General features: G+C 46.2%; 1 protein-coding gene across 2 annotated transcripts; it reads left to right on the top strand.

The window, feature by feature from the left end:
- Positions 1–20,471: 20,471 nt before the first annotated feature.
- Positions 20,472–30,337, top strand: LOC121660607. Of its 2 annotated transcripts, none has more exons than XM_042020013.1 (2): positions 20,472–20,943; positions 26,360–30,337. In XM_042020013.1, exon 2 carries the CDS (start codon positions 27,792–27,794, stop codon positions 28,848–28,850), a length of 1,059 nt encoding a protein of 352 aa, XP_041875947.1. In that variant the 5' UTR covers positions 20,472–20,943; positions 26,360–27,791; the 3' UTR covers positions 28,851–30,337. The 2 variants fall into 2 exon arrangements, with proteins under 2 accessions (XP_041875947.1, XP_041875948.1); XM_042020014.1 differs by lacking the exon at positions 20,472–20,943 and adding an exon at positions 21,560–24,675.
- Positions 30,338–54,519: the final 24,182 nt, after the last annotated feature.

The raw sequence follows: 54,519 nt of genomic DNA, 5'->3' as shown, positions 1-54,519 counted from the left end.
GAACATTCTGGAGGTTGGTTTTGTTAGGGTTGTGGCTGGGGAAGGGGTGGTGGTGGGGGAGGGGTGGGTGTTGTTTCTGATTTTTTTAATTTCCAGGATAGTGTACAAAGAACTTGTGCCCAAAACCAGCAGTATGAAGCAACGCAGGTATAAAAGAAGGTCACCGAAATGTCGGATAATATGAATCTGAAAGCGCTTCAGTATTTTACCGAGGAGTTTCACTCCAACAAGGTGATTGTCCTTCACAGAAATGTAGTGGCAGGCTTATGCCATACTAGAAGTGATGACCTTTCTCTGCCCCAAATTGACCAGCAAGATATTTTGGCTCTTGATTTAAACCCCTGAGCCAGCTGTGTTTCAGGCTGCAGAAGCTGCAGGTGTTGTGGCAGACGCGGGGTGCAGCCCTGCCTGCCGGTCCCGACCTGGCGCACGCCGGTGGCAGCCGTCAGCTCCCGGGGTCCCCTGTGACACCCATGACAGGGCTCTGCCTGCCTGCCTCGCACCCCTGGCAGCCTCAGGGAAACAGCAGACTACTCCATCTGCTTTAAAAACAAAGAAGCAAACAAAAAGCCCACTGTAAAAATATGTAAAAGTCTTGAAACTAATTATCAGCGCTTGCTTGGAGTTTGTTGATTTAGCAAATGGATTTTGGATAATCTGGTATTGCTAGTACTACTTTTAAATTAGGTTCCTAAACTTCAGAAAGGAGGAGATGGTGGTCACATTCCCCTGAGAAATGTTTGAAACAGTAAGACTGCTCAGTCATTTAAAGGTGGCCAGAAAATGGGTGTGGCAGTGGAGTGGACGCTTTGTGAGTAGGTAGCCTTAAGTCATGTAATGACATGCACTTCAGTGGGAATTTTGCATCAACACCAAGAGATTGTGTCATGATGTGTTGCATAACAGCAGATTGGGCCAAAATTCTACTGACTTTGATCAAGGTGGACAGGCCACCTTCACTTAACCTGGTGTCTCGGTTTTGAAAGACAGGTGTCTGCTAAGGAAGGCAGAAGCCCCCCCTTGAAGTGGCAGATATAACCCCTTTTCCCTCTAAGTTATTATATTTTGAAATCAAGGGCCTTTAGGCGAAGATGTGGGAAATAGGAATAACAGTTCTTTACTATATATATATATATGTATATGTATATATATATATGTATATAACCAGTCAAACAAAACAACAACAACTATGGCAGTAACAGCAATCACAAACCCAGTGCCAGCCTTCTCGGCTGTCGGGCCCTTTCCCCTCGGGTGCAGTTCCGCTCGCAGCCGGCAGGGGCGCTGGTGGCTCCCGGTGAGCAGGGCAGGTGCGATGGTTCCCCCGCGGCTGCAGGGGGCGCTCCAGAGCGAGCTCGGGAAACACGCGGCACCGGTGCCCTGGGATCCTGGGAAGGGATGGGACAAAGGCTTCACAAACCCCTGGGCAGCCGATCCCGGACTCTCAGGAACAGCAGGCTGGAACGGCAGGCTAGAACGGCAGGCTGGAGCGGCAGGGACGAACGCAAATCCCGGGTGGCAGGCGAGATGTATCCAGATGGGAGAACCCCACGGAGGCCCAGGCAGGCAGGGCGAGCAGGGCTACAGCGTAGCGAAAGCTCGAAGCAGCAGCGGGGCAGGGCAGCCACAGCCCGGTCTCCAGCAGGGCAGGGAAAGCGGCTTTTGGGGTCCCGGCGTTGTTTCCAGCAGGAAGAAAGAACGGCCAAAAAGAAAGAAGCAGCAGCTCCTTTCTCTGCAGCTTCTCTCTCCGGATGCTCAGAGCGAACTGACCCCACACCCAGGTGTAGACAAAGGAGTAGCCAGGCCCGCCCCACCCCCCTTTTTGTCTTTCTTAAGTACAGCTATTTGTCCCCTAGCAACATGCATATGGGAAAAAATTCCTTTAACAGGAAAAAAACTAAGACTAAACTGAAACCCCAACACCTGGCAAAGGGACGTAAGTCAATGATGTTTGAAAAGCAGCCATAAAACATAGCTCCTTTAGTTTGTTGGACTGTTGCAAGTCTGCAAGGCTCTGTTGACAGGTCATTGGAAGTAGCTGTTGGAATCTAACTGCAGTTGGACGCTTTGTCAGTCAGCATCACCAGGAGGCTTAACGGTTTAGGTTGAGAGGTGGTGCATGTTTTTTTTCAGAGGAATGGCCCAGTGAAGAGCAGTGTTCACTGCCATGACTGCCGTTGTAGCCTTCAAGAGAAATGGTCCATTCAGAGAGAACTTCCTTGGTTCTGTTGGTTTGGTTTCGCAGCTGGAGCAAAGGTACAGCACTGGAAGCAATTCCTAGGGCAGAAGCGGGAGATATCCAAAGCTCTGGACTTCATTGTCCTCAGCACACTGTAAGTGAGCGTAGTCTAATTGGAGGAGTGGTGAGCATCAGTGATATCAATTTTTTTACAAGTTCTTAACTCTGTCAAAACAAGGAGGAAGGAGAGTGATGAAGATGAAATCCTTTCCTCTTAAATCTGCCTATGCAACAACTTCAGGGGTAGTTGTAATGTCTATTCACCTATTTTGAGTTGCCCAAAACCAGGCCTAGAGATGCTTCAGAGACAGAGTCAGAGAAGCGGGTATTTGCTTTATTCGGCGCTGGGTGCATTGGGGATCGCTCCTCCTAACACACACACACAGAGCACTCCATACAGTCCAGCATTTTGTGTAAAATTTATGAATATTCATCACAATTATTGGGATAGCAGTAGTTATAGAAATTACTTCTCGGAAGTCATTAATATCATTAGCATACGTGCCACACATGCGCTGTGTACCCAGGTGGTCGCACTGAGGAAGGCTCCTCTTCTTCCTCGGGGGTCTTTCTGATAAAGATCACAATGCACTTTTAACCTTTCTTTCTGGAGCATGCACAGTTCTTCGCTTGATCATTCAGCAATCTCTGTGTTGGTTTTCAAAAGATGCTGTTCCTCTTATCTTGACAAGATTAAGGTGAATCCTGCTGCTTAGGTTTTGTGATGAACATTTGCTGTCTCTTAGTAGTTCACTCGTCTTTACATGAGTTAACCATGGATCAACTCCCTTCTCAATTTTAGCACTGAAAGGATATCAGAGTCATTTAAAGAGATGTCTCCTATGGAGTACTATAAAACTGCCATCATGGTAACACATTTTCATACAGTAGTTTAGTTTTAGCACAGAAGTAATATATGTACAATCTTGGATGTTTCATCCTGCTGGCTCAAGAGCCAGTGTTGAGCTTTTCTCTTTAAATCCAGTCTTAGAGCTCTGCAGGGATCACTGCAGCATGACGTTGTGACAAGGGGATGCTGATTCATGCATAAACCTTTGATGCTTTCTTTATATCTTCAACCAGCTTTGAAAAACAATGATTATCTGGCATGTTGTGACTTAAGAGTCTCGGTAAAGTTTTCACCAAACACTTTGTAATATCATGCTACAGCTTTCATTCCTAAGGAAATAGCATTGAGCATATTGCTGGCAAAATGCTGAAAGAATCAGCCAAAACCAATATCCTTTAATGGGAAAGATGGAAAAAATTTAGATGTGTTTATTTGAACTAAAATTACTGTGGACCAAGCCTAAATGTATTTCACACTAAATTCTTAGAACGGATTTTAAGGGAAGAAGTGAGAAAGATGAATTCACAAGCGGAATTTTCAGCAGCATAATATTGAACATTTATTAGTAGAACAAAGGCATATCACAGTGCGGGAGCACTTAGCAATATTGCTAGAGGCGTGGCTCCATTCATTTTACTGTGAACTTAAGTACTTCTTTAAACATAGTCCTTAAGCCCAGAAAGTAATTTACACTTCACTCAACTTTCCCCGCCTCCTGTCTCTGCCCCCTTGCGCCAGCACACGCCAGCACACCACCGCCTCGGTCCTCTGGATAGCTTCAGAATTGAAGGCAGGCACCCCGCTCCGGTGTCTCCTCAGTCTCCAACCTAATTTGTAGTTGACAGTTTCTTTGGGAGGTGTGAGTTTTGATGAGATAACAGACTTCCTCAGATGCATGCGGTTCATCTTCTTTGTTTCTTTAAGATGTCTTGGTTTCTACCTCTGTCATTTCTCAACTTAAAGGACATTTATTATCATGTGCTTATTACTACGTTTCCCAACGTTACCACTCTTTCAAAGTTACAATTTACTCTAGTCTTGTTTTTACTTAACTATATTTTACCTTAACACTATTTCTACATAGTACATTATCACTTTTAAATGTTAAAATCATATATGCAAAAGACAATATTTATCGTTCACTCATTTATCACAGGAGGAATGTGTTAGCTGCTTGTGTTGCAGTTCACTTGTAATCCTGGTCTATTACTGCAGGCCTGGGCCCTAGGGTATATCACCGTGTCCCGCAGCCATAGAGAGGAGGAGGAGGAGGAGAGAAGATCCAGCAGGCAGGAATTGTGCAGCAAGATTTATTCATTTAATTATTTTACAAACTCTTTTATAGACTTTTTTCTTCATAATCTATTTGGACAAAGGATCAGCCACCCCTTGGGGTGATTGGCTAAAATCCTAAAACATCCATTGTCAAAATATTTTTCTACTATACCATAAACAAGACTTTTCAAGGCTGCAGGTGGCTTGGTTGTTTACATACTCTGCTACCTCTTCTGTGAGAGAGAAAAGTCTCTCATGGACTTAGAAAATAGCAAGAAAATCCTCACTAGCAGCATTTTTGTATCTACACTGGTCCTTCTCATTTCCTTTTCACTAGAAAACATTTCTCAGGCTCAGTGAGCAGATGTGTGTGCAAGTGGTTCGGTGTGTCCTTGTAATTCAAATAGTCAGGATCAGATGGGTTTCTGCAGTGAAAGGATACAATGAAAGGGGGATGTAGCCTACAGTAGGAACTCCTGTGATTTTGCTCCTCTCCAAACATTTCTCCTCTCCAAATGGATCTCTGTAGGAAACTTGACACATTCTTCTACTTGTGAGAGTCATTAATAAAGAAACCTGGGGTGTTTATTAGGTGATAGTGCTGTTCCTGCTGTGCACCTTTGCACCTGGCTCACAGACCATTTTCACACAGCCGTGGTCCAGAATGCAGGCAAAAACCCAGCAGTTTTCTCTTGCCTATTTGACTTTTCAAATTCTTATTATGTGATTATCACATCATTTTGTCCATAATATCTGAAATAATTTGCCATGCAGTTTTGAATACAGTGCAAATACGTATTTTACTCTTAGAAATTTGAAAGTGAGTTACATTTAATAGTAGTTTGTGAGTAGTATGGCAATCAGGCCTTAAATACGCCAGTCCGGCTTGTAAATAAACCCATATTATCAGTCAATCTCTTCCATATATTCATGTGTTTATATGTGATTTTATTCCTATAGAATAGAAAACTCGGAGCAGTGGCAAAGAAGGGGGGGGCGGGGCAGCAGCGGCTCAGCTCTGAGCGGGGCAGGGAAAGGCAGGCTCGGGATCCCAGGGTTTCTCACCTGAGGCACCTGAGCAGATGGTGAAGAGTCCCTCTTCTAGTGAAGGTAGACTGTTAATAAGGTTCCAATGCAACGGCCGCTCTTACAAACAGAGCTGCACTCACGGTAGAAGAAAGGCAGCAGGAGACGGAATCCTGCAGTGGTGACAAATTCTCCCCACAGCCACCGCAGCCTCTCTCCCCTCCGAATGCTGAGAGCACAAGAGCTGGGGGCTTCACGCAACCCCGTTTTCCCAGTCCAAAGTTCGCTTTATCTCTGCCCTCCACAAGAAACCTCAGGTGAAGAGAGAGTAGCCAGCTGCACCCCTCCCCTGAGCGGTGGCAACTTCTTTTGTCTCTCTTAAGTATCCAGTCGTTATTGTCTCCTAGCGTATGGGGGAAAGCTCCTTAAGAGAAAAAAAAACCAAAAAAACAAAAGGAGAACTACTAAAACCCCAACATACGGGTGATTCTCACTTTCCTTCTCTGTTGTGTGGTGGTCGGCGATGGAAGAGATGGGGCAGATTGCTCGGATGCAAGAAGCCGATTTCATTGATACAGAGCTGAGTATTTATACTTTTTCAGCAGTAACTGAAAATAGATTCTTATATAACACTATAACAACCATATCTATGTTTCTTAATAACATTGCAAAACTACAAGCTAGCATTAACCGACAAAGTACATACCAAGTGTGCCGTTCCCTTATACTAGCTATTTCCTGGTAGGCCGTACTGCCTGCCATGGTTTGTGGCCTAGCAGCGTTAGCGCGTCCACTTCTGACATGAGTTTAGCAGTGCTCTCACTTCTGCTTTCTAGCTGTATCTCCACACTTCTCAGCTACATGTAAAAGCACATGCTCTCAGTGTTGCAGAGTCCTTAGGGAAAGCAAACAGCGGTTCCGCTTCACACTGCTAAATGTGCCAGGACAGAAAGCCTTCACTGACCTTGCCTTGCCTTTTCCTTGCAGCCTTTCCTCTTCAGAGTGAAACATAGATATAGAACAAACATAAAGATTTCAGTTATAGGCTAGCTGCGTTGAAATTAGTTAGAATAGGAAGGAATTTGGGCCCAGCTAGAGTTAATTAAAATACTTAAGAGAGCTGGACCTGAAATGGGTTTTAAGATGTTAGTAACTGATTGCCAAATAACTGATGATCTGTCATTTGCATGTTTGCTTAGCTGTGCTTAGAATGAGGAATAGAAACTTTGATAAGTTGGTGTAGGGAACAAGGACAATTACCAATTTCCTCCCTTGGTGGAAACCCGTTCAAAAGTCACGCAAGAAGAAACTCAGAGGTCACTAAAGTAATTAGGATTGTTAAAGTTCAAAAAGGCAAAAAGGTCAAAATGAGGAAGATGAGTTACTTCATCTTTCTTGGTACCACTGACCCAATTCAAGACCACCAACTCAATTCAGAACACACACTATGCATGCTTAATGACTTTTAAGCTCATTTCCATATGAAGCCATGGGAGGTGTTAATGTTATGAATATGAATTTGTATTTTGGATATTCATAATATTTGGAAATAAAAAGTGTCGTGTTTGCTTGGATCAGAGCCCTGCGTCTTAGGGAGCTATCCCACGCAGTGCCTGGTGCCAAATAATACACTTTCTAACTCTAAACTGTTAGAGAGTTTTTCTCTGTCTCAGTTGAATATAGATATTAGATTGATATTCATATTTTGGTAAACCATTTTGGCGACTCTGGCGGGGCCCTGCTCTATCTGGCCGAGGGGCGAGGGGTCCAGGGACCCCCCTCGGGCGCCCACCCCGCATTTTTGGGGAGAGGGGGCTCCTCGATCCTCTGACACCCTGGGGAGAGACCAGGACCTGCTGGAACCACGGACAAGAGGTATGTTTTAAAATTAAAGGGGTACCTTAAAGAAGGCAGCTTGTAAGACACAGCGGGACACCCTGTGTGAAGCGGAAGCCTGGGAGAGTTTGGTTGTAAGTGTCCGCAGAAAGTATAGTAATTTTTTAACGGAGCGGTTAACGTCTCCAAAGGTTCATCTCCTGTAAGGGGAGTAGAGCTGCTTCTGTTTCCCAGGGAGGGGAACGAGGTACAGGGGCGCTGCCTTGGTCTCTCATGGAGGAGAGACGGGTGCGCAGCATGGGTGGCCGTGCAGCGTGTGTTGAGGGGCGCTGCCTTTGGTCTCTCGTGGAGGAGAGCTGGGCGTGCAGCGCGGGTGGCGGGGCAGTGCATGTGGCTGCGGAGTTTGAATGGCTGCAAGAACTCTGGCTTGGTTCGTTCTCGTAGAGGGGAGCGAGGACCATGGGGTTGCACACCGGAGGAGTACGGGTGGTACTGGCGGGAGCGCCATTGGCTCCGGTCCAGTTGGTGGCTTAAAAGCAGCTTTGGCTTGTAGTTTGGGATACGAGTGGTGAACAGAGAGAGAGACTAACTTTATTTTGAGCACTGTGCGCATGCATTAGGGACTCGCCGCAGGTCTACAGGGACCGCTTTGGGTTAAAGAGTACAGACCCCCTAGGCTGTGCAAGAGCTCTAAGGGTATGATGGCTGGGTTATGCCAAAAGGGTTTGTTGGAACTGTGAATTAGCAGTGCGTCGTGTGTGTGTGTGTTTAGTTTGTGAGAGTTTGTATTGTGGGTGTTTTGATTTGTGTGCATTTGGCGCGGATCAGCCACGTATTTGTATGAAAAAGTTATAAAAGTTTGCGTTTAGTGGAGTTGAGGAAGGATTTTTGTGCTTGACAGAGTAGAGAGATTTTTTTGTGTCTAGAGAGTGAGTTGCAAGAAAAGAATTGAGTGCATGAGCTTTAAGTTGTGTGAATGGTGGTGGTGAAATTTGGTTAAGGTATTAGTGAAAAAGCAGTAATTGTGTGTTTAGAAGTTGTTAAATTTGTGTTTAAAGGAGCGAGCGGAGCTAGTTTGAAACTATGTCTGGTGTCACTTTGGCAACCAGCAGGGTGATTTGAGTTTGTAGCTTCAGATTTTTGTTTTGTAAATTTTTAGTATATTTTGAAAAGTTTTATTATAAGTGAGTTTAAATTTGGTTATTTGGTGTGGGGTGACATCCAGACGAAGGGTTAATAATTTTAACCTTAGTGGCGAGGCAGAGCGGCATAGCATGTAGCACGGGTTCAAGACTAAACCCCCCCACACTCACTCAGCAGTGCAAGTGAAGCGGTAGGGGCTAAACCCCCTGCTTGGCAGAGTGAGTGAGGCGGCAGCACAAGCTGGAACTCGCTAGCTTGCCAGATTTGAGCGGAGCCTTGCGAAACCCCAGCAAAATTTTTGCTCGGGGTTGCAAAAGGCTTGTGGTGGGTTTTATAAGTTTAAACTGTTGGTAGAAGTGCTTTGAGTGAATTGTTTCAAGCATTTGAATGTGTGGAGTGAGCTTTATGTGCTGTGTGAATTTTTTTTAGATTTGAATAAAAAGGAGGGGGGTTTTTTGAGTGGTGGAGTGTGTGAGTGTGTTGTGAAACAAGCTTTTTTGTGAACTTTAAAAATGGGGGCAAACAAAAGTAAAGAGGGTCCTAAGAGTAGCCCCCTGGGATGTGTTTTGACACACTGGAAAAAGATGGTGAATCATAGTGGTGCAGAGACCAAGAGGGAGCTTATTAAGTTACGCACCCAATGGTGGCCGCTTTATAAACTGGAAGGGGGTATGAAGTGGCCGCCTTTTGGTACACAGGATTATGAAACATTACTGCAACTAATGCTTTTTCTTAGACGTGAGCAAAAATGGCCAGAGATTGTTTATGCTGAATAATTTTTCACTCTTCAAAATCAACCTGAGTGACAAAAAGAGTTTGGGTCAGACCACCCTCTGATCCCTTAGTACTGGCTTTTGAAAAGGATAACAAAGTTAATAATTAAAAACCTAAGCAAGGTTGCAGTGCATGTTCAATAAACCAGAGATGTACCCATCCTGACAAGGTATATCAGGGAGAAGCCCAAGAACAAGAACTGGCAGATCTACTTAAGTCACCCCCTAAAAAGGGAGATGGGGGAGGGGTAGCAAATGATACAGAATCAGAGTTACCATCATCTCCATCCCCAAACCCCGCTCCACTTTCTATTTCATCTCCCTGTGGGAAATCAATAACAACTAACCTCTACCTACCTTTACTAAGCAGTGACAGCGAAGAGGATGAACCACCCTCCCCACAGGGTCCTATAACATTAAGGACCCAGGGGCAAACTAAAAGAAATATACAAGCACCTTTAAGGGAAGCAGTAAATCATGAAGGGATTCCTATATTAGTTAAAATCCCCTTTTCTATTATAGATATAGAAGCCTGGGGAAAAGTGGCCAGAAATTACCAGAGTGACCCAATATTGGGGTTGCTAAGAAATTTAAATTTATGGTGAACCAATACAATCCTGATTGGGCTGATATTCAGTTACTGCTTGATGCTCTAACTGAATCAGAAAAGCAATTAGTTATAAAGACAGCTGTGAATATGGCTGCAGATGATTGCAGGATAACACAGGAGGATGTTAAAAAGGTACTTCCTCTTCATCCAGGTGGCCTTTGCTAAGTTTACTTCCCAATTTTTGAAGGTCCCCCCACCAAGCGCCTTTAGGGTGGTTTTAAGTAGTCCATTGCAGCGTTCAACTTTTCCGGCAGCTGGTGCATGATAAGGAATATGATATATCCATTCAATACCGTGTTCTCTGGCCCAGGTGTTGATGAGGCTGTTCTTAAAATGAGTCCCGTTGTCCGACTGGATCCTGTCAGGGGTGCCATGTCTCCACAGGACTTGCTTTTCCAGGCCCAGGATGGTGTTCCAGGCTGTAGCATGAGGCACAGGGTAGGTCTCCAGCCATCCAGTTGTCGCTTCAACCATGGTCAACACGTAGCGCTTGCCTTGGCGGGTTTGGGGAAGGGTGATGTAATCAACCTGCCAGGCTTCCCCATACCTGTACTTTGACCATCGTCCACCATACCACAGAGGCTTCACCCGCTTGGCCTGTTTGATTGCAGCACAGGTCTCACAACTGTGGATGACCTGTGAGATGCTGTCCATGGAAAGGTCCACCCCTCGGTCACGGGCCCATCGGTATGTTGCATCTCTCCCCTGATGACCAGAGGCATCATGGGCCCAACGAGCTAGGAATAATTCTCCCTTGTGCTGCCAGTCCAGATCCACCTGTGATACTTTCACCTTGGCAGCTCGGTCCACCTGCTCGTTGTTGCGATGTTCTTCATTAGCCTGACTCTTGGGTACGTGCGCATCCACGTGTCGAACCTTCACGGTCAGCTTCTCTACTCGGGCGGCGATGTCCTGCCAAATCTCAGCGGCCCAGATGGGTTTCCCTCTGCTCTGCCAGTTGGCCTTTCTCCAGCGAGCCAGCCATCCCCACAGAGCATTAGCTACCATCCACGAGTCGGTGTAGAGATAGAGCCTCGGCCACTTCTCTCGTTCAGCCAATATTCAAAGCCAGCTGGACGGCTTTAAGCTCTGCAACCTGACTCGATCCACCTTGTCCCTCGGTAGCTTGTGCAACTCGTCGTGTGGGGCTCCATACTGCAGCTTTCCACTTTCGGTTAGTGCCTACAATTCGGCAGGAACCATCAGTGAAGAGGGCATAACGTCTTTCAGTCTCCGGTAGCTCATTATATGGTGGGGCTTCCTCAGCACGAGTCACTTGCTCTTCCTCTTCTTCAGAAGATAATCCAAAAGTCTCACCTTCAGGCCAGTTTGTTATAATTTCTAGAATCTCAGGGCGATTCGGGTTTCCAATACGGGCATGCTGTGTGATGAGGGCGATCCATTTGCTCCATGTGGTGTTGGTGGCATGATGCGTGGAAGGAACCTTTCCCTTGAACATCCAACCCAGCACCGGTAGTCGGGGTGCCAGAAGCAACTGTGCTTCAGTGCCGATTACCTCTGAGGCAGCTTGGACTCCTTCATAGGCTGCCAAGATTTCCGTCTCTGTGGGAGTGTAGTTGGCTTCAGACCCTCTGTAGCTTCGGCTCCAGAATCCCAGTGGTCGGCCACGAGTCTCACCAGGCACCTTCTGCCAGAGGCTCCAGGACAGACCATTGTTCCCGGCTGCAGAGTAGAGCACATTCTTCACCTCTGGTCCTGTTCTGACTGGGCCAAGGGCTACCGCATGAGCGATTTCCTGCTTGATCTGGGCAAAGGCTTGCTGCTGTTCGGGGCCCCAGTGGAAATCATTCTTCTTGCGGGTAACCAGGTAGAGAGGGCTCACGATCTGGCTGTACTCGGGAATGTGCATCCTCCAGAAACCTATGGCGCCTAGGAAAGTTTGTGTTTCCTTCTTGCTGGTCGGTGGAGACATCGCAGTGATCTTATTGATGACCTCGGTGGGAATCTGACGTCGTCCATCTTGCCACTTTACTCCCAGGAACTGGATCTCTTGGGCAGGTCCCTTGACTTTGCTCCTTTTGATGGCAAAGCCGGCTTCCAGGAGAATCTGGACGATTTTCTCTCCTTTCTCAAATACTTCCTTTGCTGTGTTTCCCCACACAATGATGTCATCGATGTATTGCAGATGTTCTGGAGCCTCACCCTTTTCCAATGCAGTCTGGATCAGTCCGTGGCAAATGGTGGGACTGTGCTTCCACCCCTGGGGCAGTCGGTTCCAGGTGTATTGCACACCCTTCCAGGTAAAAGCAAACTGGGGCCTGCATTCTGCTGCCAAAGGAATGGAGAAGAAGGCATTGGCAATGTCAATAGTGGAGTACCACTTCGCTGCTTTGGACTCCAGCTCGTACTGAAGTTCCAACATGTCCGGCACAGTGGCGCTCAATGGTGGCGTGACCTCATTCAGGCCACGGTAGTCCACCGTCAGCCTCCATTCTCCACTGGACTTACACACTGGCCATATAGGGCTGTTGAAAGGTGAATGGGCCTTGCTCACCACCCCTTGGCTCTCCAGTTTGCGAATCATCTCATGGATGGGAACCACAGAGTCTCTGTCAGTGCGGTATTGCCGACGGTGCACTGATGCTGTGGCTATTGGCACCTGTTGTTCTGCAACTCTTAGCAGTCCCACGGCAGAGGGATCATCTGAGAGGCCAGGCAATGTACTCAGTTGTCTGATATCTTCTGTCTCCATAGCAGCTATCCCAAAAGCCCAACAATGTCCTTTTGGGTCCTTGAAATATCCATTTCTGAGATAGTCTATGCCGAGAATGCACGGGGCCTCCGGGCCAGTCACGATGGGGTGTTTCTGCCACTCGTTCCCAGTTAAACTCACTTCAGCTTCCAGTACAGTCAGCTGCTGGGATCCTCCTGTCACCCCAGAAATAGAAATTGGTTCTGCTCCCCCATACCTTGATGGCATCAAAGTACATTGAGCACCGGTGTCAACCAAAGCCATGTATTTTTGTGGGTCAGATGTGCCAGGCCATCGGACCCACACAGTCCAAAAGACCCGATTCTCCCTTTCCTCTACCTGGCTAGAGGCAGGGCCCCTCTATTCCTGGTCATGTTGCATGTTGCTCCCTTCCGGTGAATACGTTCCTGAAGTCCCTTCAAGAGGATCGGTCATATTATCATTCCGGTACCGTCTGGAGTTGTGTGTGCGAGAGACTGGAGCAATATTGACTCTAGATGCGCTTCTTGTGGTAGTTGTCCCTCTTTTTAGTTCACATACCCGAGCTGCTAAGGAGGAGGTGGGTTTTCCATCCCACTTACTCATGTCTTCTCCATGTTCCTGAAGGAAAAACCAGAGGTTACCTCGTGGGGTGTATCCTCTCTCCCTGGTTGGGGGACGCCGGCTCCTAATGGCAGAGACTCTTGTTGGTTCTGGCGAGATCAGGTAAATCTCTTCCTTAAGTTCCTTTTTCAATTTCTGATGGCCTTCTTCAATCAAGCTCCGGACTTGCTCAGCCAAAAGACTTGTTTCCATGGATGAGACATGGGTGCGAAACGGGGCTGTGACAGTGTCCTTGTAAATCCTCAGTTTGTTCACCAAGACACCCACCCTGTCCTCGCCTTCCCTCCATTGCAGTGTTGCCAGGTAACGGGAGTATACCTCTGGTCCAAGGCGTGCAAACCTCAACCACATCCCTGATGTGCACTGGACGCCATCTGGGCTCTTAGGAAATCTCTCGTCTTCTGAGAAAATTATCTCCAGCACAGCCAATTCCCTCAGACACCGGATACCTTGTTCCATTGTGCTCCATTTTCCTTGGTGCACCTGGAGGTCTTCTTTACAAAGGTACCTGTCCCTTACACTTGTAAGCAGTCGCCGCCAGAGGCTGAGAGCTTCTTGGGTTCTCCCGATCCCCTGGTCAATGACCACATCCCGGGACAAAGATCCCAGTTGCCTGGCCTCACTTCCGTCCAGAACGGTGTCATTGGCTGCAGCGTCCCAGATGCAAAGCAGCCAGGTCAGGATAGACTCGTTTGTCTGGCGGGTGAATTCCCTCCACAGGTCACGCAGCTCACCCAGGGATAGTGACCGAGTGATGATCTCCGGTTCTGCTTCTTCTGCTGGGTGCGAAGGTCCTGCTGCATCCTCGTCAGTCACAATGCGGACTGATTTGCTTTTTGATTTCTTCTTCTGAACGGGGGCAACTGCAATTGGTTTAGGCTGTTCTGGTTCAGTGATGGTTTGCATGGGGACGCTGACAGTGCTTTTGGTTCCCTTCTCCTCTGTGTCAGTCTGCATGGACATGGACGCTGTCGTCTTGTGTCTGGGTTCTTTCTCCTCTGTGTCAGTCTGCGTGGACATGGACGCTGTTGTTTTGCATTTGGTTTCTTTCTCCTCTGTGTCAGTCTGCGTAGACATGGACACTGTTGTCTTGCATCTGGGTTCTTTCTCCTCGGTGACAGTCTGCGTAGACATGGACGCTGTTGCTTTGCATTTGGTTCCTTTCTCCTCTGTGTCAGTCTGCGTAGGCATGGTGTTTGTTGCTCTGCTCTTTTTCCCTCCCTCATCCTGAGGATGCTGAGCCATAGCTCTGATTCTAAGCATGGTGTACATGATGGAGGCTGTACAGAGAAGACAAAGCAGAACTGACAGCAAGTTTATGCCGTCTTTGACATCCAGAGGGAATTCAATATTTTCAAAAACTGCTGTGCCTGGCCTGAAAGGCTGGAAGAAACCACTCTCTACTCCTCCCACCAGGGGCTGGGTGCGATTGTTGAGGAGATCCCAGACACAGGAGCCCAGACTAGGACAGCCAAACAAAACTGAGTATATACTCCAAATGGTATTCATCACCTCGCAGGTTATTATGCTGTAGACATAATGAACCATTAAAGCAATTCTCATACCATTCCCTGGTTTTAACAGGAGTAATACTACAGGCAGGTAGTTCCCCATGTGAGGAAAAATATAGAGAGCAAGATACAGTACCCACGTAGACAAGCTGAGCACCATGGTGAATAGGTTTCCGTTAACACAAAATTGTAATTCTGACTTTCTCTCAGAGCTGCCCTACACTGGGCGCCAAATTATGTACTAGTTTGAAAACAAACCAGTGGGAGGCACCAAGTCAGAATAACAATTTAATGGGGAAATTAAAGAAAAGGAAAAAAACTAAAAGAAAACACTGGTTCAAACTGACAGAGTCAAGATACAACCTGAGTCCCTGTTAGGCAGGGTGGTGGTAGCAGTCTGGTAGAATGGTGGCTGCAGTCCTCTGAAGCGGTGATCCTGTAGAAAAAAAGGGTCTGCTCTTCCTCAGAAGGTCCAATGGTGGCTGTGTAGCTCCTGTCCTCTGGAAATCCAGTGGAAAGGGGTTGTCTCTGGTGTTCAGCCTCAGCTTATATCCACGATGGGATGCTTGGTTCCTCCCTCTGGGTGGAGCATCTCACAATGGGGTAATGAGTCATGAGGCCAAGTGTTGATTAGGCTCATTAACAGAAGATAGTCCAGAGGGAGTTATCTATGAGTCATGCGGCAGGACAATGATGGGCCATTAACAGCAAGATAGTCTGGGGGGAGGAGGCAAGGAAACACTGCCCCACCTGATTTCAACACCTCATGAGGATGGTGATAGAATACACCCCAACCCAGGACATACCTATATCAAGGGGTTATTTTGTAGTGACAGGGTCAACTGGCCAATCTGAAAAGGCATACTTTTGTAAACCACTGAAATATAAATTGGGAAAACAGTGGGGAATTCACCGATTTTTATATATGCCTAATGCTCCATCTGCACTTTTGGGCAGAGATCTGCTAGAGCAGCTGGAGGCAAAAATAATATTTAAAAATGGGGAAATCAGTTTGGAAGTAAAAGACCAACAATATCTGGAGTTGCTGAGCCTAATGCTAATAACCAAAGAACCTGAAATAGAGAATGAAGAAGAAATTATTAAGAAGATAATGGATCAAGTATTCCCTAGAGTGTGAGCCTCTGGTACCCCGGGGGGGCAAAGAATGCCCTGCCAATTCAAATCAAGCTTAAAGAAGGGAAACGGCCCGTAAGGGCCAAGCAATTTCCCTTGAAAAGGGAAGACAGAGAAGGAATCAGGCCAATTATTGAGAACTTTTTGCAAATTGGATTGTTAAGGGAGTGTCAATCTGATTTTAATACTCCGATTTTACCTGTGAAGAAACCTGATGGGTCATACAGGTTAGTACAAGATTTGAGGGCAGTCAATAAAGTGACTGAGGATTTGTACCCAGTGGTTGCTAACCTTACACCTTGTTAACTCGTTTAACACCTGAACTAACCTGGTTTACCGTTTCAGATTTGAAGGATGCTTTCTTTTGCCTCCCTCTCCATGAAGCCAGCCAGAAAATTTTTGCACTTGAGTGGGAGAACCCCAAGAGTGGACGCAAAACTCAACTCACATGGTGTGTATTATCCCAAGGGTACAAGAACTCTCCTACTATATTTGGAGAACAGCTTGCAAAGGATCTAGAATCCTGGGAATCCCCCACCGGGAGAAGGACAGCTGCTTCAGTATGTGGATGACCTTTTGGTAGCCACCCAGACCCAAGAGGCATGTATGAACTGGACGGTAAGCCTCTTCAACATTCTGGGCTTGCAAGAGTATCAGGTGTCCCAAAAGAAGGCCCAGATGGTAAAGCAAATAGTTATTTACCTGGGCTGTGAAATAAGTGCCGGATAAAGAACCTTGGGATGAGAGTGCAAAGAAGCAATATGCCAGATCCCGAAACCCCAGACAGCAAAAGAGCTGAGAACTTTTCTAGGTATGACAGGGTGGTGCAGACTGTGGATTAATGATTATGGGTCGCTTGCTAAACCTTTATATGCATTGATTACGGAAGGAAACAAGAGTCTGCCATGGACAAAGGAAGCAACACAGGCTTTCGACCAACTGAAGAAGGCCTTCATGTCAGCTCCAGCCTTGGGACTTCCAGACGTGAGTAAACCATTCTTTTTGTTTTCTCATGAAAAGCAAGGGATTGCCTTGGGAATACTGGCCCGTATCGGCGGGCAGTAGCCTACCTTTCCAAACAGCTGGATGCAGCAGCCAAGGGATGGCCAGGGTGCCTCAGAGCCGTTGCAGCAGTGGCAGTAAACATCCAAGAGGCATGCAAATTCACCCTGGGCCAGAAAATGACTGTGCTAGTGTCTCATACAGTATCTGCAGTCCTGGAGGCGAAATGGGGGACATAGGCCCTCCCCTCAGAGATTCCTGAAGTACCAGGCCATACTGGTAGAACAAGATGATGTTGAAATTGTGGTGACTAACATAGTGAACCCAGCTTCATTCCTCAGTGGGAATCTGGGAGAACTGGTGATCCATGACTGCCTGGAGACCATCGAGGCTACTTACTCCAGTCGCGCAGATCTGAAGGATGCTCCACTCGAGGCCGCTGAGACCTGTTTCACTGATGGAAGCAGTTATGTTATCAGTGGAAAAAGACATGCTGGGTATGCCATTACCACCAGCCGAGAGGTAATAGAGTCTGGACCATTGCCAACAAACACCTCTGCACAAAAGGCTGAAATAATTGCTCTAACCCGAGCCTTAGAATTGGCAAAAAGAAAGAAGATTAATATTTATACGGATTCAAGGTATGCATTTGGGGTGGTTCATGCACACGGAGCCATTTGGAAGGAGAGAGGATTGTTAAACTCACAAGGGAAGAATATCAAGCATGCACCAGAAATACTGAATTTATTGGACACGGTTCAGTTACCTGAGAAGGTAGCTATCATGCACATTAAAGCACACCAAAAAGTGAGTTCTGAATTGGAAGAGGGAAATATGCTGGTGGACAGAGAGGCAAAAGACGCAGCCAAAGGTGAAGTACCCAATGAAAAGGTAGAGGCAACATTAATACCAGATGGAAAGATTTGCCTTGAAGGTAGGCCAGAATACAACAAGGAAGATAAGAAACTTATAAAAAAAAGGAAAATGCAAATTATAATCAGAGGGATGGGCTTTAACTAAGGATAACAAGCTCATAGTACCTTCTTATTTGTTGGGGTCACTGGTGCAGAAAGAACATGAGAAAACACATTGGGGAATGGATGCTTTGTCCAATTATTTGAAAGATAGGATTATGGCTAGGAGATTGCAAGGTGCAGTGATACAAGTAACTCGCCAGTGTAGTCTTCACCTCTGAACTAATCCTAAGAATATTCCAAAACCTAAAGTTGGACAAATTGGGAAAGGCTGCGGACCTGGGCAACAGTGGCAAATTGAATTACCCAGAAAAGGGGGGGATCAATACTATTGGTATTAACAGATACCTTTTCAGGATGGCCAGAGGCCTTTCCTGTAGAGGAATTCCTTGTGAGGCGGGGGCATAGGATACCCCAGGAGAGCTTGGGCATCCCAGGGCTGTTGCAGAAGTACCCCTGACGGGGCCTCAGGCTTGCAAGGCACCTGCTAGCCGGCAGCCTTGAACAGCCTTGGGAAAAGGTATATACTAGTCAGCTCCCCCGCTGCATAGAGGCTTTCTCATGGGAATGGGGCGTGAACTTGGCAAAGTATAACTTGGTGTAAGTAAACAATAAAACTGGAGCACGATGCTAAAATCGTATCAGTGTCCGTATCGTGTCTCTGGCTGGATTCCCCTGCACCCAGGACCCCCTCCGCTAAACTTTCCCACTAGGATGGCTAAAGCATGAGGGGTGACCAAAGTGTTGTTGCAAGAAATAATACCCCGCTTTGGAGTTCCAGCCACTATGTCTTTGGATAGAGGAAACAACTGAGAGAAATTGAAAAATATGTGGCTGGGGCCCAAAGCAGAGAATTAGATGGGCCAGTACATGATGTACAACCTGGAGATTATGTGTATGTTAAGTCTCTTGCAGAGAAGATTTTGGAACCGCAGTGGGAATGACTGCTCCAGGTGATCCTCACCACCTTCACTGCAATCAAGATCAAAGAGCAGAAGGCCTGGATTCATCACTCCTGGGTGAAGAAAGCCCCTGAGGGAGTTTGGGAGGTAATGCCAGGCAACAACGAACTGAAGCTGAAACTGACTCGAAAAGGCGATGGATGAATTCAGTTATGATGGACATTATGTGGAAAGTTGGGACTTTACTAATTATTCTTACAATCGCAACAAGAGTTAAAGTAGTACTACTCCAGTCTAACGCGACTGAAATATACTGATGCCAGGGGAAGGCTTTCACTTTCAGAAGGCTTTGAACAAAATGCTCAAAGTCACAAACGCAAGCCTGTGGGAAGGAAGGGATGTTTGAAGATGTAAATCTGCATTTGTGCAGGATGGGTTTCAATGAGGCTTACCATCCGCCCATGAAGCTTATCCGATTTGGCCCTGAATGCTGTGACAAATGCTTGAGCAATTAAGTTTAGACTTAAAATAGAGGGGTGTGCAACAAAAGCATATGATGAACAAATTGACCGCAGTAAGGAGTGACTTCATTAAATTGCAGCAACCGTTGCAATCCTCCTTGCTGGCCCTGGGTCATAAGCATTGGAAACTGTCCAAAATATTACCAGATTGGGAAGATACAGAAGAACAAGACCATGAATTGAACTGTATTATACCCCTCTGAACATAGAATGTGGGCATGATAAATTAAAAGCCAGTGGCAAACCATTAACCTAGAGCCCTGCTCTATGAGGAAGCAGTTAGGGTACATATGTGGAAGGATTTTAGGTAAAGACATTTGTTTGGACACAGACCAAAGCATTTGCCACTTTGAGGTGCATTCCATTAACCAAACAACGCGGCTAGCATATACGGAAGAGGTTGCATCTACCTCAGGATGGCATGTCCCACCATAACGATAGACAATTTAATCATAAATGATAACCCAACTTAATTTGTGTATTTGGAATTTTACGAAAATTGGAGAATCACATCAGTATATAAAGGCAAGCATGACTACTGTCCAAGAAGTCTTGCCTGTCCCTATAGGAATGAATCTGACATTTGTCTCATCATTGGTGGGATGTGCTTTTCGGATGGTCACCGACAGCAACTGGTATACTCAATGCCTTGATTCATCCTATTATTGTATTGCTCCTTTTAGTTAGTGCAAGTTGGATTTTATCCGTAGTGATGCTTGTTTGGTGTTGGAAGATGCTGTGGAGAATAGCAGCCTTGACATCACTATCCAAAGCGTATGGTATAGTCTTGAATGAGAAAAAGGCTGACCACGCCGCTTGGATAAATGAAGAGGAAATCTGTGTACTGAGTAAAAGAATTTACTCACTGTTAAAAGAGAAGTGGGGAATGAAACATAGATTTAGAAGAAACAAAGATTTTAGTTATAGGCTAGCTGTGTTGAGATTAGTTGGAATAGGAAAGAACTTGGGCCCAGTGAGAGTTAATTAAAATAGTTAGGAGAACTGGACCGGAAATGGGTTTTAAGATGTTAGTAACTGATTGCCAAATAACTGATGATCTGTCATTTGCATGTTTGCTTAGCTGTGCTTAGAATGAGGAGTAGAAACATTGATAAGTTGGTGTAGGGAACAAGGACAATTACCAGTTTCCTCCCTTGGTGGGAACCCGTCCAAAAGTCATGCAAGAGGAAATTCAGAGATCACTAAAGTAATTAGGATTGTTAAAGTTCAGAAAGGCAAAAAGGTCAAAATGAGGAAGATGAGTTACTTCTTTTTTTTTAGGAGCACTGACCCAATTCAAGACCACCAACTCAATTCAGAACACACACTACGCATGCTTAATGACATTTAAGCTCATTTCCATACAAAGTGGAGAATGGGAGGTGTTAATGTTATGAATATGCATTTGTATTTTTGATATTTATAATTTTTGTAAATAAAAAGCTTTGTGTTTGCTTGTATCGGGGCCCTGCCTCTCAGGGAGCTATCCCACGCAGTGCCTGGCGCCAAATAAAACATACACTTTCTAACTCTAAACTGTTAAGAGTTTTTGTCCGTCTCCATTGGATATCGATATTAGATCGATATTCATATTTTGGTAAATCATAGTTCGCATAGGAGAAAGGCATGCTTGGTATGTACCTGTGATAGTTAGTGCTAGCTTTTAGTTTTGCAATGTTATTACGAAACATAGATACGGTCTTGGCCAGTTGCCCCTCGTTTCTATAAAGGGCTATAAAGGGACTTTCTGAAATAACTGAGATGAGATCTCCCCACGGAAAGAAGACAAATCTATTGGCAGCAGACCACAAAGACTTTGTCTCATCCATTGGTAGCTATTACCCCCCCCCTTTCTTCCTCTCTACTCTTTGTTTTTCTTTATCTTTCTCTCTCTCTTTCTCTCCTCTATCGCATTACCTTGTTGTGGGTACTTAATAAAGGTGCACTGTTTTGATTAAAACTGAAATTCCTTGTGTCCTTTTGCACTCTGAGATCTGTAAACAAACCATAACGACCTTCACTTGTATTAGCAGATCGTGACATTAAACTGGCGTCACGGACAGGATTTCTGACAGACAGAAGGGGTTGCAAGGTTGGGTGTAGTCTGTAATAGGGGAAGCACATCTCGCTCCAGCCGCACCTAGCCCAACACACTGAAAAGGGTGAGCGGTGTCTAGAAAGCAAGGGGGGTGACTTGAATTTCCCGCAAACTGCACACGCCTAGGTGAAAAGCACCCCATACTCAGCTGAGGGCTCTGTCTTCAGATTTTTCACAAAAAGATCTCTTAGTGTAAAAGGGGGAACTGTTTTGGTGGGCGTGTGTGAATTTGGACTGCTTGGTGTAGTGAAGAGACAACCATAAGTAACTTAAGGAGTACCTCCCAGGCATATTTTGGCCTCTTTCACCCACCCAGGGAAGCGAAGGGAGACACAGCAAAGCTGTTTGTGTCGCAGTGCGTAATTAAGTTTTTACCTCCCTGTGGTGGTTTTGATGCCTTCATAAAATGACTGAAAACCCTAGTGCAAATAATAAAGCTGCATTTTATGCTCTGCTAGCAAAACATAATGCCCGGGCCTCTCCGGGAGGGGAAGAATGGGCTCAAAATAACTGGTTTAATTTGGAGAGTGTGACTGATAGAATATGTTCATTACAACATGAGACAAAGTTTAAATTTGGCCGAAATAAAACCATAATCTGCTCCTAAATCTGTTTTAGGAGCATGCCTTACAGCAGCTATAGATCACTGCTTTAAGCGATGTAGTGAAGAGAAAGCAATCATAGATTCCCTTCAAAACCTAGTGGAAATTTTACAGGAACAATCAGATGAAGAAAGGAATGAAAATCATTTGCTGCGGGCTGCTTTGAGGGAGGAATATTTTAAGAATTCAAAGAATGCTGACTCACCAAAAGAGAAAGAGGAAAAGAAAACTCCTAACATTAACCAAATATACCCCCAGGAAGAACTAGTGCTAGTGAAAAATTGTGGGGAAAACTGCTGCCCTAGTATGAGACCTCTAATTAAAACAGAATATAATTATATCAATGATGAAGATTTTGAACTGCATATCACCACTAAACAAATACCATACACTGCTACTGAATTGGCTAAGTTAAAAAAGGAGTATGGGCGGCTCCCCCACGAATCTGAGACGGAATATGTCTTCCAAGTGTCTCTCACTGGAGGAGACCAAATTCAATTAACTGAACAGTGGATATTGGGGACATGGAGTTTTCTTAACAACAGGAGACAAACGTAACACATGGTCGCTGACTCAGAGCGCAGCTTTCTGGGCCGGGGGACTCAATCCTTTAGAAAGGGGAGACCCTTTCGCTGTAGTTGGTACCCCCAATCAACTTCTAGAAAGCATCCACAAAGCCACCTGTCTGCAAATGATCCATGAAAGGAAATTAACTCCTGGATATGAATCCCCCACGCAATTACCTGTTAAACCTGAACTCCATGACCCCTTTAATTTGAGGCCTTCCAGAATCACTCAAACCTACAGCAATTGTCCTTCAAAAAACCATAGCTGCTATAGGTCCTATAGAGAGGTTGGATAGATTCCTTGGAAACCTAAGCGACCAAATCTACCGATCCTGATTTTTACTCCATATTCAACCCCCTCTCAGCCGCCAGGTTCACAATCAAATTCACCTGCCGGTGATTGCAAAGTTTGGACATGGAGCGAGGTTGCAGAAGATCTGATTAATTACAGTAGGAAATATGGACCTATAAAAATCCCAGAGGAAAAATCAGAAAAAACAAAAGGTGTCAGGTACATTAGGGCTCCTCATAGTGAAAAACCAGAGAACGTAAAACAGATCCCTAACCGTCAGCATTGGTGATTATTAGGTATCAAAAAGGCGGTCCCCAGAAATGTGATGGATGGCTTAGCCCTTGATCAGTTGAGTAAGGTAGTGTCTAACTGGCACTGCCAAAAACCCATTCTACCGAATCCGTCACTTCAACCCAGTGCACCCCTCCTCCCTCAGAATCTGGGCAGTGAGTCAAAGCCACTTCTCCCTCAAAGTCCGGCCAATGAGCCAAAACAGATTCTTCCTCAAAACCAGGGAAGCTAGACCCTCTGTTTCTTGTCCGTGGGCAAAGAAACGGAGCATAGGTATACCTGAGAATGCTCACTAAAAATAAAACAGGAGATATAATGATCACAGTTATTACAAGTCCTAAACGGGCACCTGTAACTTTTCTGATTGACACTGGGGCACAAATTTCTGCGCTGACAAAGAAAGATGCCCAGAGGTGTGGAATTGTTCCAACAAAGAACCGATATTGTGTTTTAAGTGCCTTGGGAACAACAGAATCTATGAATGTGGCCTTAGTCAAGCTCACTTTGCCTGGAGAGGAAAACCAACTCTCTATCACTGTGGTGATTGGAGATATTCCAACCAATTTATCAGGGATGAATGCCCTTGCTAGGAGGCAGTGGGAGGACTCAGAGGGTCTTCTGTGGTCTTTTGGCACACCACATTTTAACATCAGACTGCTCCAAGCTGCAGCCTCCCTACCATTCAGCAAAGTAACTAATGTGAAACAATACCTCCTTCCCCTGGGTGCCAAAGAGGGTATCAAGCCAGTGATACAGGAGCTACGAGAACAAGGAGTAGTACTTAATACCCATTCTCCTTTCAATTCTCCGGTGTGGCCAGTGTGAAAGCCTAATGGGGAGTGGAGGCTGACAATAGATTTTCGTAGGCTAAATGCTAACACAGACCCTCTTACAGCAGCCGTCCCAAATCTAGCAGAATTAGTAACATTGATTCAAGAAAAGGCTCATTCAATCATGGCACCTATAGATGTCAAAGACATGTTTTTTATGACACCTTTACAGCCAGAAGATATGGACCGTTTTGCTTTCGCATGGGAAGGACAGCAACACACTTTCACTGGGCTTCCCCAAGGGTACAAACATTCTCCTACCCTGGCTCATCACGCTTTAGCCCAAGAGTTAGAAAAAGTACCCAAAGCAGACAATCTAGCTGTTCATCAATACATTGATGATACTCTTGTGGGAGGAGATGAAATAGAAGAAGTGAGAGATACCCAACAGAAAATAACCTCCCACTTAGAAAGGCTTGATTTGCAAATTCCCTCAGAAAAAACCCAAAACACTTCACATGAAGTGAAATTTTTGGGAATTTGGTGGAAAGGAAGTATGACATGTATCCCACCTGATACCCTAACCTCTTTAGATTAGATTAAAATGCTTGAATCCAAAAAAGATTTCCAACATGCTTTAGGATTATTAGTGTTCTGGAGAAAACACATTCCAGATTTTCCATAATTGCCAGACCTCTTTATAATTTGTTGAGAAAAGGGGCAAAATGGGAATGGACTGCTTCTCAAGAAGAAGCATTGCAATTGTTGGTTTTTGAAGCAACAGCTCACCAAGCCCTGGGCCCTATTCATCCTACAGATGCTTTTCAGGTGGAATGGGGATGTGCCTCCTCAGGGTTGTCAGTACACATATGGCAGCGGGGTCCTGAGGGTCCGACAAAGCCTGTTGGTTTTTACTCCCGTGGCTTTAAAGATGCTGAAAAAAGGTACACTACCTGGGAGAAAGGATTGTTTGTGGTTAGCTTAGCTCTCCTAGAAGTGGAGAAGATTGCATGACAACAACCAATTGTTTTGAGAGGCCCTTTCAAAGTTATTAAGACAGTCTCTACTGGCACCACCCCCACCTGACGGGGTGGCCCAGAGTGCCTCAGTAAGGAAGTGGTATGCTCAGATTGAACATTATTGTAGCGTCTTCTCAATAACTGAAGGAGGTGTAAAAAATCTGGCAATCCAAGAAACTGAAAACTTGGGTAGCAGCCAGGACAAACCTGCCTCAGTCATTAAAGTAGCCCCTCCTTTTTCCCCCAAACAGTCAGCAAATTCTTGGTTTACAGATGCTTCTGCCAAGCGAGAAGGAAAGGTGTGGAAATATAAGGCTGTAGCCCTCCACACTTCCTCAGGTGAACGAATTATCACAGAGGGGGAAGGCAGCGCCCAAGTTGGCAAGCTGATAGCTGTTTGGAGTGTTTTCCAACGTGAGCCACAGAATACTTCTCCTGTCTGTATCTACACCGATTCCTATGCTGTGTTTAAGGGATGGACTGAGTGGCTTCCTTTTTGGCAGCAAAATGATTGTGAAGTTAACAGAATCCCAGTATGGCAAAAGGAAAAGTAGCAAGAAATTCTAAGTATTGCAAGTCAAGGGAATTTTGCCATGGAGTGGGTAGCCTCTCACCAGACAGATGGAAATCCAGCAGGAGAGTGGAACAATAAAGCTGATGAATTAGCAAGACTAAGTCCTGTGAAAAAAGATCCAATTAACAGAGGACTGGGAGCACTTCTTAGAATGGTTGCATGTAAAAAGACAACACAGAGGTGCAAAAGATTTGTACAAAGAAGCCCTTGCTCACGGTTGGTCTGTTACCAGAGAAATGTGTAAAACATGCATATCAGCCTGTGAACAATGCTGCAGACAGCTAGAAAGACACCCTTTGGAAGATGACCCTCTGCATTTAAGAAAGGGTAAAGGCTTACGGGACGCGTGGCAGGTAGATTATATCGGCCCCTTTAAAAAGTCAGGAGGTAAATACTTTGTGCTGGTAGGAGTAGAGATTATATCTGGGTTAGTCCAGGCTGATGCTTTTAAAAGAGCTACAGGAGACAATACAGTTAAAGCATTGCAGGGATGGTTTGGAACTTTCCCAAAACCACAAGAAATTCAATCTGATAATGGGTCTCACTTTACTGCCAAAGTTGTACAGGATTGGGCAAAAGGTGAAGGGATTAAATGGACTTTTCACACCCCTTACTACCCTCAAGCTAACAGCATTGTAGAAAGGACCAATGGTCTCTTGAAAGGACTTTTGAAACCACAGGAGGGAAATTGGGATGTTCGGCTATGGGAAGCTGTGAAAGGTGTGAATGATAGATGGGGGGTAAATGGGTGTCCCAAAATCACTGCCTTTTGCCCAACAGCTCCAAGCATAATTCCCTCACTACAGGGACCAAATGATCCTAAGAATCCGGCACACTACCCTGGACAACCTGTTTTGGTAGACCTCCCTACCATAGGAGAAGTACCACTAATGCTAAAAACCCCTCTGAATAAATATGCATGGGTAGCCTCTGATGCCCTAGGGAGAGAGCATCGGATACATACACGCTGCATAATTCCATCATTCTAATTTTCTGCCTTTTGGTGGCAGACTCTGTTGTGTTTACTTTTCACAGAAGAACTCCGAGGGACATGAAGAAGACCACATAAACCATGATAAGACTAGTGATACTTTTCTGCATCCTACCACAACACCAGGGCCAAAAACCAGCTGAGTGGCCACGGTCTGAAGCTACCATTAGGTACACTAGTGCTCTAGGAGCCTATCCCAGAGATCGTTGCCCGAACCTAGCCACTGTAGTACTGCACAACTCTGAGGTATACCGTCCAAGTGAATGGGGATGGGACTTGAAGGATTGGACTAGAATCCTAAAAGGAACAATTGGTGAAAAAATTAAGGTAGGATGCAGAAAAGTAGAAGGATCTCTTTACGAGAAAGCTTCCACCATTGCAATCGCTGGAAATTTTCTAAAACCAGATGGGAAAAGTGATTTGCACCCCAACATTACGGCCAAACTCTGCCCTACAACAGAGTGGGCATGTGACAAACAAAGCCCCTTCATCCTGTGTTGTTGTCAGAAGAATGTCGGTAACTACACCTTAGACCCCAGTACCAACAATGTTGAAATCACAAAGCTTTGCAGAAACAAACTAACTGACTGCTGGTATAACTTTCCTCTAACCAAACCAACCTATGTAACATGCAATTGGCAAAATAACCCAGCAGATCAGTCAAGTCTGAAAGGTTTAACTTATAAATTCAAAATAAACGCCGTAGCAAAGCCCATACTGAGTGCAGTAATCACATACCATGGTATAAGTACCCCCCTTGTGTTAGATGACAAGAATAAAGTTTTTCCACCCTTTATGGTAACCCGAGGTGACGATGTTACAATATGATGTAGATTAATTGCTGATTTTTTTACCGAACCTATACACAGTTATAGCATTGGACCTCACGGCCGTGTTTTGTTTTGTGAAATTCAAAATCAAGATTGTTGGCTAAACTTAATTGCTGTACGATTTTCCCATAAAGTCATGTGTGGTAAAAACAATACAAAATACTGGGGGGAACTCAAAGTCGATGTTGCAATACCTACCACCCAACCACTGGTCATGCTAAGACCGAGAATTTTTGAAATTGGACCATGTATAATCACAAAAACAGGCCAACAACAAATATTGTTCAATCCGGCATGGTCCCTTAAACAAGTCAAGTTGCTGATGCAAAACAATGTCTCAGAAATTCAGCCAGCTTGTTCACCTTTTCTGCAAACTTCCTTCAAGGCGTGGACAACCTGGTTGCAAAAGCGGAACCCTTCTACGAAACGAACGCAAAGAGACATAACCGGTGTTGTGGGAACAGGATTGGGAATCTTAAATAGTATTGATTCAGAAGTACTAATGAATAAATTGGCTGCCACAACTACAGATTTGACTAAAATACAACAACCACTGCAGTCATCCTTATTAGCCTTGGGAACCCATCAGTGGCTGTTATCAAACATATTACCAAATTGAGAAAAGGTAAATGTGAATGACCACAAAATGATAATTGACATGCTCGGTGCTACACAAAACAACATTTCTTTGGCTCTCAGCTGCGTCCAAGCTCAATTGTGGATGCAGTCAGTTGATGCCTCAATTATAAGAGAAGGCAAAGAAGGCACTTTTCCTACTGAAATTCAGAAATTAATCTGGGATGGTGCCACTGATTTTGAAAGAGAATTCCAATCCTGGTGGAATTTAGTGAATTTTACCTACAATCCCATCACAAACACAGCCACAGCCTTTGTACTAACCATACGTAATGCTTCAGTGCATTTGATATTCCCTATCATTGCATTAGGGCTGAACCATGATGCAGCTATTCTCTACCCTTTCCAGCATAGAGAATGGGCCTGTCAAACTGGTAAGAAGTGGCAAACTGTTAATTTGGAAACTCTTATTGTCCAAGAACAAGGGTTTATCTGCGAAAGTAGTGCAATTAGACCTCAAGACATTTGTTTGGACACAGAACAAAATAGCTGTCATTTTGAAATTCATCCTAAGAAGATTCCTGAAACGGTGCTTGTGTACATAGGCAACGGATGTGCATGCTTAAGAACTGCATGTGATAAGGTATTTATAGAAAATTTAGTAGTAGATACTAAAACTCATTCAAATTTTTGTGTTTGTAACTTTACTAAAAGCACGGGATGTGATTTCTCTTATTTAGCCCCACTTACTTCTTATCGTCTTTTACAGTCCAATTACACACTGATCCACCAATTATTGCCTACCCCCACTGAGATGAACCTTACTTTGGTAAAGCACTTGTTGCTTCACCAAGATTTCATTGAAATTTTGGAAAAGATCAAGAAAAATGGACAGAAAACCTTGGTAACTGTTCATCACAATGTGAAAGAAATACATCGTGTTCTAGAAAGAGGAAAGAAAGATGCTGGACACAGCTGGTGGGATACTCCTTTTGGGTGGTCACCTACTGCTACAGGTGTCCTGAACAAATTGTCTCATCCCATCCTTGTTCTCTTGATTTTAGTTTTGATTGGTTTTGTTTTATCAGCAATCTTACACATCATAAATTGCAGAATGATGAAACGGTGAACACAATTGACATCTGTAATAGATGTGCACAATTTAAACAATATCCCATCCACTGTGGACACCCCTAAGGTTATTGACACAAGACAAACTACATGAGTATCAAAATAAGATATGATTAAAAATTACATGTGTATTTTGATTAAAAATTACTTATTCCTTCTTTTTCCTTTTCTTTTCTTTCTCTTTTCTTTTCTTATTTTCTCTACCCTTTTCTGGGATATTGCTACCAACATTGACGAGTCCTGAAGACTTTGCAACAACACTACGAAATCGTGCTGATGGAGCTCTCCTGATGACAATCGTGAGTCATGGGGTGGTGTAAGAGACGGTCTGAAGATCCTTCATCTGCCTCACGATCATCGCCGAGGACAGAGGCTAAACACAGGAGTTCCGACCTGCCTAAGGTGGGATGTCTGCCAACTGTTGCCTGCAGGTGTGCCCGCTGGGACCTGGTACGCATTCCTGAGGAAATTTGTGCAGGTCACAGTGGACTGTGCCGTTCTTGCTGCCCAGGCGGGAAGGACTGCGCTGAAGCAGAAAGGAACGACCTGTCCTGTACACCTGTCCTGTACCTGTTTCCCAAAGCAATGGGCCTCATAACAACGGCTGTAGATTTGCCCCACCTCTTGGGGAAAAGGGAGAGATGTGGGGATACAGCTAGAAAGCAGAAGCGAGAGCACTGCTAAACTCATGCCAGAAGTAGATGCGCTAACGCTGCTAGGCTGCGAACCATGGCAGGCAGTATAGTTAGCACAGGAGAAAGGCATGCTTGGTATGTACCTGTGATAGTTAGTGCTAGCTTTTAGTTTTGCAATGTTATTACGAAACATAGATACGGTCTTGGCCAGTTGCCCCTTGTTTCTATAAAGGGCTATAAAGGGACTTTCTGAAATAACTGAGATGAGATCTCCCCACAGAAAGAAGACAAATCTATTGGCAGCAGACCACAAAGACTTTGTCTCATCCATTGGTAGCTATTACCCCCCCCCTTTCTTCCTCTCTACTCTTTTACTTTGTTTTTCTTTCTCTCTCTCTCTCTCTTTCTCTCCTCTATCGCATTACCATGTTGTGGGTACTTCATAAAGGTGCACTGTTTTGATTAAAACTGAAATCCCTTGTGTCCTTTTGCACTCTGAGATCTGTAAACAAACCATCATGACCCTTGCTTGTATTAACGGATCGTGACACATGTCCAAAAGAAAAAATCACTGGAACAAAAAGAGCAAACTGATCCAAGGTGAACTGATCCAGGGTGAAAAACAGAAGCCTATGAAAATCTGGAAAAAAAAAAAAAAAAGGCAACTCAAATGCCTGATTCACAGATGCAACTCTTGCAAAACTTTTGAAGGCAGTCTCACTCCCTCTGCTGAACAATCAACTGGAGGAAATCCCACTCCAAATCTGTGGGAAACAACAAAAGTGGTGCAACAAGCACTTCATAGAATAAAAACTAAAACTCCACCTGAATAAATTAATGCAATTAACAATTTGTTTCACCTGGCCTTTTTTTTTTTTTTTTTTTTTTGAGGAAATTTGTTTCTTTTCTAGGAATGTCAAACATCCCTGCATTGAAGAAAGCAGTTTGAGGGCAGAGAAAGTGCAAGCAGCAGAATCACACCTAAATGTGATAACCATTTATTCACGTGGACGCTGTCACTTTGTGTTAGCCCCACGAAGTTTTACTTCTTTTTAATAATTGGTCTAGCGGGCCAAATTTTCACTTTTTAAGAACCTACCAACACATGGGATGGAGCTGCATGCAAACCAATGAAATGTAAAGTGTCACCATAATTGCTTGCATTGTCAGTTTGTTAACATTTGTCATTTAAGAATTTATACATATTTGAAATCATACAAATATGTTCTAACCTTCCCAGTTCTGCCTCAGAAGACTTCAAAATTATTATAATTCAGCTAATTATTTTTATTTACTATTTAGGGAATTAAAGAATCTTGACAAAACACAAGCAAATGCTACATAAGAAATGATTAAATCCCCCTTCCTAAACCAGGAGCGTTTTTTGCAGCCATAGACTGCAAATAGGACATGAATAAAATACAGAAAAGCCTTCTACCAGCTCTCAAACTAAAGTGCTGTTCAATCTCATGCCATATGTCTTAAGAAGGTATTTTAGCTTTGCCTCACTCCACCTATTTATAGCACATTCTGCAATCTCAGATGGGGGTGCAGAATGTGATGAGGGCAATTTAGTCACTAAAATTCAAAGAAAAAAAAAAGGCTACTTGGATTAATGAAACTAATTTTGAAACAGAATTAATTTCTTTTTAATCCCACCAACAGTAAAGCCCCAGTTTCTAGTTTGTGTCAAGATTACATTGCAACAGTGCTATAATCTGTCTCCTAGAAAACAGAGCATAGCCCTGATAAAGATATCAGGTAAAGATATGTTTGCATAAGAACATTTTGTAGGGAAATGTTTTGTGTGTTGATTTGTATCATAAAAACTAATCCTTCATAATGTCTAAAATTATCCAGCAGAGTAAAAATATTAATGTAACAAAAACTGTATAAAGAAGCTACAACCAAAGCAGCCTCCCTGAAGATACCTGACTAAGACTTTAAAGTGTAAGTTAAACCACTAAGATTAGATAAAGGGAAAACCCATTCCTTAATCATCTCAGGCCTAGGAAAACAAACAAACAAACAAACAAACAAGGCTGAAAGAGGAGAAATACCCATAGGTAATGAAATAACAGATCAAGTGACCCCATTAGTAGGAGATGGTGAAATTCCAAAGAAATCAAAACGGGCTTCCCCAGTGATTATTGAACGCCTGGAAGGGGAACAACCAGTGTCAGTTAAGCAATATCCTCTAAAGCATGAAGCACCAGTAGAAATAAAACCAATAATTGCTACATTTATTGATCAAGAGTTGTTAAGAGAGTATAGGTCTCCCTACAATACCCCAATTCTACCTATACAAAAGCCAAATGGAAATTATCAATTAGTTCAAGACCTGAGAGCAATAAATACAATATCAAGAACACTGCATCCTGTAGTAGCCAATCCTTGCACTTTACTTACAAAATTACAAAGTGACTGGGTGTGGTTTTCAGTTCTAGATTTAAAAGATGCTTTCTTTTGTCTGCCATTAGTTGAAAGCAGTCAGGAAATTTACGCCTTTGAATGGGAAAACCCCAAAACAGGAAAAAAAGCCAGCTTACATGGACCCTATTGCCACAAGGATTCCAAAAACAGCCCCACAAGAATTGGAGATCAATTAGCTAAAGAACTGGAAGCCTGGACACCGCCACTCTGGGAAGGTACACTTCTGCAGTACATTGATGACCTACTAATTTCAACAAGAACCCATGAAGACTGCAAGGAATGAGCTCTGTTAAATGTTCTGGGACTAAGTGGATAGAGGCTCTCCCCTGAAAAGGCTCAGCTAGTCCTCCAAAAAGTGAAGTATGAACTGGCAGGAGGAGAGAGACCCTTGGAAAATAACAAGAAAGAGACAATTTGTCAGATACCCCAGCCAACTACAAAAAAAGCCACCAAAACTAAGAACTTCTCTGGGAATGACAAGACAGTGTAAGTTATGGATCTACAGCTATGGACTAATTGTGAAACTCTCCTAAAAGGACACCAGAGACTAATAATTCATTTGTAACTCTGAAACGTGAGTTAATGCAAGCTCTGGCATTGGGCATACTGGATGTCATTAAACCTTTTCTGCTGTTTTCACATGAAAGGCAAGGACCGGCGTTGGGACTTTTGGTACAGAAGCTAGGACCAGTGGCTTATTTCTCCAAGCAGCTGGATGTGGTCAGCCAAAGATAGCCCGCCTGCCTGTGTGCAGTGGCAGCTGGGACCCTGAACATAGAGGAAGCCCTCAAGTTCACAATGGGCCAGCAGATAACCATTTTTGTCTCACAGTGTCAGCAGTGCTCACACAGAAAGGAAATCACTGGTTAACCCCATCTCGCTTTCTCAAACACCAAGCTGTCCTAACAGAATTGGAGGACGTGAGTATCCAAGTAACTAACATCTTCAATCCAGCAGCTTACCTCCAGGGCAGGGCTGCTGAGGAGCCTGTACAGCATGACTGCATTGAAACCATGGAGGCAGTTTAGCCACCCAGACTTGAAGGACTCTCCACTAGAAAATGCAGACAAGTAGTTCACTGATGAAAGCAGCTATGTCAAGAATGGTAAGCGGTTTGCTGGCTATGCAATTACAAGCACAGGCGCTGTCCTTGAAGCAAATCTGTTACCTGTGGGGACATCAGCTCAAAAGGCTGAAATAATAGCCCTAACTGGAGCCTTAGTATCAGCTGAAGGAAAACCTATCAACATTTGGACTGATTCAAAGTATGCTTTTGCAGTAGTACACGCTCCCAGGGCTATTTGCAAAGAAAGAAGTTTATTGACCTCACAGAAGAAACAAATCAAGCATGCTACTGAAATTTTACACTTGCTGGAAGCACTGTCAAAACCTTCAAAAGTAGCTATAATGCATTGTAAAAGACACTCCCAAGGTAACACCATCCCTGAACTGAGAAATGCTATAGCAGACAAAACAGCAAAGGCAGTGGCTAGTAAGGTTCAAGTTCAAGCCCTAGCTTGAATCCCTTCTAGCATCCTCAGGAATAAAAAACCCCCACCATACAACACTGATGATTTAAATTGGATACAGGAAGAAATGGGACAAGTAAGAACAGACAGGTGGGCTAAAATAAAAGATCTCAGAGTCATACCCAGAAAACTGTTAAAATTATTTATCCAAAGCAAACGTTCTAAAACACATTAGGGAGTTGACACCTTACAGAACCACTTAGAAGACAAAGTAATAGCAATGAAATTAAAGGAGACAAAGGAGGAAAACAACCCTAATATCACTGTTAGGCTAAGCACAGAGACTATCCCTAAAAGAGTTTTACCAAGAGATGTGTGGCAAATTGACTTCTCTGAATTCCCTAGAAAAGGGACATACAAGTACCTCTTAGTCCTCACAAATACTTTTTCCGGTTGGCCAGAAGCTTTCCCTTGTAGAACAAACAAGGCTAGAGAAATTGTTAAAGCTTTAGTACAAGAAATTCTTCCACAATTTGGGGTACCGAGGGAAACAAATTCTGATAGGAGATCACACTTTGTAGCCCAGGTAGTGCAAGGAGTGAGTCATCTACTAAGTATACAGTGGCAACTACATACACCATATAGGCCACAAGCAAGCAGACAAGCAAAAAGGATGAATCACTTAATAAAGCAACAATGAGCCAAAATTTGTCAAAAAACTAATTTCTATTGGTATCAGGCTCTGCCCATGGCTTTGCTAAGCATTTACATCCAGAATTACAATCAATACATGCTATAGTTGTTCATTGTCAACCACCACCACCTGATAAACCCTTCCATAATATGAATCCAAAGGACTGGCTTTATATTAAGTCTCTTTCTGGAAATCCACTCCAGGAAAAATGGGAAGGACCTTACAATTTGGGACAAAACACGAACATTGCATCAGATTACCTTAGATAACACTTCTTGCAAGTTTAAAGAGATAGAAGATGAACTCACAGCATGGTTACCTAACTTATCCTGGCTTAAACAATTGTTTGTAATAGTTATTTGTCTTGTGATGTTCTTATTTACTGATTGTATTAGTAGTTATTGTTATATGATATTAGGTACTTAGTATCTCAATGCATATACACAATGGCAAAAGCACAAACTTAGAAACAAGATAGAGAAGGGTACTTACATTCAAGACGTGCAAGGTTTGTAAAGAATTGCAAATGACCAAGGAAAAGGGGGGATTGAGAAGGGGGATGATCCATAGTTAACTCATGTAAGCACGAATAAACTACTAAGAGACAGCAAATGTTAATCACAAAACCTAAGCAGCAGGATTCACCTTAATCTTGTCAAGATAAGAGGAACAGCATCTTTTGAAAACCAGCACAGAGATCGCTGAATCATCCAGAGAAGAACTGCGCATGCTCCAGAAAGAAAGGTAAAAAGTGCATTGTGACAAGACTACTGATCTTCATCAGAAAGACCCCCGAGGAAGAAGAGGAGCCTTCCTCAGTGCGACCACCCGGGTACACAGCGCATGCGTGGCACGTATGCTAATGATATTAATGACTTCCGAGAAGTAATTTCTAGAACCACGCCTATCCCAAGGAATGTGATGAATATTCATAAATTTTACACAAAATGCTGGACTGTATGGAGTGCTCTGTGTGTGTGTTAGGAGGAGCAATCCCCAACACACCCAGCGCCGAATAAAGCAAATACCCACTTCTCTGACTCTGTCTCTGAAGCATCTCTAGGCCTGGTTTTGGGCAACTCAAAATAGGTGAATAGACATTACAACTACCCCTGAAGTTGTTGCATAGGCAGATTTAAGAGGAAAGGATTTCATCTTCATCACTCTCCTTCCTCCTTGTTTTGACAGAGTTAAGAACTTGTAAAAAAATTGATATCACTGATGCTCACCACTCCTCCAGTTAGACTACGCTCACTTACACTGTGCTGAGGACAATGAAGTCCAGAGCTTTGGATATCTCCCGCTTCTGCCCTAGGAATTGCTTCCAGTGCTGTACCTTTGCTCCAGCTGCGAAACCAAACCAACAGAACCAAGGAAGTTCTCTCTGAATGAACCAAGAATTCTCACACAGTGCTAAGCCTAGCCCATTTCTCTTGAAGGCTACAACGGCAGTCATGGCAGTGAACACTGCTCTTCACTGGGCCATTCCTCTGAAAAAAAACATGCACCACCTCTCAACCTAAACCGTTAAGCCTCCTGGTGATGCTGACTGACAAAGCGTCCAACTGCAGTTAGATTCCAACAGCTACTTCCAATGACCTGTCAACAGAGCCTTGCAGACTTGCAACAGTCCGACAAACTAAAGGAGCTATGTTTTATGGCTGCTTTTCAAACATCATTGACTTACGTCCCTTTGCCAGGTTAAGTGAAGGTGGCCTGTCCACCTTGATCAAAGTCAGTAGAATTTTGGCCCAATCTGCTGTTATGCAACACATCATGACACAATCTCTTGGTGTTGATGCAAAATTCCCACTGAAGTGCATGTCATTACATGACTTAAGGCTACCTACTCACAAAGCGTCCACTCCACTGCCACACCCATTTTCTGGCCACCTTTAAATGACTGAGCAGTCTTACTGTTTCAAACATTTCTCAGGGGAATGTGACCACCATCTCCTCCTTTCTGAAGTTTAGGAACCTAATTTAAAAGTAGTACTAGCAATACCAGATTATCCAAAATCCATTTGCTAAATCAACAAACTCCAAGCAAGCGCTGATAATTAGTTTCAAGACTTTTACATATTTTTACAGTGGGCTTTTTGTTTGCTTCTTTGTTTTTAAAGCAGATGGAGTAGTCTGCTGTTTCCCTGAGGCTGCCAGGGGTGCGAGGCAGGCAGGCAGAGCCCTGTCATGGGTGTCACAGGGGACCCCGGGAGCTGACGGCTGCCACCGGCGTGCGCCAGGTCGGGACCGGCAGGCAGGGCTGCACCCCGCGTCTGCCACAACACCTGCAGCTTCTGCAGCCTGAAACACAGCTGGCTCAGGGGTTTAAATCAAGAGCCAAAATATTTCGTTGGGCAGTTCGGGGCAGAGAAAGGTCATCACTTCTAGTATGGCATAAGCCTGCCACTACATTTCTGTGAAGGACAATCACCTTGTTGGAGTGAAACTCCTCGGTAAAATACTGAAGCGCTTTCAGATTCATATTATCCGACATTTCTGTGACCTTCTTTTATACCTGCATTGTTTCATACTGCTGGTTTTGGGCACAAGTTCTTTGTGCACTATTCTGGAAATTAAAAAAATCAGAAACAACACCCACCCCTCCCCCACCACCGCCCCTTCCCCAGCCACAACCCTAACAAAACCAACCTCCAGAATGTTCAGGATTTCAAATGAGAACAAGCATAGATGGGACATAAAAAGATGGATCCTCCTTAGTCATTTGTGCATGCAGTGCCCTGCAATCAACTCCTAAATTCTACTTCTCGTACAATGGAGAACTCCTTGTTCTCCATTCAAACTCTTCTGGGAGGGTAATTGAGGAGATACTCTACATATTTTTAGCACACACTGCACTAGTCAATTGAATCCAATGCACAGCATAACTTGACTAACTGAGGCCGTGACAAGGTCAATTAAGACCTGTTCATATCTTAATTTGGAGCTCTTCCAGCTGCTTGAAAAGTGAAGTCTTGGACATTGAAGGTTCAGACTAAAGAAAATCCAAAACGTGGACAGCATCTCCCTCCTGCTGGAAGCCTTGAAGTTCACCACTGCAGTCTGCAGCCTACACAGATCATCTGAGTATTGTAAAAGTTCTCCAAGGAAGAACAAGAACAAGGCTAATGCATGCACTCAAACGCTGATCAAAAGCACTTGATGCTCTTGGACAAAAATATGTAACCTTCACTTTTGGAAGGACAAGGTGACTATGGTTGTCTCTACAGTACTCGTAGGAAAAAATCCCTGAAGTTTTGTAAAACCTCTTTTCAGGGGTTTGTTAACTTCATTTTTGTTAAGAATTGGGGAACACAGAGAGACCTGTCACTTTTTTGCAAAATGCCATAGAAACTGCTACACTCACTTCAACAACAGTCCAAGGAACCTTCTCTGCAAATACTGACCATATGCAGTTCTGGTTGATACAAACCCCCATTACCTAAGAAAGGAACAACTCGGCAAGCAGTTTGCAAAGATGAACAACTGAGCATGACTGCGGCTGATGACATGCCCTGACCTTTTTTGCCTTCAGCTATGGGTGCCGTATCCTCCTACCCTCACACATGCCACTCAAAGCTCCTTGCGTGGAGCTCTCGCACCATCTATGCCAGCAACTGTGCCAAGACACCCCCCCTCTTCAGCACCACCACACCTACTACAAGGTAGCTGAATTGGAGGGCAGGAAAAAGACATCGCCAATGGAGGGGAGTTGCTCCCCCTGACAGCCAAGCTCCAAGTTCAGCGACCCTTATGTCTTTCCCAGGACAGGCGGGAAAACGCCTCGGTGGAGCGCAGCGCTGGGCGGGAGCGGCCGGCACGGCACCGAGCGCGCTCCCCACTCCCTCCCGCCCGCGCCGCTGCGGGGACCCCTGGTTCGCCGGAATCGGCCACGTGCTGCACGGAGGGCAGCGCGGCAAAGGCGGCCACCCCTCGTCACCCTGGGAAAGCCGGCCTCGGATCCCCGCTCTCTCCACCAGCATGGGCAGTGCCAGCAGACTCTCGCTGCGGCCGCCGCTGGCCGAAAGCCTGGCCGCGCACCGCCCGGCCGGCCCCGCCGCTCCGCGGGGTCACACGGTCCCTGCCTGCCGTGGGGGGCCGCCGAGCGACAGGAAGCAGAAGCGCTCACCGCCGCGCCGGTCGCCGCCCCGCCCGGGCGCTCCTCTCCTCGCGCTCCCACGATGGCGCCAGCCCGCCCCTCCTTCCCCGTCGCCTGCGGCGCAACGCGGATGCTCCGAGCCACGCGGCACGCGTGCGGCCGGGCCCTGCCGAGCCGCAGGCGGAGCCGGGGCACGGCCCGGGCGGGAGAGCTTCCAGCGAGGCTGAGCGGGCGGCGAGCGCGGCCGAGCGTCAGCGCGCCAGGCGGGGGGCGGCTGGCGGCGCGATGGAGAGCTAGATGGAGGCGGCAGCACCGCGCGGCATAAAATAGCTGATCGTCCCGCAGCCGCCCGCTCCGCAGCCCCTCGGCTGCTGTCGAGAAGGGCCCCGGTCCTGGCCGCGCCGGTGGTGAGGTGGCTCCGCAGCCCACGGGCCGCCCTAGCAGGGCAGAGGAGCGCTGCGGGCAGCCCCGGGGCCGCGCAGCCGTCTGTAACGCGTGGTGGGAGCCGCCGGGAACTATCTTACACCTCCCAGAGTGCTGTGGAGGAGCACGGAGACCACGCGGCAGGTCGCTGCCGTTCGGAAAAATTAATCCACGATGCCTGAGGTTTATGTCCGAAAAGGAGACAGAGGAGTCCTGCAACATTCTTCGACTACAGGGAGAGCCTACGGGGCTTTTCCCATGGGGTCTCAAACGGTTGCGGGATGCAGCCCCCTTTTTATGCTAAGTTCCTGGCCACAACACCCTCTTCCTTTTCCCCACTGGCTGAGGTATTCGGGAGATACAGACTTCCGGAACTGCCTACTCTATGCCCTCCTCTAATATGCACCCCCCTTTTGGTATCGAAAAGAAAGAAAAAGGAACCATTCCTAATTCTATTAAGACTTTGTTGCCTTGCTCTAGGTTCAGGAATTTAACACGGCCTTGATTAATCAACAGTCCCTGTTGATTAGTAACAGTTCTAGAGAACTAATAGTTTCTTCTGTTACTTCACTACCCATAAGTTCCTAGCCTTGTCTACAGGCAGATTCACACGGTCTGTTTGTAAAGACTCATCCATCTCATTCCTTTTAATCCCTCCTCTTTTTATTTTATCAGTATTTGTCTTCACAAACCTTAATTACCGTTGATTTAATTTTTTCTTCTTGAGTCTTCTTGGGTTTTGCTATTATTTGCAGTGACATACTTTTCTGTCCTTTTGTAGTCATTTCTGGATCAGGTAGGCATGGCTGCTAGCGGCATCCCCTTGACCACCTGCTGAAAGAGCTGCACTCAGCATGGTGTCACACATGGTCAAAAGATTAGAGTTGCTATAGCATATAAGAGGAGAAATCGTATTCATTTAGCCCATAGCTGGCCAGTTAACCATGAAAACATCCCATTACCATCCTTTCAACATTTGGACAGGTCCATGAGCTGACGTTATTTCCTTTGTTATTTGTTTGACCAGTTTTCTGCCGTCATCTGGTTGCAAACAGCAGCTCAAGTGTTGGGTGGAGTCGCGGGAGACAAGCCTCACGGCATTGTGGTCAGCAAGTCTCGTTTATTGTAATAATCTACACGTACTTATAGTACTACTAATTAGCTCATACATATTGCAAAAGCTGAGCTCCTTATTGGTGGGAGCTATTCCATGAGATCTGCAAACATAGGGGTCTTATTTTCCTCTTCCATATGGTTTCTTTCAGCTTACTTATCTGGACTCACATCCTGTTGTTTATACAACTCCTTGCACAAGGATTTAGTATCCTTGCCAAGTCTGCATCTTTATCAATCCTACTGTGTCATCATGACCTTTGCTTTTTAGCCATTCTTCAGAAAGACTCTCAACACTTCCCCTGTTTTCTTTTTGCATGATCATAGTCATATTGACTGACTTCAAAATTAAATTTTTTACACATGACATTATACAGCTAAGCATAAGTAAACCAAGCAAGACAATAATTAGCAATAGCATTAAAGATTTGATCACACTTTTCATCCATCCTTCTAAGCCCATCCACTCTGTAAGTCCTTCTAAACCGAAAAATCTGGAGTCTTTCTTTATTTTTTGGGAGTGTTCAATCAAATTCTTAATTTCGGCGTGGATGGACTTAGAATGATCCTCAAGATCCATGCAGCACATTCCTTCAAAGTCTTTACAGCCATGGCCGTGGGCTAAGAGTAAAATATCTATAGCTGCTCTATTCTGAAGCAGGGCGTGCTGGACTGAACTCAGGTCTTCTGCAAGTTCAGACAACACTCGGCTGGTACCGTTTGCTTGTTTAACTACCCAACATGTCAGTTTTTCTAAGTGACGATGGGCTCGTGCCGCAGCTGCACCAGGAACAAAAAGGGAGGTAAAAAGCACTTCTAATTTGCTCCATAACGTGAGGTCATCCTCACAATCAGATGTTATAGTTTCTGCTAAAGACCTCTTCCATCGTATTCGGTGTGTAGCATTAGGATGGTGCTGTGGAAGTGCAAGACTCAGCTGGCCAAAGGTACAGGGCCCGCCTATAGGCTTGGATGGGATACCTGACCAGGCACGATTCCCACAAATTAGGAAAAACCCTCTGGGTAGCTTTCGAGGGAAAAACGTTCCAGGGGCTGCAAGAGATTGATTTCTCACGGTAACATTGCACCATTCTAAGTCCCACTGTGAAGCATTGCCAACAGGATTAATCAAGGTGGGGCTGGATGTATTCATTTGACAGCCACTAAGGCTGCCCTCTTGGCATAAATTGCGTGAACTATTAATATAGATACAGGCTGTAGCGTTAAGGGAATCAACTAGTTCTATTTCTTGTGGCTCAGGGCCCACCGGGAGTCTATCATCCTAGATATCATAGTCTAGTAGGCCATGAGTAATATTTTTTGTGGAATTCAACGGCCAAATAGGTTTGAACTGCTTCTGGGTCTCGATTACAAAGTTGCGCCATGTATTTTCTGTTAAAGGTACTCTAACTAAGCATGTTAAAAATGGAGTACTGGGTGTGGCTAAGGAGGCACAGAATGTTGTGGTGTTTAATTCGCGTGCCAAGGAAACCCAGATATTATCTCTAGGGTCAAACACCTTAGGAGGGTAGGGAAGGTTGTGACCCATTACTGAGCCTGCGATTAGCAGCACGATGCTTAAACCGCCGGCAAACATGATCCCACTTTCTTGGTTCAACTTGCCACTGAATGGGGACCCTGATATTTAATTGGCAGGAGGATTGCAAAACTACAGAGTAACTATCTGCTAAGATCTTTTTTGCTAAATGTTGTACTGACCACGCTAATTCTCTTAGTCTCAGATCTTCAAGATTTTCAACTAATTGCAAACTGTCAATGATATTTTTGCCTGTGAGTTGTACCAATGCTCCTTGAGCCATCTCACGGTGCCAGTGAAAACTGCAAGACTGACACCAAAACCTTTCTGATAGATGTCGCTGGTGGACCCACCACTGTAAATTACAACCTCCGCAAAACAATCTTACCCACGCCTTATGATCACTACAATTACATGCAAAGCAAGCAGATTGGCAAAAGCGTAAAAAATGTCTCTGCAGATGTGGAAGGAGATGATCCTCTATCTCCTGTTCAGATTCCACAAGGAAGGTAACGCGAAACCGTTGCTCAACTTCTTGCAGGATTTGTGAGATCTTCCTCTGTACTCTTCTCGCTTTCCTCTGTTGTGGGTTGCTCATCAGTGACAACAGGCTTAGTCCATTTAGCTGGAACCCATAGGGGACAGTTGGCACAAAGTAGGTGAGTTTTTCATTCCTTGTGGCAATACAGTCCATTCAAATGGCCTGGCTGGTTCTCCTTTATTCAGGGCAGGTAAGGTAAAGGCGAAGCGCTTGGTGTCATCTGGATGGAATGGAATAGTAAAAAAGCAGTCCTTGAGATCTATAATTAAAAGAGGTCAGTTTTGGGGCAACATAGCTGGATTGGGGAGACCAGGTTGTAGCGCCCCCATAAATTCCATCTGTTGATTTACTGCACGAAGATCATGTAAAAGGCGAAACGCACCAGACTTCTTGCGTATGACAAAAATAGGAGTATTCCAAGGACTGACGGATGTGACCGGGTGTCTCACAGCGATGACACTTCATGGGCCACCTGGAGCTGGGCGAGGACGTGCTGCTGCCGTTTGGAGAGGAGCAAGGGCTGCCATAACCTGATTTTGAGAGCTGATAGCCTGTTCTTTAAGCCCTTCACCTAATTTTTCTAAGGCTTGTGCTAAAAATAGTTGCGAGCCAGTGGGCATGGTCGCAGCTTTTTCTAAAAGTTGCTGGACAGTCCAATCCCCTGGGGTGGAAGTAATAAGGGCACGGGTGGCTTGATTGCCATTTTGTAAAAGGCATTGTTTAAGCAACGGGTCATGCATATGCTCTTGAACCCCAGCTTTTGAAATGGCTTCCATAACTTTGTCAACAAAAGAGCCTAGAGACTCCTCTCTGCCTTGTTTAATACTCATATACATTGGGATCCCACCTGGGGCTCGGACCTTATCCATTGCTTTCTTAGCAACTGCCATAGCTTCCCGTAGCTTGGCAGGTCCTAGTGCCGCTTGAGCTTCTACTCTCATGTGATCCCCTTCACCCATGAGCTCAGCTACTGTAACACCTGTCAAGTGATCTGCCGCTGGCCTGGGGACAGCAGCAGTAACAGCGGCTTCCTCCCTCCAGCGAGCCTCAAAAAGCAGTCGCTGATGCGGGGTATACATAAGCTTAGTAATGCCTTTAATGTCAGCAGGAAGAAGGGTAAAAGCGTTAAAAATATAATCAAGCATCTGTTTAACTGGTTCACTGGTGACACCGTAATTCCCCACCGTTGCTCGGAGCTGCACTCGCAGCTTCTAATCAAGATTAGTCACCTGCGCAATACTGCCACCTCTTGGCGGACTCGGGACAAATAAAACAGGGAACCCCATGCTGTCTTGTGCAGCCGCTAGCATGTCAGAATCACCCTTTTGTAAGCCGTCACGAGTAACCGCAGCCCAGAGTTCTCTATGGCCCCTAACCATGGCCTCCGCGAGGTCAGACTCTGCCACAGGGACAGGCTCAGGGCTAACAAAGGGGTTTCGCGAACGAGAACAGTCCGGCGGAGACGGGTGAGGCAAGGGCGGTGGAGGAGCAGGCTGCGGCGGCTCCCGAGCCGGCTCAAGCGGCGGGGGGGGGGGCCGCGGCGGAGCAGGCTGCGGCAGCTCCCCGCCCGGCTCGAGAGGCGGGGGGGGCCGCGGCAGAGCAGGCTGCAGCAAGGAAGGCGTAGGAGGAGTAGGAGGTGGGGGGAGGGGAGGCGCAGAAGGCGACTCAGAGGCAAGAGTCTCAGGCGGGATTTGAACTGTAGCAAAGGTGGGGGGATTAGGTGGGCCAGAGAAAACAGAGGCACTGTGATCGCCGTAATGACGGTTCCGATCTTGAGCAATCTTAAATTTTCTGCCGCTTTTTTCTCTGCCTGTACCATTAAAAGTTCATTGTGGACAACTCTCCATAGTTTAGAAATCTTTTTAGCTGGCTTATCGTCATCTAAGACAAGATCCCAAAGTTTATCACCATACGCGCGCCACTGACTTAATTCATGAATGGAGTGGGGGTCAGTGAAAAAACTATAAGAGCGCGCATGCGTTAAAAGAACGGGGAGGTCTTTGTCAAGATCAATTCCTTTAAAGTTATGCTTAAGCAAAAAAGCTTTAAAAAGTTCCTATGCTGCTTGCCTTTCCATACTTACGGTACCGTTGCTAGCTCTCCAGGCTTCGGCAGCACGTATCGGCGAGCCCGCCTGTGCGGTCGCTCGGGCGCGGAGGTGATAGGCACGACGCGGCTGGGTGCTGCGTTTTTGCCGTACGCAACCTCTTTCGCCGTCCTTCTAGCTGCAGGACCCGAACCCAACGCAACTCCCCCTTCACATAAGGCAACATCTCCTGTTCGGGTGCCAGATGTTGGGTGGAGTCGCGGGAGACAAGCCTCACGGCATTGTGGTCAGCAAGTCTCGTTTATTGTAATAATCTACACGTACTTATAGTACTACTAATTAGCTCATACATATTGCAAAAGCTGAGCTCCTTATTGGTGGGAGCTATTCCATGAGATCACTGTGGTCTTATCTTTTCTCTTCCATATGGTTTCTTTCAGCTTACTTATCTGGACTCACATCCTGTTGTTTATACAACTCCTTGCACAAGGATTTAGTATCCTTGCCAAGTCTGCATCTTTATCAATCCTACTGTGTCATCATGACCTTTGCTTTTTAGCCATTCTTCAGAAAGACTCTCAACACTCAAGTCATTTAATTTCCCACAAACTCCTCCTTCTTCTGCTAACAGATAATCTAATACCATCCAATGTTGAAATACCGCTTTCCCCATTTAAGTGGGTTGGTCAGCAAGAAGGTCAAGAGCTGTGGCTGGGTGGTTGGTTATTATTTCTGAGACAGCTTGTAACATAATTATCCCATTCAAATGATAAATGGGTTCCCAGGCATCTGGGATTAATTCCTTAGGTTTCCAAGTGGCTGGTCCATCACGTTGTGTAACTCGTTCTGGTGGCCATTCATCTTTTCCCTGTTTTGGGGTGCTCCCTCCAGCCAGGGCTGCATCAGCTGACTGCTTTTCTCTAATTAAATCATCACAGATTTTGATTCCTAAGCAATTTCCCTGAACTTGTAGTAGCAAAAAGAACAACAGTCTAATATATATACCATATCCCTGACCAGTTTGGAGGTAACCTGAGCTAAGCATGTTGGCCACAAATCCAATAATGTCCTTTCAAAGCCCGTGTTCCATTAGCAAAGGGGCCTTCCTACCCTTGGTCATCAATTGGTGGGTCAAAATACAGCAGGATTCCCGGGCCTAACGGTCCTCCAACAATAGTTGCCCCACCATAAGGGTCACAGTATTTGCATTTCCAAGCTCCCACACAGGGTTCCCATCTACATTTACATCTGCAAGCTGTTTGGTTGGATTTGGAGCAGAACCCACTAAAAGGGTTTGAGTTCCAATCCGGTGTTGCCATTCCCACTGATAATCAGATTCAACATGTCTTCTACTTGTGGAATTTTCGTGGGGACAGCTTAAAAATAGGTGGTCAAAAAAACCCCTTGTCCCTCCCCATTGCTTTACAGGCTTCTAAATATTTTTGGTAAGTGTGGTAAGAACACCTTACGCAGCTACCATTAGTGAGCTGAACAAGTATTTGATTGCATTTGCCTTGATATTTGGAACAATTGTAAGGAGGGCAATTGGGGATCCAAACCCAATTGTTTAAACCCAGAGGGAAAGTCAATTCACAAATGCCTTTTCCTACATAGACACGCCCTGTCCTGTTTAGGCAATAAGTGCCTGTTAGAGAAGAATGAAGTGGCCATGGACTTCCTTCTTTGGCCCAAAATCCGGTCCTATTATGGACCTCACATCGGGTGTTGACCCACCACTTAGGTTCAGCTGGGCTAGCCAACCATAGCCACTCTTCAGATCCTCCTGGCCCTCCACAGAGCCAGCAATTGCTAAGGTTAAAAACTTTTGCAACTTCTTCTCCTAAGGCTGCAAATTGATTCTCCCGCTCCTGGCCTAAACTTAGCTGACCATATAAAAGTAGAACTATTAAGGAAAATATTTTAATAATGTGATCTAATTAGCTACTCTAATTTTCACGTTGTTTTCTGCACCACCTGTGGCAATTGAAGACACAGAAACCACTTAACATAAAATAATCCAGCAAGTATTAGCCCCCAAGTGAGTGGGGATTCTAGAGGAGGGATGCCCATACAGACTATTTCAGCAGATGGTCTGTGGGTAGGCACGCAGGGCTTCCACAGATGTCGAAGCACTGGCTACTGCTCCGGCCCACTCCTGCGGAGTGTCAGTCATGGCCTCCCAGCCTTCTCCTCCAGCTGAGATGTGCAAATCTCCGAGCCTTCAGAGACCTTGACCCATCTGTGTTCAGCTGTCTTGATGGCTGTTTCTGTCATCCGTGACACTTGGAATGGGCCACGCATTTCACCGCCACTGGCGCTTCTTTCTACTCCTTAACTAGGACTCAATCTCCTGGTTGGATGTTGCAAGCAGCAAAGTCCAAAGGCGGGGCTTGTGCCAGCTGAGCTTCCTGTTGAAGGGCTCTCACAAGAAGCAGTATCCTGGCCACAGATGGTTTTAAATATACATCACTTACCTCTACCCCCCCCACTAGGTTGAGACTTACCACAGTAATTCATAACAACGACTGAAAGGGAGATAACTGAATCTCTCTTCTGGGTCGGGCCCTCATTCTCGCCAAAGCCAATGTCCAAAGCCCTACCCATGGCATCTTGGTTTCTATTACCAGCTTCAAAAGGTGTTTATTTCTCTATTCATTGTTTTCTACCCGAGCCGAGCTCTGCGGGTGCCAGGGCCTGTGGAGGTTCCATTGTACTCCTAAAGAAGCCATAAGTCCTTGAAGGCTCTTTCCTGCAAAATGAGTTCTCCTATCTGAGTCTGTTGCTTCTACAATGCTGTATCTTGGAATTATTTGTTAAAAAAATGCCTTAATAACTGATCCTGTCATTGCTGAAGCAGTTGGAAATGCTTCTGGCCACCTCGCTATCTGACATACCATTAGCAGAAGATATGAAGCCTTCCCACTTGGGGCATCTTAGGAAAATCCAGCTGGCATCTTTGGAAGGGACATGCAGCCCAAGGCCTCCCTCCTCTGGCAAGTTACTTTGTAACTTGGCTGTTTGCTTTAGCACAGATCAAGCAACCTTCAACAGCTCGTTTTGCCAGTCTAAAAAGACCCACAACAACATACATCTTGAGGAAGGCTTCTGCCAATCCTCAGGAAGTGCAAGGACTCTTTTCACAGAGTTGTTTTAATATTGGTAGGGCCAAAGGTTCTGGTATCTCTTGTTTGCCATCCCTTGTAAACCAATTATTGCCTTTTTTCTCTGCCACACGACTTTTAACTGTATCTCGAACTCCTCTGGTAGAAAAGACAGCTTCCTGGGCAGTGATGGAGTCACTGCGAGCAAAGGGGGGATCTTGGAGAGTTCTGGCAGAAGTGTTGCTTTCTGAGTTTCTTCATCCACTAAAAAGGAGACAGAGGAGTCCTGTAACATTCTTCAACTACAGGGAGAGGCCATGGGGCTTTTGCCATGGAGTCTCTCAACTGATTGCGGGACACAGCCCCCTTTTTATGCTAAGTTCCTGGCAACAGCACCCTCTGAGGTACTCGGGAATTACAGACTTCCGGAACTGCCTACTCTATGCCCCTCTCTAATATGCACCCCCCTTTTGGTATGGAAAAGGAAGAAAAAGAAACTATTCCTAATGCTATTAAGTCTTTGCTGCCTTGCTCTAGGTTCAGGAATTTAATAGGGCCTTGGCTGAGCAACAGTCTCTGTTGATTAGTAACAGTTTCTAGAACTAATACTTTCTTCTGTTACTTCCCTACCTGTAAATTCCTAGTCTAAGGACAGATTCACACAATCTGTTTGTAAAGACACATCTATCTTACTCCTTTCACTCCCACACCTTCTTGACGGTGGGACAGCTTCCCTCAGCACAGCACCTGGCACAAAACCCCCGTATGCACACACACGCACCTGCACTTACCTGGCACTCCGCTGCACACACACACACACCCCCCTCCCGCACACTAACACCCCCCTCCACATCCCCACCATGCTACTTGCAGTGGCCCCACCCCTGCCACCCCAGCCGGCTGGCAGCACCCACTCCTCACATGCTTCCCCATGCCTTGCATTTCCTTGCTGCCCCCTCTGTAGCCTTCCCTCAACCTGTCTTTTCTCCCCTGCCTTGCATTGACTTGCACACCCATCCCCTACCTGACTTCCTTTCACATTCGTCTAGGTCTGGCCTCACCTTTCCTTTTCCTTCTAGGACCCTCATTGCCTTGCCTTGCCTCGCAAAGCCACCACTTGCCTTGCCTTGCCCTTGAATCCCTCCCTTGCCTTGCATGACCTTGCTCACCCCTCCCCCACATGGAATTCAAGACCCCTTTTCAATGACATTTCATGGCCTTGCCCTGCCCTTTCTGCTCCTCCTAGGAATCTCAAAGCTTCCAAGCATCTCCGGTGTTTCAGGATCACATGAGAGGAAGACCAGGGGAGGACGCATGTTGCCACACTCATCTCTATGGGCAGCCTTTGTCTGGGAGCAATCCTTGCATGTCTTGAATCTTGGAAGGGCAATTCATATTTTGCCCTTGAGCTCCCGGACCAGAATGAGAGTTCTTTTGCATACGAAGGAAAGCAGGTAGCTCAAGTCTTTTAGGTGCAGAGGAGAGATGACGCATGCAGGATCAAGGCCACACAGAGCAGTTGGTCCTGGCCACTTTTGTGTACCAGCAGTCCTTGAATGTACTTCTCACCTGCCTTGCCTTGCCTTGCCTTGCCTTGGCAACACAACAGTTTCCTTGCCTTGCCCTGCTATCTCCGTAGCCTTGCATTCCTGTGCATGGCTATGCCCCACCCTTGACCTGCCTACTGCTTTCCTCCAGGGCCTTGGCTTGCTGAGCCCTTCCTGTTTCTGCCTGGCCTACCCATCAGTGGACTTTCCTTCCTATGGCAAGCCTTGCCTCTAACTTCTGGGCCTTCTCTTGCCTACCACTCCATTTGCTTTCCCCTCACTGCTCTGGCCTTGCCTACCTCTCCCTTGACTTGCCCACAATTGCCTGCCCACAAGCGCCATGCCTGCATGGAAGGCAAGGTAAAAAGTGGTAGGCAGGGCAAAGCAAAGCCAGGAAGTTGTAGGTAGTGTGAGGCAAGGCAGACGTAGGCAAAGGAAGCAGAGCAAGGGTAGCTTAAGAAGAACTAGACAAGGTACTGAAGGCAAGGCAAGGCCAAGAGACTCAGAGTGCCTTTCCTTGGGAAGGCAAGGACATAGTGCCAGTGTTGCTGGAGCAGATGTTAAGGTAGCATGGGGAGGAATAGTCCAGCAAGACATTTCTCTTCTGGCCCCTGGGCATGTAGGGGCAATTGTTGGATATATTCAATACTGGAGGTGGATCAGTGGCTGGATGTGTTGTATTTTGGAGGAGGGGATGCCGTTTCTTTGGAGATGGGCTTGTAGTTGCTCTCTTTGGCAAGGAAAGCAGGTTTGGATGTGCACATGAGGTGCTCTTAGGGATTTTAAAGGCTTTTCCCAGCAGGCAGTTCTCCGGGTTAGAGCTGTTGAGCTGTCAGTGGGAATGCAAAGGCCAAGCTTGTGAGCATTTTGTCCTGGTGCCTTTAGTGTGTGAGCAGTCCCTGGTGCCGTTGTCTTTGGATCCTGACTCTGGGAGAGGGAAGGCTTAGGATGGTACCTAGAGCTGAGAAGGAAAGTGCTGAGAACAGTGTGTGTGCTGCTAGTTTGAGGGGTGCAGTTGAAGTTGTAGGCAGCAAGAGCTTCCTCAAGCTGGCACTGTTTTGAGCTCTGTTTTTGCCAGATGGTTTCAAGCTGGTGGGCGGAATCTGTGAGAGGGAAAAGATTTGTTTGGGCCAAAGAGGTTTGTCTGGCTCTTGGAGTGTGGTGTAAAGAAGAGTCTGCTCTTGGAAGGGGAAGATTAGGGAAATCTTTTTGTCTTGATTTGTCGTTGATTTGAGTGCAGGGACGTTTGCAACTTGCCTCTGCCCTTGGGGTGGTTTCGAGCTGCGCCAGGTGCTTGGCCTTCTTTTGCAAGTCCTCAGCGCCATCCTGTGGTTGTTTCGATGAGCGCTGACAGTGCCGGGAAAAAGCCAAGCGCTTCGCTGGCACGGCGCCAGTCATGTGGGAGCAGTTGATGGAAGAGTTCCGCTATGCATCCTGCCTCTTGGAGACATGAAAGAATGTGATCCTGCACGTAGTGGGGAAGCAAGAGGAATCTTTTCATTGTTGGCTGTGCAGTTTCTAAGCGGCAAAAGTCAAGGCAGTTCCAGCACGGCCTCTTTCTTTCAGAACCTTTTCTGTGCCATCATGAACATGCTCAACATGGAACTCGCACCCACTGAACTGCATCAAAGGCCCTGGAGATACACACTTTCCTTCAAGCTCTGTGTACCATCCTACCCTCTGCCTCTCGCGGATCCCAAAGCCCTTCCAAACATCCAGCAGCTGCATGGAGAGAACAAGTGCTAGAACAAGGCATTTGCCTTCGTAGTCCCTCTAAAGTCTGTAAACTAGGCGAAACATTCCAATGACCAGCACTTTCCTTCACAACTGTATATAGAGCATCATCACATTCTCTCAAAGTGGCTAAGTCCACCCTTGCAGCGCAGCGTTTCCAGCCACAGTTCGGACTGAGAGACGGGCCAGGTGAGAAAGCATTTGATGACTGTCCCTCTTCTCTGGAAGACTTGATACTCGCAGCGCAATCACGTCCACACACCTTCAGTGTGGCCAAGTTCAAGCAGCTAGAGCTCACAGAGATGGGAGAGCCAGGACAGAAGACGATCCAAAATTACCGTGAAGTTACAGCAGCATTAAAACTGTGCACAGCAGTCTGCAGCACTGTAGCTTCCTTCTCTGACAGATGTGCCGTCCCATTGCTAGCTCTCGCAGCTCGGTTGCTAGTTGCTATCCTGAAGAAAAGAACTAGAAGAAAAAGCCAATGCTGGGCTGCACCTTCCCCTTGCCTCACGTAAAGCCACCTAAACTCCCCGCTGCACTCTCTCCTTCCCCTCTCCTTGGCATCGCCCACTGTGTTTTCTGCATCTCAGAGCCTAAAGGTAAGCGCCAGTGTTTCCAGGGATGGTTGGAAGAAGAATAAGTAGTAGCACAAGTAAGTAGCTGTCGTTGAACTTCCTCCTTCTCAATGCTAACGTGAATTCGGTGGGCAGGTGAGTGCCAGCTACGCTCCTTTCTCAGTTTGTACTCTGCAGACAAGAGCCCGGTGCTCTGCGGTGCTCTCTTTAGTACCCATGTCGCGCTTTCATTGTGCCGGCGTCGAACCATCGTCTACTTCTTGCCCAGAGCACTGTGCTGGCAGCGAAATGCTCCAGCTGACTGCTTCTGCCGAAACACGCCTGGGCTATGCACTTTCCCTCGCAGCGAGAGACACCACCACTTTGGGTCTTTCTTCTCGTCCAAATGTAAAGGGAAAGATTCTCAGCTATGTCTGGCACAGAGAACACTTGTAGGTCAACCAGCTCACACAGAGCTTACCCTCGACGCGTGGAAACCTGTATTTGCACCACAGTCCAGTGTCAGCCCTTTTTCCTTTCCAGCCTGCACAGCGCTGGCAGATGGCGGTGCTCTCTGCACCTGCCTTCTCACTTCCAAGTACCACCGCCAAGCTTACAGCCTTGCAGGGAGCGAAGAGGCGGATAGGCGTGTCGCCCAGAAGAAGGTGCCAGGACCAAAAGATGGTCTTCCTTTCTCCTGCTCCTTGCCCGAATTGTGGTGCTGTGTTGAATGTCTTGCCCAGCGAAATGCTAATCCAGCAAGGGCTTCTCTCCTGACGCATTTTGCTGAGCGAGAGCTACACGGACAGTTTGGACTCGGTGAAACAGCAAGAAAATGCTTGTATGTCGAGCTGAAGGAAAATCCCTGCACAGCACACTGTGGCTGCGTGCAGTGCTCACGCTGAAGAGCGGCAAAGCTCCAAGCCATCGCTGGACAGAGCACAGAAGGCGAAGAACCAAGCAGCTGGGCACCGGGCTCATGTACTCAGGGGAGCCAATTTCCAATGTCCAGCCAAGAGCTGCTTCACAAGCAGCTGCAGCTGAGAATGCTCTGGGCTGCTTCAGAAAGGAAGGCGCAGCCCTTGCACTCCTGGACACAAGCTGGCCAGCAGCAGGTTCCTAAACGTTCAGGGCTGCAGAGTGCATGCAGCTGGAGCACAGCCAGAAGGAGGCGCCCAGAAAGAAGGCGTTCTTCAAGTCCCCCCCTCCTCCAGGCAGCCTTGAAACTGAGCACAACACACTGCGCCTCTCTGGGCTGCACTTTCCCCTTGCCGCACGTAAAAGCACCAGAAACTGTCCTCTGCACTCTGTATTTCCATTCTCTGCCGCATCTACCACTGTCATGTCTGCATCTCCAAGCATCAAGCTGGGCACAATTCTTTCCAGGGAAAGCTGGAAGAGAAATAGGTAGCAGCACAAGTAGCTGCAAGTTGAACTTTCTGTTTTCAAGTGCTAACGTGAATCCGCAAAGAACCGAGTGGAAGCCACATGTATTCAGTTGACCCTGAGTTGGTGGACAGTCTTTAAGACCAATTACGCTTCTCACAATTTGCATATTTAAACCGCACAGAAAGGCGGGACTTCCCCTTTTTGTCGGAGCTCGCCTGCTGGAAGGTGGGGGTGCTCCGAGCCTCCCGGCCCCGCCGGGCCGGGCCGGGGCCACTGCCCCTTCCCCCCTTTCCCAACACTGCGGCACGGACCCTGGGTCGCTGCAGGGGGACTGTCCCAGAGCCGCAGGCAGCTAAAACCAGCCATGGACTGCCACAGCTAAACCCATCCAGCGCGGCTTCTGGGGACAGGCGGGTCCCTCTCCTCTCCATGCGGAGCCGGCGGAGTCAACGGGAGCTGGCAGAGCCTCCTGTCTGCAGCCAGAACACTTCGTGCTGAACTGAAGAGGACACCATGCAGCCAGCAGCACAGAGGGAGCGAGGCTTTCCCCACCGTAAAGCCTGAACAAGAACACTCTTCAACATGGAGGCTTCAGAGTCAGAGAGAAAGAGAAGTGAGTCATGTGGGACGGAGCTGAGCATGGCGACGGGAGAAAAGAGGTCGGTGCCGCGATTCTGGCGCGCAGCTTAAAAAAAAACCTTCTTGCATGCCGTGGTAAGAAACTGTAATACCACAAACTGTTTGTCTCTTTAATCCATTTGAAGAACATGGGGGGATGGAGAATCCTCGTGTGGCCTATGAAGATTATGAAGAGTGCCTATGCCAGGCTATATAGAAGTAGTAAGAGGCTGTTAGAGACTTGTGGCGAAGAAGAGCCTTTGTGCAGGCCAAAATAACTTATCCTTAAAAAGATTAATAACCTCATGTGATGGCCCATGTTTTGTAGTGTGAAGGAACTGTGAACTTTTTCATGGGAGAGATGTTCTACACACAGCAGATTGTTTGTTTCCGGGCGGGTCTGCTGTTAGTAGCAGTTTGGGAACCACGTGCAGCTGAAGGAAAACCCTTTTTTTTCCTTAAGCATAAGAGAGAGACTCTTCAAGAACTGCAACACTGACTAACATCCCATGTTCTGTTATCCTTGTGTGAGCTAGGTAAAAGGAGAGGAGTGCTGGAAAGGGGGGGGGGGGGCCAATTTGCTTTAATTTTGTTTTGTTATTTTCTCTTTAATTTTAATTCTATTAGTAATAAAGCTCTTTCATTGTACTGCAACTGTTTAAGGTTTGTGCCTGCTTTGCTTTTCTCCTAATTCTTATCTCACAGAAGGAAAATAAGGAAGTAATGAATATTTTGAACCAAACCCACTATATTTAATTGGTGTTTCTGCCCGGTTTTGAACTCAACCCGCTACACCACGCTTCCTCTTGCAGCCTGTGCGATGCGCACACCAGCTCGGTGCTCTGTGCCTTCATTCTTATGCTCTTCGTAGCATGTCGCACTTTCATTCTGTCGGAGCCGAACCGTCATTTACTCGCCACAGAGAGCACGGTGCTGGCAGAGAAATGCTCCAGGCTGCTGCCTCTGCCCAAACACGCCTGGGCTCTGCACTTTCTCTCTCAGCGCTTGGTAGCAGCACATTCAGTCTGCCTTGTAGCCTGAATCTGAACGGAAAGCTTCTCAGCTAAGTCTCGCACACAGAACAGTTTTAGGTCAACAAGCTCACACAGAGCTTACCCTTGACGCATGGAAACCTGTATTTGCAGCACATCCTAGTGGTAGCCCTCTTTCCTTTCCAGCCTGCACAGCGCCGGCAGATGGCGGTGCTCTCTGCACCTGCCTTCCCACTTCCAAGTGCCACCACCAAGCTTACAGCCTTGAAGGGAGCGAAGAGGCGGATAGGCGTGTCGCCCAGAAGAACGTGCCAGGACGAAAAGATGTTCTTCCTTTCTCCTGCTCCTTGCCCGAACTGTGGTGCTGTGTTGAAAGTCTTGGCCAGCGAAAAGCTACTCCAGCAAGTGTTTCTCTCCTGACGCATTTTGCTGAGCGAGAGCTACACGGACAGTTTGGACTCGGTGAAAGAGCAAGAAAATGCTTGTCCGTCGAGCTGAAGGAAAATCCCTGCACAGCACACTGTGGCTGCGTGCAGTGCTCACGCTGAAGAGCGGCAAAGCTCCAAGCCATGGCTGGGCTTCACTTCTGTCCAGAGCACAGAAGGCGAAGAACAAAGCAGCTGGGCACTGGGCTCATGTACTCAGTGGACCGAATTTCCAATGTCCAGCCAAGAGCTGCTTCACAAGCAGCTGCAGCTGAGAATGCTCTGGCTGCTTCAGAAAGGAAGGCGCAGCCCT

Source organism: Corvus kubaryi, unplaced genomic scaffold (assembly GCF_017639235.1).
Source record: "Corvus kubaryi isolate FWS band 111438036 unplaced genomic scaffold, C.kubaryi_AGA036_p1.0 36651, whole genome shotgun sequence".
Taxonomy (NCBI): Eukaryota; Metazoa; Chordata; class Aves; order Passeriformes; family Corvidae; genus Corvus; species Corvus kubaryi.
The sequence above is the reverse complement of the archived record's forward strand: the minus strand, read 5'-3'. Positions and strand labels throughout refer to the sequence as shown.

Excerpts from the sequence above, each read along its gene's own strand:
- LOC121660607 (XM_042020013.1), top strand. The coding sequence starts at position 27,792 with ATGATAATTGACATGCTCGGTGCTACACAAAACAACATTTCTTTGGCT.